The sequence below is a fragment of the Synchiropus splendidus genome, chromosome 1 (assembly GCF_027744825.2).
Source record: "Synchiropus splendidus isolate RoL2022-P1 chromosome 1, RoL_Sspl_1.0, whole genome shotgun sequence".
In the NCBI taxonomy this organism is placed as follows: domain Eukaryota; kingdom Metazoa; phylum Chordata; class Actinopteri; order Syngnathiformes; family Callionymidae; genus Synchiropus; species Synchiropus splendidus.
Genome location: NC_071334.1, coordinates 61,186,054 through 61,256,242, shown reverse-complemented (window position 1 = coordinate 61,256,242; position 70,189 = coordinate 61,186,054). Strand labels below are relative to the sequence as shown.

The 70,189-nt window shown below is 41.7% G+C and overlaps 5 protein-coding genes and 1 pseudogene across 8 annotated transcripts; 1 reads left to right on the top strand and 5 right to left on the bottom strand.

Annotated features, from left to right (window-relative positions):
- Positions 1-5,268: 5,268 nt before the first annotated feature.
- LOC128766493 (bile salt-activated lipase-like) lies at positions 5,269-9,034 on the bottom strand (annotated as a pseudogene).
- Positions 9,035-10,562: 1,528 nt separating this feature from the next.
- LOC128759823 (bile salt-activated lipase-like) lies at positions 10,563-14,874 on the bottom strand. The gene is made up of 11 exons (XM_053866889.1): positions 14,773-14,874; positions 14,481-14,628; positions 14,135-14,254; positions 13,606-13,803; positions 13,391-13,521; positions 13,214-13,321; positions 12,454-12,568; positions 12,055-12,241; positions 11,187-11,387; positions 10,864-11,073; positions 10,563-10,777 (listed from the first exon to the last, which is right to left on the bottom strand). The coding sequence occupies exons 1-11, from the start codon at positions 14,833-14,835 to the stop codon at positions 10,594-10,596; spliced, it is 1,665 nt and encodes a 554-aa protein (XP_053722864.1). The 5' UTR covers positions 14,836-14,874; the 3' UTR covers positions 10,563-10,593.
- Positions 14,875-16,209: 1,335 nt separating this feature from the next.
- Positions 16,210-19,955, bottom strand: cel.2 (carboxyl ester lipase, tandem duplicate 2). The gene is made up of 11 exons (XM_053866887.1): positions 19,686-19,955; positions 19,471-19,618; positions 19,080-19,199; positions 18,821-19,018; positions 18,618-18,748; positions 18,424-18,531; positions 18,138-18,252; positions 17,832-18,018; positions 17,538-17,738; positions 16,500-16,709; positions 16,210-16,400 (listed from the first exon to the last, which is right to left on the bottom strand). Exons 1-11 carry the CDS (start codon positions 19,746-19,748, stop codon positions 16,217-16,219), a joined length of 1,665 nt encoding a protein of 554 aa, XP_053722862.1. The 5' UTR covers positions 19,749-19,955; the 3' UTR covers positions 16,210-16,216.
- Positions 19,956-20,801: 846 nt separating this feature from the next.
- On the bottom strand, positions 20,802-27,176 carry gtf3c5 (general transcription factor IIIC, polypeptide 5). The gene is made up of 11 exons (XM_053887120.1): positions 26,844-27,176; positions 26,413-26,611; positions 26,150-26,345; positions 25,901-26,084; positions 24,917-25,021; positions 23,119-23,233; positions 22,739-22,819; positions 22,439-22,521; positions 21,840-21,922; positions 21,264-21,406; positions 20,802-21,068 (listed from the first exon to the last, which is right to left on the bottom strand). Exons 1-11 carry the CDS (start codon positions 27,042-27,044, stop codon positions 20,845-20,847), a joined length of 1,614 nt encoding a protein of 537 aa, XP_053743095.1. The 5' UTR covers positions 27,045-27,176; the 3' UTR covers positions 20,802-20,844.
- An 8,637-nt stretch (positions 27,177-35,813) lies between these two features.
- Positions 35,814-40,648, bottom strand: gfi1b (growth factor independent 1B transcription repressor). 4 transcript variants are annotated; one of them, XM_053853442.1, is made up of 8 exons: positions 40,478-40,648; positions 40,057-40,190; positions 39,769-39,863; positions 39,040-39,204; positions 38,342-38,562; positions 38,121-38,258; positions 37,458-37,623; positions 35,814-36,564 (listed from the first exon to the last, which is right to left on the bottom strand). In XM_053853442.1, the coding sequence occupies exons 3-8, from the start codon at positions 39,854-39,856 to the stop codon at positions 36,386-36,388; spliced, it is 957 nt and encodes a 318-aa protein (XP_053709417.1). In that variant the 5' UTR covers positions 39,857-39,863; positions 40,057-40,190; positions 40,478-40,648; the 3' UTR covers positions 35,814-36,385. The 4 variants fall into 4 exon arrangements, with proteins under 4 accessions (XP_053709417.1, XP_053709421.1, XP_053709420.1 ...); XM_053853446.1 differs by having other exon boundaries at positions 40,576-40,594; XM_053853445.1 differs by having other exon boundaries at positions 40,558-40,581.
- Positions 40,649-41,196: 548 nt separating this feature from the next.
- tsc1b (TSC complex subunit 1b) lies at positions 41,197-56,069 on the top strand. Its single transcript, XM_053853438.1, has 22 exons — positions 41,197-42,389; positions 44,278-44,497; positions 44,576-44,679; positions 45,702-45,854; positions 45,976-46,120; positions 46,244-46,398; positions 46,471-46,544; positions 46,611-46,789; positions 47,561-47,679; positions 47,862-48,021; positions 48,116-48,237; positions 49,124-49,217; positions 49,288-49,401; positions 49,508-50,132; positions 50,319-50,362; positions 51,110-51,276; positions 51,571-51,753; positions 51,841-51,951; positions 52,613-52,735; positions 53,389-53,576; positions 53,743-53,916; positions 54,658-56,069. The coding sequence occupies exons 2-22, from the start codon at positions 44,389-44,391 to the stop codon at positions 55,307-55,309; spliced, it is 3,795 nt and encodes a 1,264-aa protein (XP_053709413.1). The 5' UTR covers positions 41,197-42,389; positions 44,278-44,388; the 3' UTR covers positions 55,310-56,069.
- Positions 56,070-70,189: the final 14,120 nt, after the last annotated feature.

The following is a 70,189-nucleotide window of genomic DNA, read 5'->3' as shown; positions in this document are numbered from 1 at the left end:
AATCTCACGCTCCCTTTTTCCCTCACTCGAGAACAAGACCCCAAGATACTTAAACTCCGCCACTTGAGGCAAGAACTCTCCACCAACCTGGAGAGAGCAAACCACCGTGTTCCGGTCGACAACCATGGCCTCAGACTTGGAGGTGCTGATCCTCATCCCGGCCACTTCACACTCGGCTGCAAACCGACCCAGCGCATGCTGAAGGTCCCGGTCCGATGAGGCCAGCAGAACAACATCGTCCGCAAATAGCAGAGATGAAATTCTGTGGTTCCCGAACCGGATCCCCTCCGACCCCTGGCTACGCCTAGAAATTCTGTCCATGAAAGTGATGAACAGAACCGGTGACAAAGGGCAACCCTGGCGGAGACCAACATGCACCAGGAACAGGTCTGATTTACTGCCGCCAATGCGAACCATGCTCCTGCTCCGGTCATACAAGGAGCGGACAGCCCCTAGCAGAGGGTCCCGCACCCCATATTCCCGGAGCACCCCCCACAGGACATCGCGAGGGACACGGTCGAATGCCTTCTCCAAATCCACAAAGCACATGTGGACTGGTTGGGCGAACTCCCATGAACCCTCGAGCACCCGATGGAGGGTATAGAGCTGGTCCAGTGTTCCACGACCAGTGTTCCTCCTGGATCTGAGGTTCGACTATTGGCCAAAGTCTCCTCTCTAGTACCCTGGAATAGACCTTTCCAGGGAGGCTGAGGAGGGTGATCCCCCTATAGTTGGAACACACCCTCCGGTCCCCCTTCTTAAACAGGGGGACCACCACCCCGGTCTGCCAATCCAGAGGCACTGTCCTCGACTGCCACGCGATGTTGCAGAGACGTGTCAGCCACGACAGCCCTACAACATCCAGGGATTTCAGATACTCCAGACGGATCTCATCCACTCCCGGGGCCCTACCACCGAGGAGCTTACGAACAACCTCGGTGACTTCGGCCCGGGTGATGAGAGAGCCATCCGAGTCCTCAGTCCCCGCTTCCTGAGTGGAAGACGTGACGACGGGATTGAGGAGACCCTCGAAGTATTCTTTCCACCGCCCGACAACATCACTAGTCGAGGTCAGCAGTCTCCCGCCCTCGCTGTAAACAGCACTGGTGAGGCACTGCTTCCCCCTTCTGAGGCGACGGACGGTTTGCCAGAATTTCTTCGAGGCCGACCAATAGTCCTCCTCCATGGCCTCTCCGAACTCCTCCCAGACCCGAGTTTTTGCCTCCAAGACTGCACGGGAAGCGGCACGCCTGGCCTGCCGGTACACGTCAGCTGCCTCAGGAGTCCCACGGGCCATCAAGACCCAATAGGACTCCTTCTTCAGCCTGACGGCATCCCTTACTTTCGGTGTCCACGGGTTCGGGGATTGCCGCCGCGACAGGCACCGGAGACCTTGCGACCACAACTACGTGCAGCCGCACTGACAATGGAGGAGGAGAACATGGACCACTCAGACTCCATGTCACCTACCTCCCTCGGGATCTGGGAGAAACTCTCCCGAAGGTGGGAGTTAAAGACCCCACTGACAGTGGGTTCCGCCAGGCGTTCCCAGCAGACCCTCACAATACGTTTGGGCCTGCCCGGTCTGACCGGCTTCCTCCCCTGCCAGCGGATCGCACTCACCACCAGGTGGTGATCGGTTGACAGCTCTGCCCCTCTCTTCACCCGAGTGTCCGAGACACGAGGCCGAAGGTCAGATGACACGATCACAAAGTCTATCATAGACCTCCGGCCAAGGGTGTCCTGGTGCCATGAGCACTTATGGACACCCTTGTGCTCAAACATGGTGTTCGTTATGGACAAACTGTGGGTGGCACAGAAGTCCAGTAATAGAACACCGCTCAGGTTCAGATCGGGTAGGCCGTTCTTCCCAATCACGCCCCTCCAAGTCTTGCTGTCATTGCCCACGTGGGCGTTGAAGTCTCCCAGTAGAACAATGGAGTCCCCGGTTGGGGCACTGTCGAGTACCCCTCCCAGTGACTCCAAGAAAGCCGGGTAGTCTGCACTGCTGTTCGGCCCGACTATATCTAGCCGGTACCTCTCAACCTCCTGCACAAGCTCAGGCTCTTTCCCCCCCAGCGAAGTGACATTCCATGTTCCAAGAGCCAGAGAATGTCCACACGAACCAGGTCGTCGGGCCCCCCGGCCCCGACTGCCACCTAGTTCTCTTTGCACCCGACCCCTATGACTCCCTCTGTGGGTGGTGGGTCCGCAGGAGGGACGGCCCATGTCATTCGTTCGGGCTCGGCCCGGCCGGGCCCCATGGGCAGAGGCCCGGCCACCAGGCGCTCGCATTCGAGCCCCAACCCCAGGCCTGGCGCCAGGGTGGGGCCCCGGCTGCGCCATGCCGGGCGACGTCACGGTCCTTGGTGTTTTTGTTTTTGTCATCAGGGCTTCTGAACTGCTCTTAGTCTGACCCGTCACCTAGGACCTGTTTGCCATGGGAGACCCTACCAGGAGCATAACGCCCCCGACAACATAGCTCCTAGGATCATTCAAGGTACACAAACCTGTACCTTGAATAATATGCAATAGCTTTCATCAAAACTATATCCATTGTTTATATCAAAATTCCCTCCACGGGCACTCTTATATTGACAGCATGACGAAGAGATTCCACTGTGTTGACAGCACTGACATGTTCATCTCTTGAAAGGTGGCTGTATTTTGCAGATATTCCATGGTGTTTTGTAATTTGTACAAATTGTTTGGAGAAGTGTAATTACTGTTTCGCCAATAGCAAGGATGATTTGCCTTGTGGGAAGTGATTCTGATGATTCTGTCAATTTGCTCAAAGGATTATTTTGTTTGTTGGTTTGAGGAAAAAAGTGGATTAAGTTCAGTTCAGTTCTGGGTGCAGTGTACGCATTGGATTAGTATTGAATATGGTTTTAAAAAATGAGGTGAAGAAGCGACAACAAAAGAAGCAGGATGTGCGTCTTGCCTTCACATTCACTGCCTTCGCTCGCTATGATTTAGGGCAGAAATTAAATATGGTGTGAGCGTTTTTATTTCAGAGATAGGTGGCATAATTAATCCATTTGAACTGTAGAGGAGCATTAATAGGACACTCAAACTCCAAAAAGTAATGATTCTAAGAAAATACAAAGAGGAGGAAGGAAGGTTGAGGTTAGAGAGCTCAACTTATACATTATCCCCGTATATTTCTATACGTTTTTTTTTTTACAATTTTCAAATCATGTACGACTTTTATGCGGGGAAAAATAAATTAGAATGAAAAAAATTCCCACTGACATTTAACGCCAGACTGATATCGACTCGCCAATTTCGGATCCAAAACTGTCTTGTCTCGTCTGGCTGGTAGCTGACGACGGTCGGCGCGTCATACTAGCAAAAGTTATCCTCAATGGCGCATTTATTTTTCTCGTTGCTTTCGGCTTTGACGATAGGATTGTTGCGTGCGCATGCGCGTTGCACTGCTGCCCACATCCGTTGTTTTGAATTGTGTTGCAAGTGGAAACATTCAGAGAAAAATGATGAATAAGCTTGGAAGAATGGGAATTACCAGCTAGTAAGAAGAGAGGAGTACAAGGAAGAATTATTTGTTTTAAAACATGCTGCACATGGTAAGTTTTTATATATGTTATCTTTGTTAGCATTTGCCAGCACATTCTCTGTCTTGCTGTGATGTAAATAGTAATAATAAAATATTAAAATGCACGGTGATTGTGTTTGTAAGGTTTCTTTTCAGTTTATAAGGGGAATTGCACCGCTTTATAAGGGGAGTTATTGGCAGAGCTTGACAGGTATGACCGTAGATGAAGAGCAATTGAAGCTGACAGTTAGCATGGAGCCATTTCAAACTGAGGTCCAGAATCAGCGAGTCAGAGCGATGGTTCAACGCTGCCACCATCACAGAGCCGTCATCATCGACGTCCTGAGATTATATTGTCAATGTATTCAAGCATGATAGATGTGGAGTATCTGAGGTAAAGCTTTACGCTTTTCGTTGTGAGCATCAACTAGCTTAGCAGCCCTGCTAACCAACAGTTGCTAACGTGATGGCAACGTTGCCTCCTACAACCAACAAGTCACGTCTTCTAATCTTCTTGTGGGAACAAAAATGACCTTGGGGAATGAAGCTTAAGACGAATCTGCACATCTGCAGATGCAAGTTACAAAACACAGCTGATATCCGGTTTGCTGGTATCACACATACTGCACATCAGGTTACATGATTGTACACAAGGTTAATAGACATCATTGGACCGTCTACAAGTTTGCTTACTTCCACTGTGCAGCTGAAGCTTGTGCAGCCGCAAATCACCCAGTCTGACCATAGTCCAGCTACTCAGCTACATAGGTATTAACTGTATCATCCAGATTGTGGAGTCTGACTAAGAGGAATTCAAATTTCTCTCCAGTAGTCAAAGCTGTTTACACGCATTTAAAAGTCCAAACTTAGCTGGACTGAGGCAATAATTCAGAAGCAAGAGATGTTCATGTTGTTATGATGTGAAAAGATGTGAAAAACAGGTGAGTAAGTATTCTGAAGCAGTGTTGCCAAATTTATTTTGGTCTTTCTTTCAAACATGTTTTGCATACGTTCCTAATCCCTTACTTTATCAGATTTACTGAAACGAATACCTGACGGTGAGTGCTGTTTGTTATTGAAAAACTGCTTCTAGTACTTGACTGGAGAGTAAAAAAAACGAACATTATGTGAAAGACCAAGAAGTAACTATGAACTGAAGGGAAATGAGTGCGTGGGTGAACTTACGGACTGTGCTTAAGGGTGTTTATGGACTAAACTTGGTAGCAACTGTACCAAATTTGAAGTTGGATCTGGTCAGCTGGCGCACGTGATCTTCATGACATGGGCCTCAGGAAACTCAGGAAATGGAATCTTCTCAATCAGCCTGATCACCACAACCGTTTCAGCAATCAGATGGTCCCATGTTACCATTTCAGAACAGCTCAAAACACTTAGCTCTATTCACATATTTCCACTGTATACTCAGTGTTGTGTACACTGAGACACGAGTAAATTTCAGCTAGTGCGGCCCTAAATCAAACATCACAACACATGACTGTGGTGTTACATTTTGTCATTGTCCATAAATAGCAAGCTCTCCCTCCACTCCCACTGCAAACACGTGCTCTACTGCAACACCTCAAACTCATATGACAGTCAACATAACCAAGGATTGAAGTCAAGCTTGTATTCAGACAGTGGTTGCGGGTGATCGCAGGAAATGGTTGCAAGAAATAACAGCTGGAGTTTAGTAGTTTAATCATTAGTTTAGTTCATTCATCCACAGACGGAAGGCTCGGAATGGTGCTGGTCCAGAGGCGTACAAAACGTGTCCTTAGTTCTTGTCCAACAGAGCTCCCATTCATTTTAGCATGAATGTCCAGGTAGAGGTGCCGGTCCCTGAACTCAGGCCAGTTAACTGGAACGTTCAAGTTTCCCACGTTGGGATCACTGCCAAAACCACAGAATTCATAAATGACAGTTTCATCGAGTTGGTGATGGCTTTGAAAACTTGAAATGCTTTACCCAGTTTTTGCAAAGTTGGTCCAGTAGGCTATCAAATAAGCAGACAGGTCTCTGTGTCTGTCTCCGTAGGCTTTCGGCGTGGTGAAAGGTTTGCCGAAAACATACTGCAGGTCATCTGCGTGGTCCGCTCCCACCCAGTCATTGTATGGCTTTCCTGGTCCGGCCCATAAGCTGGGCTCTGACATCACATATGAGAAGGTTCGACCGGCCCTGTTCCATACAACAAGGACATGTAAAGACTATGCATTTATTATTCTATAATTCAACTGTTGGGTCACAGGAGAAACTCATTCGTCAACCGGGTTCTTAAACGCCTGAAGAGCCAATAGCGCTATCTGGTGTTCGAAATGGCAACCACATAGGTGTTGCTGTGCGAGAGATCAGAGCACAACGGCGGAGACTGGCTACTTCACTGGGATTTAAACTCACATTCACTACTCACTACCTTTTTATCTTAACCTCAATTTCATTCTAAGACCAGATCAGCCTTGGATTTTATTTTATTTATTTTATTTTATTTTATTTTATTTTATTTTATTTTATTTTATTTTATTTTATTTTATTTTATTTTATTTTATTTCATTAACAGCCCTTATTTCGAAGCACTTTCCTAGTTGGTGGAACCCCGACTGACCATGGCAATAAATTCTATTCTGACATGTACAGACACACACAGGCACGCACGGATGCACGGGCTTCTCCCCCCAGCTTCTCACCCTAAACCACACCGTCCAAAACAGATGGCTCACCTTATCCATGACTCACATCCAAAATTAAAGCCAATTATAATGACCAAATTGTTTCGACTACACACTCCCTGTAGTTTAACCCACAGCTGTAAATGTTATTTAGTGTCCATTTCCTTCTGAAGACTCGGGCATCAGAAGGTCTCGTGCCAGGACAGTTGGATTCTCACTGCAGATGTTTGCTATGGGCAGTTGACTCAGCAGCAGAGACACATCCATCTAAGACTGACCCTTTGACACAAGTAGGACTGTTTCCCCCCCAAGCTTTAGCCCATATTCTGTCTGTGATCCTTGGTCCCTTGGTTCCCTTTTTTTTTATTTGTAAGCAGTGCAAAGAAAGTGTCAAATTAAGACTAGGTTAGTCCCTGAGTATCCAGTAGTTAAAGATGTCTCACGTGGCGTAGGCGGCATGGAGGTAGAGGGCCGTTTGAGTAGGAACCAAAAAGATGAAGTCTGTCCCGACATCCACAGCTGTCCTCTTCAAGGTCTCCTGGCTGGGTGCTGGTCCCCACTGGGACGAGTACTCACTGAAGGCAACTTCCATTCCGGCCTCACCCTTGTCTTTGGAGAAAGCAGCTAGAAGCCTCCTCAGATCTTCTCTGGAGAAATAATGAGTTTTAAGTCTTAAGAAATGTATGACTGCATACTTCCACTTACACCGGCATCTCTTTATTCTTGGCAAGGTTGGGGATATCTTTTGAGGTGAAGAGATGAGCATCCATGTTGTTGACCCCCGCCAGATAGTCGAGTTCAGCAGTGTTGTGGAACAGTTTGCTTGGGTGGTCTGGGAGGAAGTCTCCATCAATGACAGGAGCTAGCTCCACGCCAAGGACAGCTGGAGCTGAAAATGGTTGAACTAGTGAGAAGACGATCACGGTGAACGGTAGGTGTATATTGACGCTCACTGTCCGGCGAGGCTTGTGGCAAGAGTGGGGCTGCCATGGTCAGAACAACAGCATCTTTGGATTTCAGACAGTCCACCATACTGTCATCTGCAGGGCAGCCAACTTTCTCTGCAACCTGAGCAGGGATTTATTTGGAAAATATATTAGCAATATTTGCTATGTTAGTGATTCTGACTGTGCATGGTGCAGAGGTTTTGCACACACCTCCCTTGCTGTCTTCCACGGATCGCTGTTGAGGGCCCAGGGGCAGAAGGCCACACCACTCTGAGAGACAGCTCTGCGAATCAGCCCTTTGTTGTGTGGGGAGAGGGTCTGGATGACAGCATAAGAAGTAAAAAAAACAATTAAAACTGTAACTGTAATCCACTGATTTGAGGGGAATATATTGTCACACGAAGGAAGCAAGTGTCAAGAAGAGGAGGAGGCATACAGTGGTCACTGATCAACTTGATCGTTCTCTGAAGCATGTACGATATGAGCAAGCAAACCCTAGTGTGACTCACTGATGGCCTCTTGTGAGTCAATATTTAGGATTTATTTTATACTTACTTTTAGATATTGTCAGGAAATCAAGTCAAGTTACTCTCCTTTAAAAAAAAAAGATTTGATTTCTCACTTGAAAGCTGACACTAGCGCCACCTGCAGATTCTCCAAAGAGGGTGATGTTGTCAGGATCTCCTCCAAATGAACGAATGTTTCTATGCACCCAGCTGATGGCAGCATGTTGGTCCCACAGACCATAGTTCCCTGTAAAATGAGAACAAGAAGTTGATGACATGTGTGATGAAGAGTGTTGAAATGAGGTTGGTGAGTTACTGACAACAGTTGATATTGACAAAGTTGGATTTGTTTATCTACAATGATGTTGCAGAGGATGCCTGTTTTAATAGGTAAATAACAACTAAAATGACTGAAATGATGATGGTGAGGAGGAGGAGGAGGATCGTGATATCAATGATACTGAAATAGAAGTTCTTACCCGGTAGACGCGGGTCCCCAGTACTGAGAAAACCCAGGACCCCAACACGATAAGCCACTGACACCACAATCACGTTGCCTTTGTCTGCGATCTCCTGTCCACTGTACAGGTAGTTGTTCAGGAAATTAGGACCCATGGACCCTCCAAACATGAAACCCCCTCCATACAGCCAGATCATAACAGGCAGATTTGTTGACACTGGGGGGAAAAAAAGTGCTTACAAGCCAACAGACGGCGCAAATTTACACTGATTTACACGTTACCTTGGCGACCATGAGGCACCCAAATGTTGAGGTACAGACAGTCCTCACTACCCATGTGGGATGTCTGCGTCAAAGTCATCTGAATACATCTGGGAGCGAATTTGGTGGCTTTGAGCGTGCCTGAGGAGAAAGATCATGCAGTCCACTCATTTATCATACGCTTCATCTAACCATCAGTCACAGCACATAAGTTTGTCAGCTCATTCTGCTGTCCATTCCTGCATTGCTCCTATTTGATCCTGCTTGTCTGATCCACTATCCAGCCAGCCTGATGTTATCCTGCACACATCCACTCATTCCATCAGCCATTCTTCATGTGTGCGTGAGTTTGAGAGGGCACCTTGCCAGCCAGGGTGGGGCTTGGCTTTCTCAAATAACCCCGGTTTGGCAGCGAAGGGGATTCCCTTGAAAACATCCACGGAGCGGAACAGACCCAGAGGAATATTTGTTCCCCGGACACTGCCCCCCTCTGTTTGCACCACTCCAAGCTACAGACAGAAAAAGACCTGTAATGAATTGACATTCGATCATCAACAGTAAAATAAAATAAGACTTACAGATGCAGCACATGTAGATGTTACAGACAGAAGAAGAGCTAACAAAATCTTCAGGGTCCCCATGTCTGATGAGCGGCGAGTGTGTGTGTTTGCAGGGGCTTATATGGAAGAGAGAGCCCACCCACGTCACACATGACGCGAAACATGCACGATGGGAAGCACAGTGTTTCATAATTTGAAGCGACTATAGCTCCAAATCTAAATCATGGCCTTCAGTGTTTCTCTACACATGTAGCATGCATGCTCATTATTATCATAGTGTAAAATGCTAAAGTGCTTATTGTCCTTAGGAACGCAGAGACATGGCGCAAGAGGAAGTTTGTATATAATATCATCTTCAGAAGAATGACACAGTACCTTGCTAAGAATGTTGTCTCCAAACCAGATGGCTGGATTCTCAGATGAACACACAAGCTTGAGATAAGATTAGGAAATGGAAAACCCTATCTGTCTGATAATGCTGTTTGGCATGTTCGTGCCATAATCCAACCCACCACAGCCAGTCAGGGAAAAAAACTGTCAAAATAAAGGAATGAATCTACACTACGATGTCAATGCTCATAAGAACACTTTCCTTCCTTCATCATCATTCATGCAGCATTGTCTAAAACCGGACTTAATCTTGTTGTCTGAAATATGACCCGGGTCATAAGTTTAAAAAAAAAAAAAAAGAAGGGAGCGAAGAATCACTTCATTTCAGTTGTGAGTGGCACTTTGTCTGAATCATCTAACGTTCACAGACTAGTGCTCACACAACTGTTAGTGGCTCATGCAGAACCATGCCAAAACAATTAAACTGTGGTGGTTGCCTGAGTGAAACTGCTCTCCGACCGGCTGATATAACAGCACATGATGTAACATCGACCATCGTGGCTCACTGCTTGTGAGAGAGTGCGTCACTTTAAGTGCTATTTTTTTTGTCAGTATTTTATTATTATTTATTGTTCTTACTCAAACCACTGGATTTAGTATGTCGGAGGTCCACTTCTGGAAGTCTAGAAACGGTCACTTTAATTATTATTTTGATTCGCTTTAAGGAAAAAGGGGATGCGTCATGTGAGAGGGGAAGCGTGAGGGTCCGGAAGACGTTTGGACGCTCTCGTCCCTGAAATACACTGAATGTCACTTGTTATATATAACTCCTTATGTGGCCATTCCATGGCTTACCTCACCCCAACCTGTGGGGAGGCATGATGCACCACCCACGGCGTCAGGATATGGTGTGGAAGGCGGAGCATGTGCCACAATTGAAAGCCTAATGTGTCAGCATGCAACACTGAAGGCCGCCTTTGGTGTCAGTATAGGAAGCAAAAGTCCACTTTACCTTTGTTTTCAAAAGTTACCATATTTGGGCTGCAACAACGCTGCTGTCATGTAAGCAATGTATCTACCGCGTAAACAGCGGTGGATTGTTTCTGTTTGTTTCTGGCTCCTTATTTGAAGGGTGTCACAAAGACTGTGGTGAAGAATGAGGCAAAGGACTTTATATATTGATCATTGAAGAGAGCTGCTATTTTATTGCTATTGAGTTTTTGCGAAGGCCCCATTCAAGAAGCGATGCAGAAAAAGCTACTGGAAAATATGTTGTACATTGTGAGGGAAAAAGAACTCAGCAGCTTTCTTTATTCGGAGATTTTCACAGGAAGATCAGGCAGCACACTGGTCCAGAAATGCACGTATCGTGTTCTCAACTTCTGCCTGGCGTAGTTCTTGTCCATGTTCGAATGGATCTCCAGGTACTGATGTCCAGTACTGGTGAATTGTGGCCACGTGGCAGGAACACTTAGTGGGCCATCATTGGGGTTTCTGTCAAGATGCAAATGAATGACAATAAAAGGAAACTTGTGAAAAACTTTGAAAACAACGCAGGGCAGGATTCAGGACAAACTTACCCAGTTCTGGCAAAGTTGGTCCAGTAGGCGATCATGTAGCCAGAGAGGTCACGATGACGGGGCCAGTAACCCAGGGGAGTGGTAAAAGGCTTTCCAAACACATACTGCAGGTCATCAGCATGGTCCGCTCCCATCCAGCTGGGGTAGGGCCTGGCCAGGCCCCCCATTCGGTTTGGCTCCGAGAACAAATAGGAGTATGTGCGACCAACACTTTTGAAGAGAAACAACAAAATATATATATTCTTTTAGGTATAGCGTCAAGTTCATCGGCACAATTTCTGAAATATTTCTGAAACTGTGTGTTGTTAAGAAATCATTCTCACGTGGCATTAGCTGCATGGAGATACAGAGCAGCCTGTATGGGAACCAAGAAGATATAATCTGTTGAGATGTCCACTGCAGTTTTCTTGATGTCCTCTTTGGTAGGATTTGATGCCCAGGTAGAACTGTACAACGGAAAAGCCGCCTCCATGCCAGCCAAGCCTTTTTGACTGTAGGCAGTCAGGAGCCTCTTGATGTCATCACTGAAGGTAGAAACCAAAGACCATTCTAAATGTCAAATTCAGAGTCTTGAAGAACTATATCAGTTAGCATTAAAGGGTTAAATATTTCAATCTATATGTTCTGGACTCATCTCATTCTTGAAAAAAAAAAAAAAAAATATATATATATATATATATATATATATATATATATATATATATATATATATATATATATATATATATATAACTTTTAGAACTATATATAACTTTTCAGTTAGAGAGAAAGAAATTGCAAAATAAGTAATGAAAAAAAGAAGCAATTAGTGAAAAGCAATAAAAGAAGATTTAAGACATTATTCTGGAGGATTACAAAAAAAAATAGTGTAAAAACACGTATTCTAGTCATGTTAGGAACAAAGTGATGTTACATCCTTCAGACCTTTTTAAATAACTTTGGCTGCAGGATTAGAGTTTGACTGTTAGCTCTATACCAGGCTTCTACTGATCTTTGGCGCCTGAGAACATGTTTGCTAATAAGAATGATTTTGTCTTATTGACAAAAGCAATGTTGCCACCTCAAGCTGCAAACGCTACTCCTGCTCATAATTGAGTTTGTGCCCACATTTGTTGCCTGAGGCCTTGTCAGATTCTTTGTTTTTTCAGTAGTGGAGGTGTGATAGCTGGGCTGCAGATGGGTGTGACTCACATGGGTGTTTCGACCAGATGTGAGTTGATCGATGGGATATCTACACCGGTGAACAGATGACCGTCCATGTCATTGACTCCAGCCATGTAGTCCACTTCAGCAGCATTGTGGAACAAGTTGTACGGCTCATCAGGCAGGAAGTCACCGTCAATCACAGCAGAGAGTATCAGGTTATTCACAATCGGGTCTGACAGGGAGGAGCATGGAACAGAGAGTAAATACAGTCAGTCGGTTGGCATGAGGGTTAGAAATGGAATCCTCCTTTAATGCTTGGTATTAATATCATCAACTTGCAATTATGAATAGTCAGTTCCCCACTGGAGAATGGTCAGCCTAACAATGGCTTCTTGAAAAACACAAGCTTTTTTCATTTCCGAGTGAAAAACGAGTGTTACGAACCGTCAGGTGAGCTTTCCATACTGATACTTCCTGCCATAGTGAGGAGCACCGGGTCGGTCATCTTCAGACAGGCGGCCATGTGGTCATCTGTGGGGCACTTGACCTTCAGGGCAACCTGAGTCAGCGATATAATCCTACTTGTTATTTTTGTTATCATACTGTCTCTCTCTCTCTCTCTCTCTCTCTCTCACTCTCTCTTTCTCTCTCTCTCTCTCTCTCTCTCTCTCTCTCTCTATATATATATATATATATATATATATATATATATATATATATATATATATATATATATACACACATTTTTTTCAGTCACTATTAAGCCAAATCCTAGTCCCTATTGGATGTCAGAGTGACAAATGAATTAAACTCTCTATTTATTATTTTACTCTTGTCTTACTTACTTACTTTAAGCTTCTTATCATTTTATTATCCTCTCGGTTTTAATCCACCATTTCTTTGCTGAGTGGTGGCAGTCTTCCATGTTAATGCATCATTGTTTTTGTGAGTTTATTTTTAGACAAGGCACATGCTTTGTAAACAATGAATTGGCAATCATTGTCTTGTATGGGCACATCTGCTGTTTTAGAAACCAATTTCCCTCGCTATTGTCCTTTCTCCAATTGTTTTGGATCTTTCTTGGATATTGGTGAAGGTTTGCATCCTACTTGCTCCTGCAGCGTCATAACATGCAAACTAACTTATTGACATTTTCAGACCTAACTTACAATGGTGCACAGGAAAGGAAAATTCTACCACTTACCTCTTCAGCAATTCGGCGGGGGTTTCTGATGACACCCCAGGGGCAGAGGCTAACACCGCTTTGGGAGATTGCTCTCTTGAAAAGTCCTTTGTTGTGTGGTGTGAGAGTCTTTCACACAAAGAGCAGCATAAAAATCAACATGCTGGTTGTTCACAACAGTCACTGAAAAAAAGTAACCTGGAAGCTGACACTAGCGCCTCCTGCTGACTCTCCAAAGATGGTAATATTTTCTGGGTCTCCTCCGAATGAACGGATGTTTCTGTGCACCCAAGCGATAGCGGCCTGCTGATCCCACAAACCATAGTTACCTGTGAAGATAAATTAGAATCCCAAGGGAATGGTATGTATTTTAAAGCAAAATCCAACCACTGGGTATAACACAATGCACCTACCAGGAAGGTCTGAGTCTCCGGTGCTCAAGAAGCCCAAAGTTCCCACTCTGTAGCCAAGAGTCACCACAATAACATTTCCTCGCTCGGCAATCTCCTGCCCACTGTAAAGATAGTTGTCCAGGAAGTTGGCACCCATGGATCCTCCCATCAAGAAGGCTCCTCCGTAGATCCAGACCATGACGGGCAGATTGGTTGACACTGCAGGTGAAACAGGGATTGTTTAATAAAGACACGCTTGAAAGACAACTTAGCTTACACTTTAAAAAGACATTGCTACCTGATGTACATGTATCATATTCAAAGGAAACAAATCACTTCATCACATGTTCCTCAATAAATGTTTTTGTCTTCTATTTTGTGCATCTTCTAATGTGTGAGCTGCGTGTTTAGCGAATTTATTGTGAGATGCAGAATTGTCATTGTGGAGTTGTTATCGCCCATCCCTAATATATATATATATATATATATATATATATATATATATATATATATATATATATATATATATATGTAATGATGTTGACGTTACCTGTTCGTCCATGAGGAACCCAGATGTTCAGGTAAAGACAGTCCTCGCTGCCTCTGGTGTCCGACATGAGCAGGTTCACCTGAAGGCATCTCTTCCTGTATTCAGTGGTTTTCATAACGCCTGAACAGGGATGAAGAATGACAGGGAGATTAGGATCTTCAAATAAGAAGGGAAGCAAATACAACCAGGACACGATATTCATGCTGAAATATGCATGCAGGAGCTCTCAGTCTATTCACTCTCCGCTGAAATATAACCTTTCAAGTGAGAGAAGATCCGGATGCATCTGGAATACACAGTTACTAGCATTATACTAATATAAGTTCAGTCATTGCTATTGACTCACCATCCCAGCCAGGATGACGCTTTGGTTTCTCAAACCGCCCGGGCATGTCTGCAAAAGGAATTCCTTTGAAAACGTCCATGTGGCGACGGAAGCCGAGGCGAATGTTTTCGCCCTGGACCATGCCCCCCTCAGTGATCACCACCCCCAGCTGTCGAAATTCAATTACAAGACACTTGTTCTGACATTTCTTTTCAATATTCGTAAGGCGAAGTTTGATTTTATTGGATTTAAAGCTAAATTGGATTTAGCTATTGTTTCCATGAGCAGAGTTGCGAGATGGTTTGGAACTCACCGAGGCGGCAGACGCCGTCTTCAGAAACACAGCAACAGCCACCAAAATCCCCAGCATCGACATCGTAATCTGTGAGGACCAAGGTGATTTGTTTGCTGGACTTTTATAAAGATGGCCTTCTCCCCTCCCACAGTGGGGCATGGCTTCACCTTCAGAGAGAAACTCTCACTTAATGTTTAACCGCCTCCTGTTGGGTGGAACATACAGGTTTGGATGTACTGCATTGATTTGGAATGGTGCTTTCTCCAAACAGGAACACTGAGTTGAACATTGTTGTGAGCTTTATTGACAATTCAGAACAGAATTTTCCACGTCTTGACAGATCCATTAATCCCTTGTGACTCAGTTGCCATTCATTTTAACAGTCACAAGCTTTCCATACACTATTTTGGTCATGTGTTTTCCTCACCTACGACTCACTGGGGTCGACTCATCGACAGTGACCATGAGCAGGAGGTTTTAGGTTGGCAAGGTAACCAATGCGATACACGGTGAGCCATGACTGTTGACAACTCAGTTTTATAGGAAGATCACCATTAGCAGCAGCAAATGATGATCTGCATATAAAAATATCATGCTTTTGAATTTAAACCCTTCATTGGGAATTGCATTTGATATGGGAAGCCTGAAGATGCTCTCTTGAATATGTTAATTTAAAACTCATATAGCATCGAAATGTCAATCGTTGCATTGCCAGACGACATTATTCCAATAAATATAGCAGATTAAATGTCGATATTTGATGTCTGTCTTGCTGTAGCGCTGAGGGCTTTTTCACAAGAGGAGACTGTAGATCTCAACTTTAGATCTCAACTTTAATTCTATGTTTCCGACAGTGTGACTAAGACAACCATACCACTTCAACTGCTATCACTTCAATGAAGACATGATTTCACCATGTGACTCTCCCAGCTAAAAGTAGGCTTATTTTCCAAACATGTGCAGGGCAGGGATTGTGAGGAGTTGACACAGCTGCCTGGCATCACACTTTGTACATGTGTGAACTACATGTGCACACGGGACGGCGTGACCTCAGATGAACCACAGAGGCTGAGTCCAAAGTGAGGCCTGGGGTGTTCAGCCATTGATCATACTTCACACGGACAGCAGCCTCTGCCAACCTGACACATTGCTAAAACTGCAATTGCAAGTCACGTGAGCTGTATTTTATAATATTAACATTCAGTGACATGAAGGTTTATCGCCTTCGTGGCAACACTGATGCTCACATTTTTCTCTGTGTCCGGCAGGAAGAGGCAAGTGTTTTCCAGTTGCATACATGACATATCATATTCAGCCTAAGTGACCTTCTGATATCAAAGACTTTATATCAGAAGAGGCCGGATTTGGCACCATGGACGTTAAGTTTGATGACTCATCTTCAATATCAAAATACAAGATATAAATAGATACAGGGCAAACTTTCTTGAACACCTTTAAATCTTTATTCAGAGAGGTTTGCAGGGAGAGTAGGATAGACGCTGCTCCAGAAATGCACATATCTCATCCTCAACTTTTGTCTAACGTATCCTTTGTCCATGTCTGAATGGATCTCCAGGTACTGATGTCCACCGCTGGTAAACTTTGGCCATGTAGCTGGGACACTCAGTGGACCATTGTTGGGATCCCTATGGGCATGGAAAGAAGTCCAATATCATGATCATAAACCAATAGACCATCAATTTTCTACAGGCCATGAGAGAAAACCAATGTCCCCAGTGTTTTACCCAGTTCTGGCAAAGTTGGTCCAGTAGGCGATCATGTAGCCAGAGAGGTCACGATGACTGGGCCAGTAACCCAGGGGAGTGGTAAATGGCTTTCCAAACACATACTGCAGGTCATCAGCATGGTCTGCTCCCATCCAGCTGGGGTAGGGCTTGGCCAGGCCCCCCAGTCGGTTTGGCTCCGAGAACATGTAGGAGTAGGTGCGGCCAGTCCTTTGGTAGAGAGAGCAAGAATCACACGCAGAAGAACAGATACCTTTCTGTTTGCTTATCAACAGGGATCGAGACCAAAGTAATGTGAGAATATGATGGGTGATATTTATGGTTACTATGGTTACTTATACAAATGTGTATCAGCAACATATAAAGTTATTACTGTATTAGTCATCATAAAGTATCAGTGAAGCATGACTTTCATTTTGCACAAGTTTTCACAATTGACTTTATTCGGAGTTGAGTCCAATATGGAGGTTTTTTAATGACTATAAGAGGGTTTCAAGAATTTGCTGAAAGAGCCGGATTAAAGAGATGAAAGACAAACTCTACTCAAATATTAACACTAACAACATGGCATGTGCAAAATTACGATGGTGGGAAATGTGCAGCCTTTGATCAAATTAGCGGCTCAGCAGAAAACGTGAAATACACAAAAGTATATTTTAAATTGAACAGCAGCTCGTTTTGAGTCTGTGAAGAACCACCAGGTTCCCAATTTTGTCTCTGTCAAAATTGGTTTATGAAAAATGTATTCATTTAGCTTCTTCCTTAAAATATGATTTTCCTCAAACCGCTTTCTGTTTGCTTTGGTCAGATACGTTCTAACCATGCTACATTTGAAGTGTTTTGTTTGCATTTCATTTACATGGATCAAAGACGGACTGAAGTACAGTTGACCCACAAGCATTTTGGACACCTCTGCTCTATTCAATCCAAAACAAGGTGCAAGTTAAAATCCAAAATTGGCACAGGCACAATGGAATCAATGACACGTTGGGATTATAATCCAAATACAGATCGATGTGAAAGAAAAGATGTTCTTACGTGGCACTGGCAGCATGAAGATAAAGTGCTGCTTGAGTAGGAACCAAAAAGATGTAGTCGGTTCCGATGTCCACCACCGTTCTTTTGATGATCTCCCTGCTGGGCTTGGATCCCCAAGTTGAGGAATACAGATCGAAAGCACTGTCCAAGGCAGCCTGTCCTTTTTTCGTGTAAGAAGCCAGAAGTCTCTTCACATCCTCACTGACAAAAGAAGTAAAGAGTTTAAAGCCAGAAAAGGTAAACCCATGTCCACATTGACCGATCACATCTGATTTAAGACTTTTAGGAGTTTACATTGGAGTGTCCACCAGCTGTGAGTTGATAGACGGAACGTCCAGTCCGGTAAAGACGTGTCCGTCCATGTCATTGATGCCAGCTATGTAGTCCACTTCGGCAGCATTGTGGAACAAATTGTACGGCTCATCGGGTAGGAAGTCACCATCAATGACAGCTGACAGGACCAGGTTCTCTAGAAGAGGATCTGAAGAAGTTGACAGGTTATGCCTCTGGTGCATGTAGTGATAGCTCTCTGAGATATATATATATATATATATGTGTGTGTGTGTGTGTGTGTGTGTCTGATATATATATCTTACTTACGGTCAGGTGAACTCTCTAAACTCATGCTACCAGCCATGGTGAGGAGGACAGGGTCAGTCATCTTCAAGCAGGCGGCCATCTTGGCATCAGTGGGACAGTTGACCTTCAGAGCAATCTGTACAACAAAAGTCAAGTCTGTAGTTTGCAACAACGCATGTTTTCCATTCAACAACACAAACATTGTTGTCTTTGTGTGATGGTGTACTTAAACACACTTTTGTTACGGTACTCATGATATTTTTAAAGAAATTGATGGATAATACACTGAGTCAAATCCAACTCATACCTCCTCAGCAATCTTTCTGGGGTTCCTGATGACACCCCAAGGGCACAGGGCAACGCCACTCTGGGAAATCGCTCTCCTGATGAGTCCTTTGTTGTGGGGTGTTAGAGTCTGAGAGCATGATACAAAGAAACAAAGGACAATATTAACTCACCAGAAAGAAAAGCAACTGACTTTAGCTCAACAAAAAAAAGTACCTGAAAGCTGACACTAGCGCCACCTGCTGACTCCCCAAAGATGGTGATGTTGCCAGGGTCCCCTCCGAAAGAACGGATGTTTCTGTGGACCCAAGCAATGGCGGCCTGCTGATCCCAGAGACCATAGTTTCCTGTTTTGTTGTTGGAGGACAGTTCAGCTCATAAAACAAAGGCCACATATCCAGAGACAAAGTGGAACCTACCAGGGAGGTCTGAGTCTCCAGTGCTCAGGAAGCCCAAAGTGCCCACTCTGTATCCCAGGGTCACCACAATGAGGTTGCCCCTGTCAGCAATCTCCTGACCATCGTACAGGTAGTTGTCCAGAAAGTTGGCACCCATGGATCCACCAACCAGGAAGCCCCCTCCATAGAGCCAGACCATGACAGGCAGGCCTGTTGAGACTGGAATCCAACACACCTGAGTACTTCTTTCTGGGGTAGATCAGGTGTTTACTTGCAGTACCTGTCTTGCCATGAGGAACCCAGATGTTAAGGTAAAGACAGTCTTCGGTGCCTCTTGTCTCTGTCATGATGAGGTTCACCTGTAGGCATCGCTTCCTGTACTCAGTGGCCTTTAGAATACCTGGACATGAAGTGATCTCAGGATTATCATATGTTGGTTATACCTTTGTCGACGAGACCAAGACCAAGAGTTGACTTGACTTTAGCCCAAATATATTGTTATATTGTTGAATTCCCATATATATTGTTATGGGAATTCAAAATACTCTATCAACCAAACTAAAAATGAGGACACAGACTGAGCGGGAGCCACAGAAGACATCTCGGTTATGGATGTTAATATGTAGATGTCCTCATCAATAGATATAGCAAATGCAGATCTGTGGACTCACCATCCCAGCCAGGGTGAGGTTTTGGTTTCTCAAACCTCCCAGGCATGTCTGCAAAGGGAATTCCACGGAAGATGTCCATGTGTCGCTGGAGGCCAAGGCGGATGTTCTCACCCTGAACCATGCCGCCTTCTGTGTACACCACCCCCAGCTGCAGGCGTCGAAGACGGAACACACTTGATTTTGCTGCTATTGTAACTAATAATGTCATTACTTACCGAGGTGGCGGACACCGTCTCCAGAAACACAGCAAAAGCCACTAAAATCCCCAGGGCCATCATGACGAGACAGTGAGGACCAGGCTGACGTGTTTGCTTGACTTTTATAAAGGCAAGCCTCCTTTTGACCTGTGAGGACCACTGCTGTCGATGTTACATAACACTTAATGTTTAACTACGAGGCACTGATGAGAAGGATGGACTCACGGCTGAGAAATATGAAATTAGCAGAAACTAAAGACGCCTTATTTAAAGATCCTGGCACGATTGTGTTTTTTTTTTTGGTTCTGACTGAAAAGCAAGGGATGTAATATAGTGAAATGATGAAAAAAACAATTAAGATTATACGTTGGGATGGCACTTGATTCAAAAAAGCATGTAATTAATCACATTTCAGTATTTGAGACCTGAATTATCAAATGTAAGTTTATTCTGTACACAAGGAGCGGAAACATCAAGGAGAAAGGGCTCCAGCGATGAGCAGACTCAAGAGGTGTACAGAACAATTCTGAAGTTTTTCTAAATTCAAATATTCTCCAGCGTTATGGATGTTTTCATTATGACATCACATTGTATAATGTGGTGCGCTTAATAAATCAAAATTAACTTCTTAAATTCCCAACCCTAGTTATCGTTTTGACTGCTTTGAGGCAAAATTGATAAAGCTACATGATGAATTTTGAATTGCATGCAAATATCCCATTATGTATGAGAGTTTGGGGAAAACCTAAATGAATTCTTAAATGTATTAAGGTTTCAGAAAAGATATTCCAGTTTGTCAGCAAGAGGAGTAAGTCGACACAGCTGTCTAGTTTTCTAAGAGTCACGCAGAATTTTCACGTTGTGTTTTGTGTTTTAACAGTCCGTCAGTTCGCATTATAATTTCATCGTGAGACTCACAATTTCGCTGCCTTATTTTGGAGTAACATTGAGAACGTTTCATATCCGGGAATTCATTAAGTAAAACACACATGAATACTAAGATGACAAAACTGTCTATGTTTTAATTATTGAACATAATTTTAAAAGGCATAGCTATATGAGTGAGAATTTGTATGTAAAAGCGCAAAATATGATCACAATAATGAACAACTCCACCCAAGTTTACAAGCTAGGAGTTTATTCATGTCCACAGAAATTCAGTGAATGACCAAAGCGGCTAAGACAAATCAGCAGAAAAGGTTTCCTCAGCCACTGAGGCTTGCTCTTCTGTCATGTAATCCAGCATCTCTGTCTCCATCTCATTCTCACTTCCCTCTGAAGGGTGAAATTCATCATCATCTTCGTCGTCCTCCTCCTCCTCGTAGTCTTCATCCGCTTCCTCGTCCTCTTGTCTACAACTCTGCCGTTTATGCCTGTGTTTTTGTGGAGCCTCCGGTAACGCTTCAGAAAGTGAGACGGGTTTAGTAAAGAGACACATGCTCTCTTGCTCTCGCTCACACACATCTCTTTGTGGGGACCACACATTGGTTGCCACAAAGGCATATTGTCCTCAGAAGGAGGTCTTCTGTCAAGAATTGGTCCCCACAAGGGAGGCTCAACCAGGTGCACACTCACACAAACACACACTTGACTTACGGGGTCGATTTGCCCGGATGACTCTCTTCACCATGTTGGAGATGATTTCCCTCAGTAGGTCAGTCGTACCAATGACACACCAACCGTCACGTTCGTCACAAACCACTTCAGAGCCGTTGTTGCAGTTAATCAGCTCTCTGATGCTGGACACATTTCAATCCAAAGTCAGTTTTCAGATATTGGGATGACACAAGGACATACATAAAATTAAATGAGGAAACTTCTAAACAAGACCAAAATCTGCTCTCATACCCCAAATCCAATAACAAATTCCAATGTTGTGATTGCAACATTGTTAAGGACACAGGGTGCTGTACAGGACATAAAACATACAAAGTCCTCTGACCAGCTGCTCATTCAATGCAATGAATCAGAGGGAAAAAATGGATTGTAATTGTACAAATGCAACATAGTAGAGGACAGGCCATGGGTGAGACTGAGATAGAAGCAACGCAGTGATTTTTTATCCTGCTAAAGCACAACTTTGGATTAGACAAATTCACTTCTGCCATTACACCTTCGCCCTGAGGAAACTGTTCCCTTTTGAAGAATATCAATAACTTAAGCATGGCGCACCTGTCCACATGCAGGTCACACAGCTGGTAAAACATCTGTCGGTGAGGAGGCAACATGTTCTCTTGGAAGATGTAGGATGAATCCTGAAGAAGAGAATTATGTGACTTATGATGAGAGAACGTGACAAACATTCATCATAAATTTGTATAGTTAAGCCTAATACATGACGGAACACAATGCATACAACTCAATGGCGATAGAAAATCAAAACACAACTAGGGCCCAAAAGAGTTGCTCTTCATAAACAGTCATGTTTAAACAAGACAAATGGAATCAAATGAAAGAAACGTCTTTCAGCTTTAGTCCTACTTGGCAGCTTAAGTTGCCGCTGGTCAAAACGGTGAACTGTTTTCCCAAACAGATACAAACTCATAGACACAAATCTTTATCTCCTTGAGGCAAAGATAAACATTCACTTTTCCATGTTTCACTGATAGCTCTTTCAGTGCAATGTCTCTCTTTGTGGACATTGACAGCGAAGATGTATAACTATAGATGGACAGAAAAGAGCAGTGACGAGGACATACACACTTGAGTCACATTGGACAAATCTGAGACTTCAAACCAAACAACTAGATTTCGCTGCATCCTTCACTAACCTTCAGCTGGTATGTGACTGCTGCTTCACTGGTGCTTGGAAGTGCCTGTGCTGGAAGCTCAGTCAGACTAGCAGGAGGTGGCGCTATAGAGGACAGATGAGCATTACAGATGAGTTCATGAAAGAAGTCATGACACTAACAAGACTTGTTTTCTGAGTGAGTCACAAGAGTTTATTTATTAAATAAGCATCATATATTGCCACTTTCCAGCTAGCTAGGGTTAACCAGAGCTGCAACCTGGAGACGCTCACTGTCATTATAATCTTCATGTTGAGTGAGGGGGAAAAAAAAGCAGCTTACCAGTTTTGTTGACAGTAATGGAGAGATTGTAGTTCAGTGCACTGCGCTTGGGTTTCACTGGCAGGTCCGAAAGCGAGTATCCTGTTTAGTAGAAACAAGCGGTGGTCTGAGTTTCAGTCAAATCAGAGATAACAAAATATAAAAATAAAAACATTAAAAAGCGCTTTATTTAAATCATAGTCTGATCTCCAGGCAGTTTCAACATATGTGACACAATCATTTTCAATATCAATGATCATGTATGAATTCATAATTTGGAATTCAACTGATTGAAGCTGATGTTTACCATGACTTTCTGGAGGCAATGGCCAAATGTGATGATGTATGATCCATGTGTTGAGCTGTTATATTAGTCAGACGACGAATACATTGAAACTGACCATGTTTGGTGCTGCACCGTATCCTGTAGTCCAACATCTGGTACATCTTGGAGTCAGTCGTCTTTCGAGGGTCATAACCGAGCCTCACCCACAGACTCCTCCATGGCCCTGTCACCTAAACCAAGACAACAGAATTAGTGGTAGTTAAAAATACCTCAAAAGTCAACAGAACACTTTGATTATTCATTCATCATTCATAATATTAGTACCATGATTATTTAACACATTTGTGTTTTCACATTGCATTTAATGAGGGGGGACCAAGTGAGGGCTGGGGGTAAACTGTAACTTTAAATATGGAGTTAAACTGTGTATGGATGAGACGGCAGGTGACACCAAGAGATAGTCAAGGGAGAGGCGCCTTGGCAGGGAAACACAGGTAGAAGTTTACAAAATGGCTTTTCATCAAAAAGCCTTGCATCTGTAGATCATGAAGTACAACAAAAAGGGCTGATGCGCCACACTTCATGACTCTGGATTTAACTTGTCACTGACACCATAGCTCTTTAGGTTCGCAATGATATTGTAAGTTGCGATTCCCAAAATCATTTAGTAGCAATAGAGAAATAATGTTGCAAAATAAGCCATGAAGAAATGTTAACTTTAAAGCGGTCCAGTCCTGCAGTGCTGACTTTTCTGACTCAAATATCATTTTAAATACTGGTATGTATCCTCTCCATGATGATGCCCTGTTTGAAGTCAAGGCTTTATAAAGTTCTCCCCGATCAGTACCGTGAGCAGTGAACAATGTGACATCAAAGTGGGATTGACAGCCGTGAGTTTGCCTCCAGCGCGAAAGTCATAAGTTCACCCACCTCCTTATGAGAATGAGCCGTACAAAAAAGTGTTCAGATGTGTCACCTCCATTGGATCAGACCAGCGATTAGCACATGATTAGAATGAGTTACTTCAGTGTTTCACATTGTTATGATCTTAATGAAGGCGTCATTTGTGCACGTATATGCAACACACATGCACGTAGAAGGAATAATTTCTGATTTACTTTACAGAGCGATTCGTCCACTGACATAACAGGCACAAGAGAGGCACAGAACTGAGCCATGTCTCATTCAACTGGCTCTTGACACAAAAACGTTCTTCACTGATTTTGGAAATTGATTCCAGTATTGCAAAAAGCATAAACACTGCTGCCTCCTCACTCATAACTTCAGGTTTGCTGAGTCTCCGGAAACAGTGGTGGCATCAACAGCAGCCCTCATGACTTTCCATGATTCAAACGGGGGGCGTTCCTGACAACAGCTGAAGAAAGAAGCGGGCTGGAGCACACACCCATACATACCCGTGACTCCTGACCAATCGCAGCAGAGAGTGCGTAAACTAAGAGTTTTTGGATGGGCAGGGCAGGGCACATTGTCTAATGTAAATATTTGTGTATATATATTGAGAGGTTTGTGTGAAAAGAAACACATTGCACATCCATAGGGGTCTGATATCACATTCAAAGGCACATCTATCACCAGGAAAGGTTCTCTTTTAAATAATTTCCTTGTATTAGTAAATAAAATCGAATAAAATAAAAGGCATTTATGTAATCCTCTGCTGTCCACCCAAGGATTTGAAAAATATAGTCGAAATACTTCAATTCAGTTATGTCTTGTGTCGCCAACAACATTGTCAATTTCAAGAGTCAGCCATGATGCCTTTAATGTAACGCGAGACTGGAGCTAATGCAGCCAGATCTCTTGCACACACGCTGATGGTGACCTGATCACTCACACACTAATATCGCTCAAAATCCCCCAATGATCTAGAAGTATATGTGATTTTCTCCACGAACCATGTAGTAGGCGACGACTGGCAGCAGCAGCTTCAGCTTTTCAGGGTGAATGTTGATGTTGGCCTTGACAGCGTTCCGACTCCAGATGGGCCGGCTCTCAAACATCTAGGTCCAAAAGTACAGATAAGACAGGGAAGGACGCTCCACGACCTGCAGACTGTCACGTAACTTTGAGACTTAAACCAGGTGCAGTTTCTGAATTGGCTGGTTTATTTGATGGACTGAAAACAGCACTGGAAACCGCTTCAGTGACTAGTACAGTACTGCTTTTTCTTCCCTCACAAATGGAAATTATGCAAACCTTGTTACAAGTTTAGATATTTTATTTTATTTTTACATTCATCTCACTTGGAAATCAACTCTCCTTTTCCATCTCAGCCTCTTTTAATAGGATATTCATAAGTTGATTTCAGTGAAATACCAACAGAGATATTAATGTCCATTTTAATTTGGGATCGTGTACATTAAAAATATGAGGGGTCAGACATGATGCAAAATTCGCCCATCAAAAATAACTGTTTCCAACATTAATGCTTTCTATGTTTAATATTAGACTACATCTCACTATAAAATACCAATATCCCGCTATTGGAAAAAAATACAATTGTAAATTAAAAAACAAGGTTGTGATAGTCTTGTAATTCAAACAATTTCCAGCAGAGGTCCCTGTTCAGCATCTGAAGACATGCCGTTGACGTTCAATAGAAAACCTCATAAAACAAAACTTGTATAATATCCACTCATATCTCCTAGAAAGTCCACTCACAACATGTGCTTTGTAAATGAATTTTAATGTAATAACAGCAACTTTTGTCTTATGTTATGTAATAGTCAACCTTTCTTTTTATGTTTAAGTATTCACAGGACTGGTTGGTATCCATTTTGTATTACTTAATTTGGTATTCTGCGCTATGTATATTGCATCAGTTTAAAAAAAACAAACAAACAGGAAATACAAATATAGTTTTCTAAAGAGTTGCATACCTTTCTGAGATTTTCCTCTGCAAGTCTATCACCCTCTTTCAGACTGATCCTGGACCAGTTTTTCTTTGCGGCTTCAAGACATTGGGATGGAATTGAAGTTTCATTGAAGGTCACAAAAATGGCATTATGTGGACGTCGGGCACGATTTAAACCTATAACGCTTTTACTGTTTGTTGTAATTTGCCTGGAAAGAAGAAAAACAAATGTTCAACAACACCAGTACGATATGCTTTGACAGGAATGACTTACTTGACAATGACATCAGGTCGGTAGTAGTAGTCAACAGGACTGTCAAGTCGTGAGAAAGTGGCAGGGGGAAGAAAGCATGGGTAAGGTTGCTCAAAGAACTCCTTATTCTCAGATTTTCTGAGAACTATTTTGTCGTACAAGGAACTTTCTTTTCCGTTTTCTGAATGCACAGCAAGGCACTGGAAGTCCGCCATGCCTACAAACACATAGAAAAGCAACATTTCAGCAAGTTGTGACAACCAGATTGAGAGTTTGTGTTGAACCTTGAAACTTGTATGTTGTTCCGATGACTCCAAGAAAATCCATGTGCATCTTCACATTGGTAGGGTCAGTTTTCCGTACCCGCCTGCGCACCTTGAGGAGAAGGTTGCTTGATGGGAAGCGATTGCCACACAGCGGGTGACAGAAAGGATCCTTGGGTCTGAAGCGCAGCTCCAGTCGACGATTAGGGTTAGAGAACATCTATGAGATGAAGACCAGACGTCAATGGTGGCATCAGTTTCAACATGAAAACGTAAAAAGAAATTGCATAGTTTTATTTGTTCAATCTTTAATACTGAATTCTGCTGAACTCGTTTCAACCACAAGACGAGCGTACCGACTTGCCATGAGTGCACTTATTGGCGCCTTAGCCCTACCACTAAGGCTGAAATAGTTGTTTAACAGAACAGGTATATATGAGAAAGAAAAGTACCGAGGACAGTGTTTGTTCGCCGCCCAAAGTTTCGAGCATCACGCCTTCATTCCGCACCACCGCCGGGTACTCCACGCACACCAGTCGGCGGTCCTTCAGCTCAAGAGTGGCCGAGCTGCCCGGGACAACCGCACTGTCAGCGGTAGAGGAAATTGTTAATTCTTGCAGAGTACAATCTAACCGGGCCCCTCTTTGCTCCATCACTTGACTTGCGGTGGTCCACAGTTCATGAGCTACTGAGACACCATGTTGAGCTAGTGCGCGCCTTCAAAATAACACCGGTAGGAAACATAGGCATGTAAGTATAGTTCCTCTTATCAAGTATATTTCCATGAACAAATGTGAGGAATACAGACAATTAATTTCACACAGTGTACTTAAAAATGCATAAATCCACACATAAAGTTTAGCAAAATGAAAAATAATTAAATTAAAATATGTGCGAATCATCATACCGTCGTTCCATAATCCCCCGAAAATCACAATAAAAAAAGGTAATCTCGATCGACGATCTGTTTTTTTTTTTTTTTTTTTTTTGTACATTGTAATTTCTGCTTCATGCCCCGTTGCGTTCCATTGATCAGCTTTGGAAATGAACATCACCGAGAACATGTTACGCACAAGCTGAGCACTAGATGGCACACACCGACGCGCTTCCAGTAACCGTTTCTGGACACATTCGTCCTCTGTTCTTCCTCTTACGAGGAGAGTGCCTCGTAAACAAATGGCAGAGTCCATTATATTTGTCTTCTATTTTTTTTGAATGATACTAGTGCCACTAAAATGCACTCAGGTTGGCTCCAAAACACATATTAGCCTCAAGACAACCATTCCGACCTCTTTTCTTGATTTACACATTGATTCAACGCATCCATTTGGATTCCACTTTAATATATCAACACATGATGTTTTAGATAAATGCCATGTGGAGTGTCAATAGCAATGGTGGTGGTGGAAAACTCTTCTTGTCATCAGGACCTTATTGGGGAAGATAATCTGCCGTCACTCCCAAGGATTGTCAACAGACCTCATCCCCTCAGAGAAGAAAGGAAACCGAAGAAACAGTTGTGATCATGTTTGCCTACTTATTAAAGATGCTCAGGTAATTACAATTACTGGCGTGTTTGCTCTGTTTCCAGTTCATCCTCTTCTTTAAAGGCCTGCAAGGGAAGTACGAGATGTGACATTTTCGTTTGAGCAGCTTACGCCTATCACAGCGGTTCTGTACTTTTCAAAGGATATGATTTGATCTTAATCTACGATTCAGTTGAACGGTTCAAAAATGTTAGCATCTAATCTTAGCGGTACTTGTCAATAGGGTAGTTTTTGCAGTGAGCATATGGAGATTGAATGAAGTCACAGAGATATCCGTGTTTTTCATATCGAGGAAAAAACTCCTGCTTCCATGAAGAGGTTGCCAACCAAAAGTAATACTTTTGTTTTGTGGTTGTAGAAGACATTTCCTCATACAGTCCCTAGTTTTCTTTGGTATTATGAGTGGCACAGTTCAACAAAATTGCACGTCTCTTGTTTACTACTTGTTTTCATGGTCCAGATTAAAGTAATTGAGGAAGACGTCATGATCAGTACACGAAATGCTGTTGGAAAACTGGATTTTAAACTTAATGATTAAATATCATCCAGAATTACCAGTAAACAAGAAGAAGAAAAAAGATCACTTAGAATTACTGTGGTGGAGTGTGACATTTCTAGGATTGATAAATAACAAAGTATTAATTAACAAATAGATTCATTGGTTTGACAGAGCAAAGTCATAAATTTAATCTGTTGTACTCACTCAAAATTGACCAACAAAGTTCTTTAATTTAAAGGTTGCCCGAATTGCAAGTCAGTGTCCAGGCAGTGAGCAGGATTTGTGCTTGCGTTTAGGTTGGGAGCATCACTTTCAAGATCGATGTGAGGAAAGAAAAAAAGTTCTAACAAAATCCCAAAATGTGTGGTCAGATCCTCAATTCAGAATAATGAGAATATTATGTGTCTACCAAAGAATTTAAAAAAACAACCTGTTCAGTGTGTGTGGAGATAAAATAAAGCCAAATGTACGGGAAACAGGAAGCTAAACTCTGTCAATCGGTGGTCGTCTCACAGAGATGATTTGCTCTTCCTCCGAGTATTCTTAGAAAACAAAAATTGGATTCGTGTCCGGCATATGGCGCTATCTCTGTTGACGAGGACTGGCTCCTCCCTGCCCCTCGGTCTGCATCCTCCTGCCGTTACAGCGTGTGCCCGTCATGATAACGTTATCATGTGGAGTCTAGTAGAGTCTGCTGTTTTCAGATTTCCTCCTAACCCCACGTTCATGGTATCAATCTGTATTTGTGGTCGTATTAGGACATGTGTGTTGCACTTGCATCAGGCTGGTCCACGCCTTCATGACTGAACTTCTCTATGGAGAATTTCACCATCAAAATGGATCAGTGAGATTGACTGAGCAGAGGACCTTTAAGTTCCTTATGAACACCAGCTTCGACAGTGAGATATCATCCTCATGTTGAAACTAGAGAAGTATTTAGAGGGCAGTCTTGTTAACTTTTTAAAGCCATTTGAAGTTGAATTTAAGACCAACTCGACAATAAACCAAAAACCACAGCGAATTCTCATTGAATTTACATCTCTCAAGGTGTTACCAATATTTTGACTAACTAACATAAAAACGTACTTATGCGTTCACATTTTGGTAAGTAGGGACCGAAGCCAAATAAAATCTAAAATTCTTGGCTGAAAATCGAATATTACCGAGTACCGAACATCCATTGTGGTTACGAGTTTCTTACTATATTCTTAAAATGTTGCATAAATAGTTGAAAAATATCTACATACATGTTTGTCCAAGAAAGTTATTGTTTAGATGATTAAATATTTTCGACATTTGTTTATATTTCACAGTTTGAAAAACATCAATACCATTTCCCATTGTATAATTGATAAAGTGAACAGAAGGCTGTAGAGAGTTTGGTTGAACATTCATTGCAAACTGCAATTCTATTCGCGCTCTTGCATACAGTGTTGAACCAAAAAATTTGACACTGTGTGCACACTTTGGATCGCACGCTAGATACGTGACACATCAAATAAAGAGGAAACGTGTGACTTAGTCAGAAGCGAAAATCATTTTGACTTGTGTTGCACTGCTGCTGTTCAGTCTCCAGCCAACCGGGCAGTGATCCGGGGAGTCGGTGCTGTCACTGCTGAAGTGGAGGATTGTGACGTTGTGATTGTGATTGGACGCTTCTGTGAAAAGTGGTGTTGTAGAGCTCTTTTCATTGCCGTGTCACTTTTTTTGTATATAAAAAACACATTATTTTATATCATCTCTCAAATCATTGTTCAGGCTGCTCTGCACCGTGTTTTGCCGAATATATTCAGCCACCGAATGTTGGGCCTATCCCTATTTTTAAGCCTTTTAAGGCCTTGATTTGTAAAAGGTCTTTTAAGACCTTTTAAGGATCTGTGGGAAACCTGATTTAGGGAGCACAGACATCCACCAAGCAGCCATATTAGACCAGGATTTGTTGTATAGGCCCAACTCCCTTTCCTGCCTTAAACATCACAAACTACATTGTGGTTAGTGTGGAGCTGAAAAAGCGGTTTACCTGCTGATATTTGGTGTGCAGTGCCTGAGCGTTCTGCAACTGTGCTTACACGTTGCAAATGCTAAAAGGCGCTAATGTTAGTACGTACATCTTCTGTTAGACTTAGTTCTGCAAATGAGGGTCAAGGGGAGCGGTGCCAAACTCAGCATCAATGAGCCATAGACAAACCCATGGCCACATGACCCGGGTGTCGAACCCATAGCCATCTTGCTGCAAAATGAGAATGCTAACCACTAGGTCGCCGTGTGGCTATACACTATGACATTTGGTATCACTGGTGGCAGGTGATCACATGAGGAACGAGAGCAAATGAGTCAGTCACAAATCTTTCTGGGGCCAGATGGTAATCCAGGACAACACCAAAATCAAATTTGTTCTGAGTCACATGATCAGCATTATCAAAACAGAACATCCTAGGCGAAGGTGAATACCTTCAGTGAGTGTTTTTCAACTGGTGGGCCGTATCCAGTTTCACCTCATTTGTTCGGAGATAGACGTAGGTGATATGATGACGTTAAATCATCAACAAATAGAACGTTCTGATAATCTACCAACGTGAGGAGATCACATGGATTCAGTCACATTCTTTCTATACTCTATAGATCTATGCTGATGCGTTAGTTGTCCATCGCTCGCAGCAGTGCTCCATATGGTGCTCAGTGCTCCTCTTCTCACACACACTCACGGTTAAGAAGCTGGTCAAATGCGCTACTTTGTGTTGTTTCTAAACCTGATGCACCTCTAAAGGGACCACACACCTTCACGCCTGTCTGCGCCGAAGAGCTAACAGCGCTAACGGCTAATATGACATCTTATATCAAAACTTTATTGACACTCGCAGACATCAAAGTTCATATGAAAAGTAACTGAGCAAAGAGGACATGTAAAACTGAACCATTTATAAAATGCATTTTTAAAAGCAAATGGAAAGACAGGCGACTGTTCTCAGGCCCCATGATGACAAATGCCTCGAATCTATATAAGTTCAACTATATTAGTAAAGCCAAGTCGACAAATGTGATAAGTTGAGTCATCGCGAGCCAACAAGGGGCCCTGGATCCTCACGTGGAGCTCTGCTACCTTTTCTTGGTTGAGGCCCCAGCATCCAGCATTGCTAACGCGAGCTAAGGACCTCATTTAAATCACTTTGGAAATCCAATTTTTCCTGAATGCCATGCTTTGCTGTGGTTCAATTTCAATTGGTTCTTGTTTTACTATTCTAATATATGGTGTCTAAATATAATCTTCAATGCCAAAAACTACCCACGAGTAATCAATCGGACTTCAGCTGCTGGACAGCCGTTCGTAACGTGAACTGAAGCTCAACAACATAAGATGGTACGCGCTCACTGTCAATCAGCTGGTATCACACAAACACAAACTTCGTCAAAGCTTCCTGACTCTTGTCAGCAGACGGAACTGCACAGCAGAAGACTCAAAATGACATCAGTATTTCCCTTTTGAGTCTTCCGCTGCTCTTCATGTACATCTACACACACACAAATACGCATATCTGGGTGTGTGTGATAATGGTGTCACTTTCTTGGTACTGTTCAAATTGTGTTTATTGTTGAAGCTAAATGATCCAAAAATTACAGGACAAATGAAGAACTGAGGACAACAAGTAAATAGCATACATGTGAAACTTGCAAAAATTGTTGCGCTTTCATTTCAACCCTTAGGCAGAAACAATTTGGTAGCAGCGAGAATTGCACAAAGCAAAAAATCCCAAGCAAGTTATTGGCCTTTTTCCCCCAGCTAGCATCTATTTTGATCAGATCCCTTTTCAGGGCTTTACTGCCGCCTCATTCCTGCCTGAGCCCCATTTGCATGAAGTCATTTGCAAAACAAATTTCAGAGGAACTCTGTCTGAGCCTGTGTGATCTTGAGAGACTTTATTAGATTCTTCAACTGAGATTCTGCAGAGGGAACTTCCACCGTGATTCCATTGTTAGGCATTATTGTGAGGGATAAACGGAACAGAAATAATGGCTGCTTCTGCTAAGATGCGTCCGTCGTGTTGACATGCAAATCAACGCCATTAAACAGATGCCTTTACACTGACAATCACGTTATCAGTAGATCTTTTTTTTGACTAATGTATATTTCTCATGTGGATGCTTGCTGTTCATTTAAAAGTACATATAGCACATTAGGCCTGAGCATTTCAGTTTGCCCCCGGGCGATCCGGCAAAGAGCCCCCACACCCGCTTCTCTTTGTAACGTTTGTTCCCAACTTCCCAAATGATCATATTTCACTCCTCTTCTTTTTTCAGTTACCTTTGCAGCATTGTGATTTGCTCTGCTGCCTCGCTGTCACACCAGGATCCGGCAACAGATCTAACTGTCGAACCAGGATGTAGAAGGAACTCGGTTTCTCCCCGCTATCAACACAGTTTGCATAAAGACCTCAGATTTGTTTGTCAGTCAGTAAGCCTTTATGCTTGCTACGTGTCGATGTGCAAACACTGATTTAACCACCGACGCCCAGCGCCTAATGACTGGCTAACAATAGTCTCACAACAAAAAGAAATCCCAGACCTCATGAGGTAGCAGACATTTAGGAAGCTCTCGAACAAAGTGTGTGAGTCTGGGCAAAATTCACAAAATGTCGAAAAATGAAATTTTATATTCCTCAATTCTGCTGTCACCAGTAATAGACAGTAGCAACACAAATGACTGAAAAGTGAAGTACACAAATCACAAGAAGCGCAGTCTGGAGTTTGTTGGATGTCATTTTTTCCTTTTGTTGATATGGAAATATAAAACTTTAATGAGATTGATTCAAAGAATTTTTATTACCAACATATTAACATCAAAATATTGAGAAATGGTGCCTCCACAGCAGGTTATTTTAGTATTTGATGTATATTTTCTTTTTCAAAAAATGAACAGCAACACATCCTCACTTCAAGAGTCAGTCCAACTCAAGATGACCTGAACATGAAACAACTGGGGCTGGCACTTGATTTTAAAAACATTACTTATTAGATTACTCGTGAATAATCATTTACATTTTTATGACAGCAATCTCGTTTACATCATGGACGTTTTGGTGATGACATCACATTTTGTATAATGTTGTGTACCTGGAATTGGGTATTGAAAATTGTTGCCTATGAAAGATGTTTCCACACGATGATCTGAATTGTTTGGACTGTTTCTGTCTGTAATTCATTAACTGAAATTTGTATCTTTCAGACTATCCCCCTGAAAATAACACAAGAGCAGCACTGACCCTGTGCACATTGCTAAGTTACGTCATATAACATTTGAGATGGCAGTGGTGTCATCGCTCAGTATTGCAGTGCAGTTCATCAGGCGACATGTCAACTTAGTGAATGTTTACTACTAAAAATACATGGGCAAATTGAATCAGACAGAATCAAATTGTTGCATTGTACAAAAAAAAGAATGTGGAACTGCATGAAAACTGGAAAAACAGAAAAGAAAGCAAAAATATTTCTTTTGGATTTTGCTCAGATTTTAAACTTGGTCCGGAAACAGGACTGACATCGAGCCAAACCGACTGGAACTGATATCAACAGGTCATGTAACAATCCAGTCGCCTCGTCAGATTTTTCTTTTACCAAGGCCAGGTGATGATCAGATTTGCCTGAAGCAGCTTAATGAGATAACTGGTTCTGTTGTTTGAGGAAGGTGGTGAGTCTTCGTTCGAGTCATCGTTTGTTTATGGAAGTAAATCCAACAAGCTGACAGGGTGTGGCGACAGTTGACTATTTAATCATCCTTCTTTTTCCACTCCGGCATGTCGTATTAATCCCAGTTTCCCATTCAACTCAACAACACATGGAAAAGGTCACAGATACATTTGTTCAGTTTGCAAGGGCGTGTGGATCACATTCAAATGTAGTTTGGTTAATACAGATTTTTCAAAACTGAGATTATAATCTAGAACTGACCCGGCTCTCTGAGGGCCCCTTGACACAACTGTCTGGCCTCCACTAGTCGCAATGATTGCTTTGGTGGACAAAATTCATTTCGGATTGGCATTTCCATATAATGAAATTGTAATGGAATTGAAGTCTCAGAGTGCTTTTCAAAACGGCTGAAATTCTTTCAGTGGCTTTAAAAAAATAACTATTTTCTAATATATTTTTTAATCCATATTTTAAATACATTTTCTCTCAAGACATTGCATTTTTTTAAATACATAATGTGTTTCAAATCAGACTTTACCATTTTGAATATTGGTTTTATTCAGGTTTTCAATTTAATGTTTGGATTATACAAGGATCCCGTTCAAATTCTATTTGAAAAGCCACTAATTTCAGAAATATATAAAAGTACTTTCCAATTATTCATCCTTGCTGTAGTATTTGTCACTGAGGCCAAAAATATTCATGCCGTAGGAACCTACTGTTACTCATTGGAACAATTAAAATGTGAGGAAATCTTATTCATTCATTTTTATTGATGAACACGAGGCGCAGGATTTGCCAGTTTAAGTAGTCAGACATATTTTTCTTTTGCTCCTATCTCAACTCAGGTGACCTAGTTTTGGTAGGTGTGCTCCTTGTTTGGAGGATTTTTCTTTACTAAACAGGGGTCCTATATAAGTTGACACCGTTATTGTTTATTTAGTCGCCACGCGACCCAAAAGTAGCGTTACTCTATGTTGGTGTTGGATGAAAAAGCTCAGCATTTTCTTCTGTAGATAGTAGTGTTGTCATATCATTACTATCCAAGCAGCCATGTTTGCAGCTATATACAAAACGCACTACTGATGAACAAAATTTTTACCTAAATGAGTTATTGTGAGTGCTAAATAAATGTGCTTGCCTTTTTGTCTAGAAAAATGGAGTGGAAAATCCTGAAATTCCATATTCATTGCAGAAACCTCAGCATAATGCAGTTTTGCACTTTCAAAAGGCCCAAATCTTTGCATGCTTGGGCTCATGCAAGCCCTAGTAAATATACTTAAAGGCATTAAGAACATTTTATCGCTTGGCATCACTGTAATTATTTTTTGTATCCTAGCATAAGCCAGATCAAACTGAAATATGAGCTTATTATTTTGCTAAATATTTCCATAAAAACAGTGAATTTTCAGGTTAGTTTAAGTTATTTTTCTCGACTGAACGTCAGACATGAGGTTCTATTTTTGTTGTTTATTTAGTGGATTTCTTTATCGTGTTGTTTTACATTGTGTTATTGTTCCCATAGTTCATGAGTGTATTCAAAGAAGATGTTGATCAGTTATTCAACATCCGCGTCCAACTCAGTGACTCAGAAAAAGCCCACAAAGAAGCATGCTATGGAGAAGTTTGTTTACCTTCATAGGCTTGCAATTTAACTACACAAACACTTGGCGTGCATTTTACTAAGAGGAAAGAGGACAAGTTGTCTTTCAGTTTGCTTTTTATTTAAATAAAAACCTGTAAACACATCCACTCATATCCCAAATACATCAAGCATTTCTGGAGATGACACTTTTCCTACCCATCTTAATTCAAACGTGTATTTAAGGGCTATATATTAACTTTTTCCTTCAATAGCATTCACATATCTCAGGAAGTTGAGCAAAGAGAGAATTTCTCAAGCCTCAATTGTTATAAAACATCTCAAAGTCCACAAACATACACACGTCATTTTATCAATTTTGCGTTCGGATTTTAATGTTATTCGCTTTTCGTCTTTGCAAACTCATCTTGAAATGCCCCCAAAAAATGGGTTGCAGTCGTTTTTAATATAGATCTGCCAAGTGTCTACCTGGGTGAATAGTTTTTTTTAAGAGCTGGTTTGCAGTACTGAATCTTATGACCAACCAATATATGATAATGATTATCTTTGCTGTATGATCAGTCACCTCAGCAATATTTGAATTCACAGTGTCATTATTTCTCCTCACAAAATCTGTTGATAAATATTGAACATGTCCCAGTTGCTGTACATGCGATGCTAAGATCACTTCATGCCATGTTGACTCTCATGGTGTCGGCGGAGGTCAACCTTGCGCTGGAAGCCTTTAGAGCAAATGTCACATCCGAAAGGTTTGAATCCCGTGTGTTTTCTGCTGTGTGTGATCAGGTTGGAGCTCTGGCTGAAGGCTTTGCCACACACTTGGCATTTATGGGGTTTCTCACCTGTGAGGAAATACAAGGATGAAGTTAGCATCAAACTTGCGAGTTAAACAATCAAAACTTGCAACTGTAAAATGGACTCTGCGTTTTGAGTTGGCTTCAGTTCAACCCACACGGACAGTTTTTTTCCCATTCACACAACATATTTGTTTAAATTATAAATGCCTATGGGAGGTTAAAGACAATCTGTTGCATTGAGACGAATGAGAAATCAAATATAAAAGGAATCATTACAGCCTGTTGTCAGCTGTTACATGTTTGAACTATACCAACCAGTGTCTTAGCCTCCAGACAATATTCAATACACAAGATCAAAACTAGTCATAAAAGGTGGTGAACTGATCATTTGTTCAGATTCCTGCAACTCAGTGTCAACAAATGTCAGTGATAGGCTTCATTACGGATGACAGCGAAAAACTGGATATGCAAATCCATGCCACATTTGCTTAAGCTTATTGTCTGATTTATCAGAGGGAATATTAACACCTCTTGTAAACCTGACTTGCACCTGAAAGGCACTCCCTGAAATGGTTTGAGCTCCTCCATAATGCTCCACTTTTACCAAAGTTTTTCGTCTTGTGTCAAGGTTGCTCGCAACAATCCTCGCCAAATAAAGGCAAGTAGTCCATGCAAGATAAACAAGAACTGGCCGCTACGTGTTTGGAAAGTTGTTTTGTTTAAATCTTTTGGTGTGAGATGACGTGGATGATGGGGCCCTAAACAAACCAACCACAGTCGAATAATATGACACAATCCTGCCTGTCATGGATTTCAATGATGCCAATAACCAAATAGACATTTTAAGAGTAGTTTTGAGTTGGAAACGTTTAGTCATGAGTCTGTCCAAAGCAAATCCCACCCCTCTCCCAAAACAAACGAAAGTGCAGGAGACGCACCGGTGTGGATGTATGTGTGCTTCTTCATGTCTGACTTCTGGTGGAACCTCTTGCCGCAGTACTGGCAGGGGTAAGGCCGGGTGTCCGAGTGGATGAGCAGGTGAGTGGACAAGGTGGAGGAGCGCTTGAACGACTTCCCACACATCTTGCACTCAAAACTTTTTTCCTGTTGTAAGGACACAAAGCACACACACACTCCGTTCTCATTAACTGCTCCATAAAACACTCATTATTCGCTTAGAAAAACAGTAGACCAAATAGCGTGTTCGAAAACAATGGTGCACAACCAGGACTTAAGTAAAGCCTTTGTCATGAGATTAATATCAGAGCATAAGATCAAAGGCACACAAGGATGTTTGCTCATTTGGATTGTATAAAACGTAGGATTTGACATTTATTTAAGATATTAAGTACGGCACACACAAACTTGTTGCCTTCCTCCCAGTTGGGTTGGGGGAGGGGTTACGGCTTCATTGACCCAAAGGTTCATTTTCAGTTATTTCTGACAGGACGCTATCAGGGGCAGGATGTGACATCTGCCTCCTATGATCAGATATGCCATGAAAACTGTCTGAATAGATGAATGAGTTTTTTTATGGTTCTTTTTTCATGATTAAAATGAACACAATTCTTTATCATCAAAGTAATGACCAGAAAATGTACCTGAGAGTGGACATTCATATGCTGCTCTAAACTGACAGCATGTCCAAATGTTTTTCGGCAGATGCTGCACCCAAACGGCCGTGTCCCACTGTGCGACCTCCTAACGTGGACCTCCAGGCCATGCGGTGTTGAAAACACCTATAGTGGAGGGCATGTGAAATGTGGTCACCCCTGTATAATGCTTTAAAACGTGCCAAAAAAGATGAGGGGGTTGGCTGTACCTTGTCGCAGGTGATGCAGTGGTAAGTGTTGGAGGTGGGAGAGTAGTGTGTGCTGCAGTCCAGGGGCTGTTGTCGTGGTGGACTGCGGTTGATGTGACTGCTGTAGAGGCTACTCGCATGTTGAAGCACCCGTGGACTGAAGGTCAACTGGTAGGAGGGGGGAACCTGCTCCCAGGCATATGATGACTTGTAGTAAGGAGGAAATTCAGCCAAGGGAGACTCTGAGGAAGCAAACAAAATATATTAACTTCAGACACGAATGATTGATCGATGGAATTCTTACTTAAACGTAACTTGTAGGGATAGCTTTGGTGTGAACCAAAGAATTTTAAATCACCAATATTATTGTCAAGTGTTTGCTTATATTACATTAATTCACTGAATCTCAGCCACCAGACAAAAATAAAGTCGCGAAAGAATAGCTAAAAAATTCAGAAACCAGACTGACTTATTCGGTGTTATTTTATTGACCTTTGGTGTGTCAGAATCTTGTTATTAGAATAGTGTGATCATTTAAATAGTCTTATTTGTGCTTTGGATTTCTAAAGAGACGAATGAAGCTTTCCGTCATAAAATGTATTTATTTCAACTTTAAAGACTGGCTGTCCGCTTGTCATGGCAGATCACTACTCACCAGTGAAGAGTTCTTTAAAGGTAAATATATATAGGGACGAGAGACTAGTGTTCAAGAAGCTCACCTGACAGGTAGAACGGCTGTGTGGAGACCACTGAGGGTCTTGTGGGTTCAGGGTGGACTGGCAGGGGGCACTCGGCCTCAGTGTCCTCCTTTGCCGCGGAGTCTGATTGACATGGTTCCTCAGATGTGGATCTGTCTGAGAAGTCTCTGCTCTCTGTCTCGATTTCTGGAAGTCAATACCAAATGATCTATTTGAAAAACTGTTACAAAACAAGTCCCTTCTTCAAAACAAAATCATTGGTTGTATGTTTCCTATTTGACATAAATACTGTCGGAAAATTGAATATAAACACAAAAAACAATTTCAGTTTTTTTTATGCAGCGTCTTTAACAACAAAATATTTTCTGGGGAATATGCTAGTGTATGTAAACATAAGACATAGATTGTTAGAGTTAGTGTTAGAGAGTATATATATATATATATATATATATATATATATATATATATATATATAAATAAAATCCAATTCACGACTTGAATCGATATGTTGAAGGTTCAGTCCACAAACATGAAGTGTTAACAAAAAACATTGATGACATAATTACTTCATTCATGTCGACAGAATATTTCTTATAATCCGTTTTGTTAAAAACACAGGCGGAAAATAAAGATTGACGTCGCGTTTTAGTTAGCTTAAAACATGAGGCCCAACAACCACAACATATGTTAGTGAAGGTATAAATGCAAAAAAGACTCTTTCACAGATAATAGTAAAATAATTTGCCTTACCTTCATTTATAACTTCTCTCGTCTCGTCTTCATATGATCGATGAACGATAAATGATCGTTTGTTTTTCACCAGAAACGATCGTGGCATGTTAACACTAAAGACGACAAACTGTAGTTAAAAAGAAGAAAGAAAAGAAAAACGCGAAGAAACTATCTGATAAAACTTTTCAAGTATCGTGTCAAAGAGGTGACTTTGATTTTATAACAAAATACATTGGCACTTGGTAAAAGCTGACTAGCTTGGTTATTAAATAGATTTAAATTAGATTTTTTGTTCTTTTTACTTACCCTTAAAGCTGTGTCGTTTAAAAATTCACGGGGAGAAATGAATCCAGAAAGGTAATGCAGAGTAAAAGCAGCGCACTTGTTGCTCTTTCTTATTCGCTCCCGGATTTTTCAATCAGATAATCTGTCAGGAGAATCTGTGTCGACCAATGACAACACGCAGGTGGGAATTTGCGTAAAGAAAAAAAAGAGAGAAAAGAAAAAACAGTTACAAGGAACGCCTGAGGACGAGATAAAAAACTACAGTAATCACTCAAAACAAGTAATTTAAAAGGAAAACCCCGTAAGTAAGAGTCCGTGATAAAATGAAAATGTTTCTTTCCTTGACTGTCTATGCACAGATAAAAAAATATATGAAAATAATTGAATAAATGAAGCAGATATAAAGGTTTTCACCCTTCAATGTTTGATTTTCAGGATTTACCTTAGCGCTGTTCCGCTCGTGTAAGATTTGAAAAGTTAAGAAAATATATATATATCTATATATATATGAGACTGTAGCACCTCCAAAGATACACACACCAAACCAGTCCAAGAACACACATATCCCCGCACACACGTATTGACTCAAGCTGCTTGAGAATCAGTCCTGACAGATTTCTTACGGTGCTTTGATGTCGCGTTCTTAACGAACGCAACAAAGTCAAAGAGCTGGGAAAAAAACAGAGGGAGGGTGGAGCAAATAAAATATCATTTTAAAAGGAGAAATAATTGTTTTCGGTTGTTTCGTTTTAGATACGCAGTGAAACGCAAGCAAGCGCTAGACCTTTAGAAGGAGTGCCATGTGTGAAGGCGACATCTAGCGGACAAATTTGAAGGGACGTCAAAAAGCGCCTTATTAAAAAAAAGATATCTGCTAAAAGTGTTCATTGCACGTTCATCTTTGAAAAAAATTGCATGAAACGATGTGCTCACAATGGGAAAACGTCATCAAAGCATCAAAGGACGTTGAAAACAGACGAGGGGATCGTGATATTATATTATATTATATTATATTATATTATATTATATTATATTATATTATATTATATTATATTATATTATATTATATTATATTATATTATAGTATATTATATTATGCTTACATACACTCTTGCCTATTTGAATACAGAATTACAGAATTCCCCTAAGACCTTCGATCAACATATCCTGTCAGGAACTACATCTTTCTGATAAGTATTTATCTCATATTAATTTATTTTTGGACATATAGTTTTGGTTTTTGGAGGCCTCAGACCGAAATTCCGTTGCCATAATATAGTGATATGTTTTTGTGCAATGACAATAAAGAAAGTCTGAGTCTAAGTCCAAGGTTGTCTCCACCCATTCTACACGTACTTTCCTCTTCACCTCTTAATTTCGGTCCATCACTCTGTATAACTGACCCTATACTCATTTGTTTTTACTTACTACACCTTCATCTTCACCATCAACGGCCCGTCTGCCCCAATCTCAATTACGCACATGTATTCTGTCTGTCTGCCTGTCTTGCTTCAATTAACTCAACACAACTCATTTTTACTATCATGGAAGAACACTACCACAATGACAAAAAACAATAGCAAACAATAACAAACAGTGCGAGGCTGAGAGCAGATTGCTCATTCATTCATTCTACACCACACTTCACCACTGTCTCTCTGCTCTCATACATGTACAACCCTCACTTCTCTGAGGGTCCTGACTTCCTCGTACTTCCTCTCAACGAACTCTGTCATTGGCTTTCTCCAGATTAAAAGAACATATTGCAACTCCTTCTGACCTCAGTACTTAATTAACATCCTCCCTTGACATGAAAACATACTGCTTCATGTATGTACATTATATAGTATTATATTATATAGTATTATATTATATTGAATCATTGAATATTTGTAATCCATTCATATTCCAAGTAGGATAATAATAGACGATAATGTCAAAAAATAAAAATAAAAATAATAATCATAATAATTCCTTGTCTATTGGACTATTGAAACATTATTGGGCCATGTGCGCATGCGCTGTTTACATATGGGTCACGCGAAACCGCATCACACTAACGTCCTCCCTCCGCGATGAATAAAATGGCACAAACAATATTTTTCGTTGCATGTTGACAAACTGTATTGAGCAAAGCACGGATTAATTTTTGTATCCAAATTGTTGTACAACTTTGTTTGTCATTTCTAGTTGGAAATGTGCAGTAAAAGCTGCTGTTGCGGCTTTAGCTGTGCTAACTTGAAGGTTTAGTTTGTATGCAGCCTAACGGCGGAAGCAGACTGCGCTGGGATGAGCTGTGAGGCGTCCAAGATGGCAGCGTCCTGTGGAGTGCAGCGACTCTAGCAGGTAAACAGGTATGAATGTGAATATTTTACTCGTTTTTTGTTGGAAAACATTCATCCATGCAAGTCATAGATTCCAGAAACCAGGTGTATGATTCGCTTTACTGTCAGTGAAACCCGGTTGTACGGCGAACTTGAATTTTTGGCGAGCGTTAGCTGTGGAGTGTTAGCTCCTGGCGGAGGGACTAGTTTTCACGAAACAGTCAGTGGTGGATGTAGTTGGTGCCTCAAAAACAAATGCAAGCATGCACGCTTCACATTTTTACTTTCTGAGACATACTGAATAATATGCTCTCATAGTGTCAGTTGCGATTATGTGACAGCCACATCTACCCACCTTTCCTCGTGTATCATTCATCTTAGTTGGACCAAATGTTGTTCAGCGGTGTATCTGAACGTGTTATTCTTATTCCACGTACTGCTGCTGTTATTCTGGACTCTGCCCCGCATGCTGTATGGAGGAACTGCAAAATAGACATTGAATAATACTGAATTATGAAGCACCAGCATGTGTACTTTCAGTTAAATGTCATTGCCAAGTGTATATAGTGGAACATAATATTCATAAAAAATGCTGTCAATTTCAGACTGCCCCCTAAAGCGGCTTCATGTATGCCAAATAAAAGACCTCTGTTGTTGACTTCTGTATTGTTGGCGTGCCCAATATTTGTTTGACATGGCTTTGGAATTCCCAATATCATATTCAACTTCAACATGTTTTGTCTAGAGTTTAGTTACTCTGAAGTAGTAGGGGGCAATAGACCTTCGTTTTAGTAACTGTGAAATTAAATGTGAAACTATTGTTAGCTACAGGTAAATTGAAACATATATGGTATGAGAACTTTGAAATAAAGGTTGTCATTGTTTAACAAAATAATCAGTACTCTGTTGCAGTATATCAGTCACAAAAGAATACTGTTTATTAACCATGCCAGCCACAGTCTTCATGTTTTTTTTCTTTCCAATGAACACACTTGATTTGGAATAAAAGAAATTACTTATTGTAATTGTATTTAATATTTGCGAAAGAGGGCAGGAGGCTGGTACAACAACATGACCAAGCACAAATTGCATTTGCTGTGTGTAAACAAGATCACCAGAGCTGCTAAAAGCATCATTGTGTCCTGAGCGTTCCCAAGCTGCATGAGGTCATCAGTGACAGTGGCTCTTCCTCTGCAAGATGCATAAACCACAAATAAAACATCTGTTTCCTCACTGTAGGCTGATAGTTTTAATGAAGACAGATGGTTGCACATATTTTTTAAATGTTGTCAGCAACTCCTGTCTTTCGTAATTGAAGTCGATATGTTTTTTCTTAAAACACAATTCAAACCTGCTTTAAAATTGGAGAATAAAGTTTTAACTATCCTGAATACTGTACATTGGTTTTTGTTTAAATAATTTTTATCTATAATTTGATCTGTCATAAGTTTCTTTCTGGTCTTTCATTGCAGACACAGATTGCACATTGGAAATATATTTCTTTTTGTATCTTAGATATGATTTAGCATTTGCATCATGTGCTGTTCATAAAGGAGAACAATTTCCCTGCTCAGGATATCAGGTCACAGTCCCCCGAATGTTGATATCTTTGGGGCCTCAAAGCTGTGAGTTGGGGAGTGTACAAAGGACTGAGCCACGAAACTGCATGCTTGGAATGTAGTTCTTATTTTGAATACCATTCCTCTGCTTCTGAAAGTTATATTAACTGCCTCTTAACTTACGATTCTAAATAATTCATTTGAATTATGAGATGTCATTTTGAGAGATAAATTCCAACAAATAACTGTTGGTAGAGTTTAAAAATGTTCCCCCCTCTTTAAGGTACACTCCTGATCTGTATGTGTCTTTCTTTTCTTTATCATGTTTTTTCTCTGATTCTGTTGGTCATGGGATGAAGAGGTGCCTGGAGACCATATTGGTGGGTGGCCCCAGGAGTCCTCCAGGCAGGAAGGTACAGCACAGACTGAGTGTGTGAAGGAGAGGGAGACTCCTGTACAGCACTGCCACCATGGCCAGAGAGCAGCCCAACATGGGAGAACTCCTCCCACTTTTGGAAACCTCTGACCTCCAGCAGCTGGAAGAGATTCGAGGCCTTATCAACGATCATCTCAGTACTGGTAAGAATTCCTCAGCGTGGTTCGAATTCATTGTAAGTTAGAGCCATTTAGTAATGATATCCTTCCCTCTGTTATTAGAGCGAGGGTCGATGCTTTTGAATGGATTGGTGGACTACTTTTTAGAAACTAACTCTGCTCAGGCCATGCATATCCTCTGCTCAGTAAGAGAACCACATGACAAGGTAAGAATATCGGGCATTTCTTGACAAGGAACAATGAAACACTAGAGGAATCACTCAATAAAAATATGTTCTACAAAGCTGCGCGGAAGTGTAAAATACCACACGTTACTGTGATGTATCTCGAAACAATTCAGCATGAATCAGCAGATCTTTTATGCACCATTGTTCTTATGACAACTTAATGAATGGTGAAGTAATTCCAGTAATGACCCTCTTCATTTATTTGAATGAAATGGATATTTTGCTCAAATAATTTAAATAATTAAAAGATAAGTTCTATTTATTTTAGCTGGAATTCCGACATGGCTGGTGGGAAAACGTGTGTACGTGTAGTGTAGAGTATATGTGAAAATAATAGCTGTTGAACAAAACTCTACTAATTACTAAACATTGGGCATTCGTTCATCTCTTGCGTAAATATTACAGCTGCCCGTAGCCGTACTGCCATTGATTTTGTGATAGGAAATGTTCATGACTTACTTTCTTTATGGCAAGTCAGATGCGCACGATGAGCTCATGTCACAATTAATATTATAAATGCTAATGATGTTAGATTATCTTAGTTCTAACTTAAGCCCTTCAGTTTTTTGAAGAGGGCATTTACGGAATGTCTGAGTTGTGTCTTCTCATTTTAATGTTTTTTTTCTTTTTAATTCGACCTGTGGTTTTTCCACATTTAAAAGTGGATTGATTCTGGATAATCTTGATCTGATCTTGTCCACTGTTTCTCAAAACCAGATTTTTATTTTGTCATTTGTTTAAGTGTGAATTTTTCAAATGACATGATTTAAGAGGATGTTATGGTTTTAGCTAGTGATTTTACTACATTTGTTTTTGACTCTGAAATCTCCCCTTGAAGTAGTGAATGCAGTCATTTAGATTCAGGCTTTAATTTAGAATCTCCTTCCAGTAAATTCTGTATATGCATATTAAGTATGCTTCGTGTAATCACTTTATTGCAGTCTGAACAATGTGGGCAAATATAGATTATGCATTTTAAAGTGACTGCACCTGAATTACAGCACCTTCTGGACAAGATGAACGACTGTATGAGCAAACAGGCGTGTCGGCTGCCGACTCTCACCCTGCTTGGCCATGTAATCCGTAAGCAGCCGTCCTGGATCCACAAGATTGCTCGATATCCTCTTCTGCTGTCTCTGCTGAAATGCTTAAAGGTAAAGAGAGTCTCTTATCTTAACTGGGGAGCAATTTACTCACATCTCAATCAAGGATTGGCCTAAGAGTCGTCATATCAACCTTGTTCATTCCTCTTGTACCGATCATGTGTTTCGGCAGACGGATACAGATGTGGTAGTGCTGATAACTGGCGTGCTTGTGCTGATCACTTTGCTGCCAATGATCCCCCAAGCTGGAAAACAACACTTATGGGAATATTTTGACATATTTGGTCGCTTGGCGTCCTGGAACCTCAAGAATCCTGGTAAAAATCTCTTGCAGTTTTAAATAAATAGGAATAGTGATTTTGTACAGACAAGTCAGACTTTTTTTTTGCCCATTAAAGTTCATCCTGTTATCTCTTGGTTGTCCATTTTTACCCAACCAGGTCATGTTTCAGAGGTCTACTTGATCCACCTGCATGCCAGCGTCTATTCTCTCTTCCACCGCCTGTACGGCATGTACCCATGCAACTTTGTGTCGTACCTGCGCTCACATTACAGCATGAAGGAGAACATGGACACCTTTGAGGAGGTGGTGAAGGTAATATCCTGCTACTTTCAAGCACTGAACCACAGGCTTTCAAAGAATTGACTTTGTGAACCTTCTATATAGCCCATGCTGGAACACGTCCGCATACACCCGGAACTGGTCACAGGAACCAAGGACCATGAACTTGACCCCACAAGGTAGCCCGGTTCCCACATGCCTTTGAGACACATGGCCGCTTTCCTTGACTCTCTCGTGTGTTGTAGATGGAAAAGATATGAAATCCATGATATCGTCATTGAATGTGCCAAAGTCTCGCTAGACCCCAAGGAGGCCTCTTGTGAGGAAGGATATGCCAATATGCCTGAGAACTTTTACCCACCAGTGCAACTGCGACCTCAAGACTGCACCCCTAGCCCCTACACGGAACTGCACAGCAGCTATGGTCAGTTTTCTTTGGGTTTTTTTTTTTTTGCCTTCAGCGCTCGAATGTTTCTGCGTGTCTGTAAGAAAACATTCTAAAGTTTTTCCACGATCCCGCTTGGTGGTGTTGAAGGTCTTTGAAGCAATAGAAATTATTTGTTGCTTTTTAAAGTACTACTTTGGTGCATCTTGCACTGCAGGTAGTTGCTTATTTAGTGACTACGCCTTCTCTAGTTTGTGTTTGTGCTGCTCAATGTGATTCAATTTTGTGACATTGTGGATCTGATCATCCTGAGAACTGCTACTACTGTCATTTTTTGAGTCATAGTCTTGGTAACTTACAAACGCCTGCTTGTGCTGAGCCCAGCCCACATGTCACGAATTTCTGAAACACCATACTATACTTACATTTTACGTTGCAGAACCCACAATGGACATTATCAAGCTAATTGCCTGCTTATTGACAGTTGAAAATTAGTATTTATGGTGTTGTTTACAGTGAACCTTTGCTGACCATTCTTGCATGAAATAGAGTCCAGGTGAACAAGATGCGAATAAGGCTAACATGCTGCAAATACACATGAGCAAGCTGTCTTTTTCTTTGGTCGTATATGTTCCCTCATCTGAAGTGGATCCTCCACTGGATGTTTCTGGTACTATATTGAGAAAGCAACATCTAGCAATTGTAATTTCATGTGAAGGTTCTAGTTTAAAGTGCTTAGGACAGCTTTGCTGACACGCGCACATGAGCCCAGGAGCAGTGACATTGATCAGTTTGTCTTCTTGACAACAGGAAGCTCTTCGTCAACCCCGTTCTCGACTCCCCGGCAGCCTCTTCCCCCGCCTCTGTCCTTGCCACCCTTCTCAGGGACACAGTCCACGTACCGTAGTCCACAGAACACCAGGCATCAAGTAAGACCATCCATTATGGTTGTCAAATTGTTTTTCCAATAAGATGACCTTTGAAACTTGAGGCTTGTGTTTGTTGCTGGTTTTGTCAAATATAGTCGGCTGATGATAAATTATTAACCATATGACCTTCAAATGTGCTTTTGGACTCATGGTGGTTTAATTCTTTCTTTTCTGTTTTTTAGAATTCCACAGGTGAAATCACATCTACTAGTGGGGTTAAAGATCCTTTGTGGAGTCCTTCTTCGTTGTGTGGCATGGCAACACCCCCTTCATCAAGAGGCATGTCGCCCAACCTGGAGCACAGTGCCTCTCACCATCCCAGTCGTATTCAGTCTACTTCTGGTTAGATGGCATTTACAAATTGTGTTTATGTGTTGCTGGTTGAAGTTGTGACGAGTTGTGGAATTCCCTTTGTCCCTGTTTTGAATCTGAATAGGAGGGAAAGGAACGCCGGCCTCCAGCACTCCAGCCACCTCCTCTCCACCGCCCACTCTATCAGACGACTTTCCCATAATCTCCTTGCCAGGCAGCACAGTCCAGTCCAGCCCACCAAGAAAAGTGTGTTTTCTCTTATTTGTGCTTCTCCCTCCTTTTTCATTTTTTGCATGCAGTCAGCAAATAATGCTTTTTGCCATTCTGTGCTGAGTGATGAGTCAGTGTTCTTAATCTCAATCTATTATCGATTGTTCTGGTGATGAGCATACTGGGACTAAAAATAAATGAAATGCAAAAGGACATATTTGATTTTCATCAACATACCAACATGGTTAAACCAACATGGGTGGGATTCCATTAAAAAAATAATCTAGTTTATTAGAGAATTTGTGATTAATTAATTTCAATCGCAGTTTAATGGTATCAGAATATTTGCCACAAGAAGCCACATTTTTCAATTTGAAAGAATTTGGTATATTACTGAATTAAATGATGGACCCATACATGCATTTAAACAACAAACTATTGTTTATTTTGCATCAGTTTGACAATAGCACAATAAACGAGGATGGTGGCTATATTCAAGTTTTTACATCACCTCATTTAAACTAAAGCTCTTTTAATGTCTAATGAAAAGATTTGTATAAGAATTTCAATTTATAAGTATTTCAAATACATTCAGAGTAGTGGAAACCCTGGCCGTTGTGTAGCGAAAACAAAAGCAAACAGATTGCTTTTGTTCAGGGATTCCTCCATGTTTGTTGTTGTTATCATCCTCGCTGCGAAGTGTCTTGTGCATCAGTGTGATCAGTGGACCAGGAACTCCTGCACTTACAAAGGTTCTGTGTTGTCTGCAGAGCAAACTGTTAAATGAAATGTGATTTTATTAAATTGAATTATTTTTTGTTGTAGTTAATTACTCATAATAATGTTTTAATTAATGAATTGTAACTTGTTAAAGTCCCACCACCAGTGTATATATTTTGTAATATTGTTGTGCCTGTTTCAGGATCGCCGGCAAGGAGAAAGTGGTAAACCTGCACTGGTGAGACAAGAGCCAGTGAAAGATATGGAGAAGAATGCAGACAGAGCTGCAAATAAAGGTGACTATTTTACATTTTTAAAAAGCATCATAATATGCCTGGCGTTTTTTAACCTTACTCACTCCTCCAGAATCAAACACGGGAACCGCTGAGAATGTTTCAATGACTTTGACTGAGCTGTCAGTCTTTATGAAGAAACAAGAGCTGGACCTGCAGCTGAGAACGGAGAAAGAGAAGGAAGAGGGTAAGCGCTGACGTGCAACTGACCGAGTAAATGTTAATGCTTACACATTATTTTCAATCGCAAATCAAATTGAAATGTGTACCTTTTTGTGTGTGGTCATCTCTAGCTGACATCACAGAGGAGCTTCTAAAACTCACAGAGGAAAAGCGGGAGTTGTCTGGTCTCAGAGGCTTTGATTGTCCATTCTATCACACCACTGAGACTCTGACGGGCTTCCAGGTGCTGCACAACAGCCAGCCCAGTGCTGCCAACAGGGATATGCACCACGCAGTATCAACTCCTATCAAGGGGGAGAATGCTTCAAGTGCCAATGCTGTTGGAAGTGAGAGAGGGGGGAAAACAGAGGACAGCAGGGGTTCAGCCAATACCAGTCTTGAACATTCCTGGCAGTTGGGTTTCACCCCCATCGTCGATCAACTCCACCGCAGCCTCTCTGTCCATGATGAAGAGGTGGCCAAGTTTGGGATGTTCTCGCCAAGCCCCTGCAATAAGACCCCCGCACAGGTGCCCTATGAGTTGTTGTTCGACCTGGCTCTCCCGCGGGCTGCCTCACTCTTTGTGGGAATGAAAACAAACGAGGCGGTGCATAAAGCTGCACTGGAGAGACTCTCACACCGGGAGGAGGGGCTGGAGGACGGGGAGGAAGAAGGAGTCACGTCTGCTTCGCCACTGGAGGTGCTGGATCGCCTTGTTCAGCAGGGCAGTGATGTTCATGACAAAGTCCTCAAGAGGTGAAGATCTTGTTTATCAATCATCTGATACACTTGTTGTTTTATGTCTTCGTTATACTGCTCTGCTGACACCTGAACTATTGCTCTTTAGTCAACACAAAGTGTTTTTAAAATTCTTCTTCAGAAATTTTCCTTCAATGTATTTTCACTCATGCAAAACAAAATAATTTATTTGTTTTTTCACAGATTGCCTTTGCCAAGCAAGTCTGCTGACTGGACACACTTCGGAGGTAAATCCAGTTCTGCACATGCCTTAATCCTGATGTAAACACTCTTCTCAGGGCCACTGTTGACAGAACATTGCTCATTTGTCATGAGTGCTGAGCGATGCAAAGCTGGGAAATTGTTGCTAGACACAGAACTTGATTCAGTGTTTAGAAACATTGTTTTAGTATACAAACTTCCAGTTGTAAATTACAATGGAAGGAGTGATGCTTGTTTTAGACAGGACTGCTGTCAACATGGATTAAGTTTTAAAACTGAATGTTATGTCCAAATTTCTTCTGCTCTTGTGCTGTGTAGATTACCATGAGTAGATTTAATTGTGCTATGGTAAATTATGAGGTGTACTGCTTGCCATTTACATTTCGACGGTTGTGATACGCTTTTCTCTGTTTCCACCTATTATGAATGACTTTGAGTCAATCCACTCTCCTGTGGTGGTTTGGTCAATGACTTGGCAGCAATGCAACGCTAAGCCGTACACACTTATTAGTCATCTGTATTGTAGATCTGTTCATCAAGTTGTGTTTTATTAAAAAGTATGTATGTGTTGGATAAAATGAGTTCAAGGACGTTTTTCAAAGTATAATACAATGGGAGTGGTTCTATTGCATTAAATGTTTTGTGTGGAGCCGGTGATCATCACATGCTGAACCAAGTCAGCAAAATATTCAACAGTGTCCATGGATGTGCAACTTTTTATACAGTATGGAGCTTAATTTATTTGTTCTTTGTCATTATATTTGTCTTCTCAGGCTCAGCCCCACTGGACGAGCTACACACGCTGCGCAGCCAGCTGCTCCTGCTGCACAACCAGCTGCTGTATGAGCGCTACAAGAGGGAGCAGCATGCCATCCGCAATCGTCGCCTCCTTAGGCGCATCATCAACGCTACTGCGCTGGAGGAACAGAACAACGCCATGGTGAGCTCAAGCTGCTGGACCATTCTCGTCGTTTCCCAAAGACCTCCAAACATCTGGTTGAGGAGGGGGAGGGACTGCTACGCTTATTGGCTAACTTTATTAAGGCAAAAATGAAGTTCCTATTTAGGTTTTCTAGGCTATCTTACGCTTTATCCAGGTCACTTATGGTTCTATTCAGAAGACGGTGAAACTCATAGTGAAAGAGGATTTGCATAATCTTATTTCAGCCTCATGTTTTACACTGGTACAACAAACATCTGGAATTGAAAATTGTGTGCTTATGTTTGAGTGCAGAAGAGCCAGCTGACTCTGCAGAGTGTAGACATCTTAACTCTGAGGGACAGTCTGCATGTGGAGCAGCAACGCTACCAGCAGTTGTGGGATGACCGGGAAACGGTGGTGACAAGGTTGCACAGTCAAATCCGTCAACTGCAGCAGGGACGAGATGACTACTACACCAAAAACCAAGAGCTCCAGGTGCACTTTCATATCATGATGATTGTACTGCATTTTAGCTGATCAAATAAAGTGTTACTTCAAAGCTACTTTGTTTTCCTTTTCCAGAGCAAATTACAGGAATGTCAAAAAAGGATGGATGAACTGGAGGCAGAGCTTCAGAGGGCCAATAACAAAGTCTGTCACACTGGACATCTTCTCAATCAGATGACTATCAAGGCAAGAACAGTAATGTATTTGAAATTGTCTGGCTTACATCCATGGACATGTGATATAAGCCTCTATAAATATAGTTTATAGGAACCGAGTTGATTCTTCATATATGCTTTTCACATTAAATTAGATGCAAGATATACATATTAACAATTTCCATGTTGCCACTCTTATTGCTGCCTTGTTGTTTACATTTGTTTTTTTATTCATTTTACCTTTGGATGACTTCTCAATCCAGGTCAGGCAGTCCTGTGGACATTCATCTCATGCTCACAATGAATTCATGGCCAATGTAGAATAAACCTGGACACTTTGGTATTTTTTTGAATTGAGAAATTGACTTGTAGATTGAGACAGTTTGATCTGATGTGTCCGCAACATCCTGCCGCCTCTTTTTTAAGTGCGCCGTTGCTATGGAGATGCCCTCCATTACTCTATTTTTGGGTCAATGACTGGGGTACCAGGCAGCTTTTGTAATTTGATTGGCTCTTGGTTTGTTTTCTTCCTTCCACAAACTGTTATTTGGACAAGTGACCTCCAACCTTACTGAAGAACATATTGCACTAATAACTGCTCATGACTCATGTTTTCTCATAATACTTTTTGACAGGTTATGTTTGTCTCGCAGTTGCAGTTTTGCCCTCATTGTTTTCGTTGTGTCCTTCAGCTGAGCAACAGTGAGGCTACCCAGCAGCAGATGAGCTTCCTGAACAAGCAGCTGCTGCTCCTGGGGGAGGCCCATAAGCTTTCCATGCAGGAGCTGAGCCTCGCTGGTGCCGATAATACCAAGGTGCGGTAACAGGAAGTGTGTGTCTAGAATGCTGCAGAGTTGGCATACTGTGGTGAAAAGAGGGATACTAATTGGGTTTGTTGGGGGTGAAGTCAAGTACTGTAGGCATTAGCTGGAGTTTCAGGTGGTGATAATTTATCTTTCTTTACTAATGTCCAACATTTCTAAAGTTCTTATAGTTGAAACTTGTATATTTTGTAGAATGCAATTTCAAATAATGTCTCACAATCAGAAGTGAATAGCCATTGGCCTTTCAGAAATAATAGTTGTAATAAGGTGATGATGTGTCCAAAATATGAAGAATATTTTGCACAGGGAGCTAGGTATTGGGTGACTTTCCAAAGTCAGAAATTGCATCTGATTTTAAGGTCAGGTGTGTCAAAGTTTTTTTTTTGTGAACAATTTAAGAGGCTTTTCATTTTGTGACCCCTATACAGGTTACCACCATTCCAACCAGTGTTTTATTTAAACTGATGCTAATAGACTGGTCAGTAATGCTGCTCATTCTTTATTGTGGCAGCAAATTGATCCGCAAGTTAAAATGATCTCTTTAAATGTTAACAAATGAATAGCAGACAGCTCTGTGGACAGGTTACTTGTACTTAACTCCATTCACTCATTCAGGTGTTAATCATACATTGCCAACACCACAGGAGACAAAGATGCTGCGCTCATCGTATGGGAAAGAGGTGGATTCCCTGAGACAAAGTCTGCTAGTGCAGGGCCAGAAACTGGAGGCTGCACAGCACAGGGTTGCTGAGCTGGAAACACACCTGTCTAAGAAGGAGCACCTCATTGCAGAGCAGAAGAAGTTCCTGGAGGACGTCAAGTGTCAAGCAAAGTGAGTGTGACTTTCATTGCGTCTTTCAGAATAATTTGGTTGTTCAGAGTTAAGTCTGGGGTAAAAACCAAACGTGTGCTAAATGAAGCGTGGCGGAGGATTGAGTCATGACTGAGTTAACCATGCTAAGACAAGTGTGGGTCCTTGCATCATCCTGCCTTTTCAGGGTGGAGCTGCAGGCCTCAGACAGCAGGTATCAAGCTCAAAGGAGAATCACGCAGCTGCTGCAGACTGAACTCCTGCAGCTCTACAGTAAAGTCGAGATGGAGGCACCAACTACCACTGCCAACAGCTCGCCAGCAGGGGGCAGAGCTGATCCCCGTGCTCCTGCTGACTCCAGGTCAGTTTTTAAATCATGAAATCCTCCTAATGTATTTGTCATCTTGGCTTAGTGTCATGTGAACAAGGATCATATCATAGCCTCATTAAGTTGGATTCAATGTAGAACAGTGGTCTTTAGTTACTAGTCTGTCTTTGGGATTATCGCCACTCCTAAATCGTGTCTAAAATAACATGACTTAATCATAGTTCATTCAAATAAAAATGGGTTATTTTCTTGGCCAGTAACACAACCACAACCCACTATTTGAGAATCACAATGTCAATCTTTTCCTGTACGCACAAGGTTGTACCTCTCCTTTTTATTATAGGAGAGAGGCAGGCAGTTGCTCACACACACACACACACACACACACACACACACACACACACACACACACACACACACACACACACACACACACACACACACACACACACACACACACACACACACACACACACACACACTCTTGCGCGCGCATACACACTCGCTCGCACTGACATATAGACTCACCAAATAAGCTCTGTATGTTTAGTGTGATGTACAAATGTTTCAAGTTTACCTCAGTTACAAGGGGAATTTGACTCATTCATTGTTCATATGTCCCCTCCCCCCTTTTTTTGAAGACTGCCTATGCGTTTGTGTTATCAAACCAAAAATGCTCTGTGCTTTCTTGCTTACTTTTTCCCTTTTATCAAGAATGATAATCCTTGAGTGGTTGATATGAGCAGAGTTTAAAATATTGTTGCCCCTTTGCAGTGTGTTGCTGCCTGATAGACCAAGTAAAGTCCAAACTGAGGAGGAGGTCGACTGCAGAAGTCCACACGGTCCTGTGCGGGACAACGGCAGCACTTCATCGCCCAGCAAACTGAGTAATTCTTCCAAGACTTCAGCCAACTCCATGAACGGCAGCCAGGAGGACACTGCCCCGCCAGCGCCGCCGCTGCTGGTGGAGCCGTCCCTTTTGTGTCCCCACGTTAGCCCACTAGCACTCCTGCCCCCTTCGGATGCCCCACTCACTGTGGGATCTTATCCAAGCACCAAAAGCTTCCTGGGTATGAGGGCGCGCGAGCTTTTTCGAAACAAAAGTGAGAGTCAGTGTGAAGAAGAGCCTGTCCCCCTGGCTGGCCTTGCTCACGACTTGAAGACTGAGATGTGTGTGGATGTGCCCCAACCAGGTTCTGATGCTCAAACAAATACTAGTTCATCTATACCGCCGCTGCCACCTCCTCCAACCACCCAACCTAGTTTACCCTCCAAGGATGCCCCTGAGCCTTCTCTGCAAGCCTCAAGTCAAGAAAGTCCCCGCAGGAAGATGGGGCCCGGCAGAGGGCGGGGCCATGCAGGAGGAGCCCGGCAGCAGCAGCTTAAAATCATGGACTACAACGAAGCACATAATGAGCAGAGTTAAGTTTGTGCTTTGGCAAAGAGTGAACTGAAGTAGGACATTGGAGAAGTTGAAAAACGAGAGCAATATCAACAACTCGGAATTCAGTGTTAATTTGTTCCAATCCTTTGTCAGGGCAACAGGATTGCGATTTCTCTTTTGGCATATTCCCATCAGGAGTCAAACATTGAAATGGCCTGTGTGTAATTGGGTGGAAATTGTGTGCGGCATTTAGTATCTGTATTTTAAATGGGTTGCTTTGTTCTCGTTGAATACACCCGTACTGTTCCGCACATTAACAAGTGTACACAGAGGTGGGGAGGTTTTTGGTGTTGAGTGCAATTGAAAGTGACACTTTCAAAAAAAGGAGGAGCATTTTCTGTATGGGTCCTGTGTGGAATGTCCATAGAATCAATATGGTTGCAAGAACAGGCAGAACCACACTGTTCTGTGTGGTTCTGTTTCAGGTGGCAGTGAGATGTTTTCGTACTGTAAAACAAGGGAAACATTTTGAGAAAATCTGAATCAGAAAAAGCCTTTGAAGGTCACGGTTTAAACATAACTCATCAGATTTTTGTTCACTGGTTGTCATATGAGTTGACTATGAGGACCAAGTGTTGCAGAAGATGCTCTGTTTTTCCTCCAGCCAAAAATGTCATACATTTAGGTCAGATAGATGCGCAACCCTTGTTACAAAAAAAAAAAAACCAAAACTCTCAATCCTGTTGTCCACCTGGAACTCCTGCTGTCATCTCCTTCTGCCTCGCTATCTAAAAAGCATGTTCATCAGTCCACTTCAAACGCTGACAGTAGTAATGGAAGCAAACCGACTGAAGGTACTTTTGGCACAAAGTGACCGACTCTGACAAGTGAAAGAGGATCAGGGACGAAATGACTAAAAGGAAGTTCCTAACAGCGGTGGCTTGTGTTTAACTGTGAACAATAAAGGTGGTCTTCAATGTTTTGCACTACATTTGAGACTAGTGTCATGAGTTGGTGGTTGGCTGAGAGTAGAATGAATAAAAGGAAAGGTCACATTTGGATCAATGCAAGCAGGAGTGGTGTGACTTATGCGAGCTATAGTGCGTCAAGCCACGGAATATTCTTTCTGAATCGGATCCGATTATTACTGTTAGATGACTTCGGACCTGCCCTCTTATCCGGGAGCGTATCACGGTTCCTCAGAAAAGCCATGGTCGAATAGATTAGAATACCTACAATTCTACTCGGAAGTGGGTATAATATGAAAACTGGTGGAAAAATATATAAAAGGTATATTGTGAGCTTCAGTTGAAAACGCTGAAAGCCACGCGCATTGTTGAAGAGGCTTTGCTGCAACAGGAAGATTCGAATTGGCTGTTTATTCAAGGTAGGAAGCAGCACAGATAAATGTTTTAAATAAATCCCCCCATATTTGTAAACTGTTTGAAACGTATTAATGTAAGATAACGTTAGCATGAGCCAGCTTTTATTGCAGTGTCGACGTCATGATTTGTGAAGGGTAAACATTAGCTTAGCACGGCTTAGCTTTAGTTCCTGGCGTATTGCTAAAATGACGTTTATTTACTAACATTTTCTAATTCTATATGATGATTTTATAATATTTGGAAGGTTATTAATTGCTTTATTTGTCTAAATATATGAATTCTTCAAGTTGTTGACGTACAAACTTCTAATCGCAGTTGGATTTATATACCGGAAGAGGGCGGTGTTGCTCCAGAGAAGAAAAAGACCATGTCAACAGGTGAGTTTTGTTGATATCTCTTCTTAATATCTATATTTTGTGGATGACAGGAAATCACTTTCACTTTCAGCCTTTTCTGAAGCGTTGTCCATGACAGGTTAAGGATTTTATTTAGTTAAAATATTGCGTGAAACGGCGCACAAAGCATATAAGGCAAAGCATACATACATACACACACACATATATATATATATATATATATATATATATATATATATATATATATATATATATATATATATATATATATAGTGAAAATATACACATTCTACTTCAAAATATGGATCCTTTTTAAATATTTTAATAGTATTGTTATAGAACACAGTGCTTTTGCTTGTGTTCTCGGTGCTTATTTTATTTTAATTTTTCTAACACCACGTACACAGTTTATATCCTCCTAATTCACAATTACTTCTGGTCATTAACTCTCATTCTACATATGGGACTGAATGATTTCTTTCAGAGTATTACCGACTAAGTATGATTAGTTTATCAAACGCCTGCATGTGCATTTGATGAGAGGGAGAGAGGCTCCAAAAAGTGCTATGATTAATTTACCAGCATTCCACAGGGTCAAGGAAATTGATGCAGGATAATTGGGCACATAGGGAATCCCTGGCAATTTGTGCTTTCAGACACTACTTGAGAAATTAGATGTCAGTGCAAATGTGAAATTGCTCCTCAATGTTCTCAAAGATTTCATGAAAATTTAAATATAAATCTTTTCAGCAAAGGGATTCTGTGCTTTTTTTTTTTTTTTTTTTGCGTGCGCGCGTGTGTGCCAACTTGAAATGAAGCCCTGTGAAAGTGATCTGAATGAGTATGAAGGGGGAAGACATCCAGGCTTGTGTAAAGTTGGGGTGTACGCTGAGAACGTTGGGGCTGTTGCAGTCGGCAAAGTCCTCATGCAAGAATTCATTGCATTCCTTTTGACAAAGTTTCATTTCATCTAGTACGGTATCATTATAATATTCAAGACATGTACACCTATATTGTTAAATATAACAAAAAGACGCATAGCTGAGATACCATGTTTAAAGATGTGCGGAACTAACGGAAGCCCCATGCGTTTGTAGGAATAAAGAACACAGATTTAAATAATTCAGATCAGTGCGAGTTGTGCTGTAGGTTCAGGAGGTTACTAATTAAATGATAAAAGTTCCGGCATAAGTTTGGGCTCGAATTAACTATTTTGTTCAATTGGTTCAATTATAAATAAATCACCATTGTGAAGTTGGATTCCAAAGTTGAGATTAATGTAAGATCAAAACAAAAAAAAAAGTGTTTATTCCTCCTTGACATGAATTAGGAAGATGCTAAACAAGAATATTTTTGGTAAGCACGCTACATTCTGACACTGCGGAAAACGGCTTCATTTGTCCTCATTAAAAGCTTAAAAGTTCATGAATAAATAATAGTTAAAGAGGATGCACTTTTTGATTTCCTCTTTAAAGCCTCTTTAGTGTGGAAAACACTCAGTGAGTCCATTAAGGACGCGCATCCCCCACAAGGTCCATGTTTAGACGTCCTGCTCACACCTTAAGACCACATCTATGTTGTTGGTAGGAAAAAAAAAAAAAATTGGACCTCCGAGAGTCAACTGAACACACTCAAGTGAAGATGATGAGTCTTTCTCTCTCCGGCTGAATCAGTAAGCGAGGCAGTATCCAAACTTAAAGGCGAGAAGAAAAGAAAAGAGCGCAAGACGAGGCCGGTCCCTGCGGTTTAATTATTTTAATTATCTCTCCTCTTTCAGCTTGCCTAAAAAAGAGGCCATTAAAGGATGCCCGTTTGGGTTAATGTGATAAAAAACAAGATGGAGAGAAAGATGAAAGGCTGCAGATGTCAGTGCTAATCAGGGGAGTTAAAACTGCTATTTGTGAACTGGGACGGTTGTTAAAGTGGGTAGAAAGTGCGTGAAGTGTGAGTGTAAATACTTCAAAACACCTCCTTCCCGCAGCATAAACTACTCTCTAATGCATCTCCTCATCACAACGCCATGTTTGATTCGCCACACACTTGGGAGATGAGCTGGCAGCAGGTCACGACTCGAGGATAGAAATAGTGAAGTTAAATAAAGTTTAGTCCCGGGTAATGTGTGTGTTTTAAGATCCCGGGATAAAAGGCACATAAGCAATTATTTCTTTTGCAAAAACAGGCTCTGCCTTTTCCTAAATTAAAGGTATTTCTTCTGTAGTCAAACTGCCATTAAGTTGACTCAATTATGCATCTTTACACAGCTTATATTTAGAAACAGATAAAGAGGAACACGTTTTGTTTGTGTCTTAGGTGGAATATTTTCCATGTAAGCCCCCAGGTGGAAATATTACTGTCAGCACACATTTATAATACAAATGCAAACCTACAATAACCTAAGATAAAAAAAAAATCCTATTCATGAATATCCGTTTGCTATCAACAATAAACGCAAGTGTCTTTGAAATGCAATATTTGTTTCATAAAACCTCTTGTTGTGCATATTAAATATTATTTGGATATTGTGTTTGAAAGACACCATGCCATGTCGTCATGGTTTGTTTGTAGTATTTAGCTATTTCCAGATTTAGTTGGCAGTATATATGTAACATATGAGTCAGTGAAATTTCTTTTCGATAGTCTGATAAATAATATTTAGCTGGGCTTGCAGTAACAAAGAGGAAACTTGGCTGAAGACACATGAGTCTTATTCCCCTCATTTCACGACAGATGCCGACTGCTTGTTAACACAGCTTTGTTGTTACATACTGTTACAAGGGGATTACTGATGCGGTAGAAAACACACTTCTGACAGCAGAAAAATACACGATGTTGGGTCGAAGGTGTCACTCATCATGGCTCATTGTAGTGTGTCACTTAAGCCCACGCAGGCCTCGACTTGCATGACGTGGGAACTTGTTGAAGTTTTCTCGGTGACATTTTCCTCAGCACAGATGTGCCGAGGAAGAGGAAGGAGGTGGGACAGCGAGCGACACGAAAAAACAAAAACAAAGAACTTCATTCAAACTAAATCAAGCAGAAGGAATGTCCTGAGTGTGTCGAGAGATGGACGGGAGTCCATGCAATATTAAAGCACCGTGTCTGGCGATGCCAAGCGTGCCACTCCTTCCCACAGCTCCCGCCCTCCCGGCTTCGTGGCCATCGGCTCTTCCCTCAAGGTGACACTTCAAAGAGGGCGCGCAGACGCGGCAGGCCTGGATTTCGGCATGAAGCCAGCCACTCAACCCCCCCGACACACACACCTAGTCCTCCTTTTTCCTTCTCTTCAGCCACCAATTCTGCACCACTGCCCCCGTCTTCTGACTCGAGCACCAACACCTCAAAGACCTGCTCCTCCGTCCAAGCCAGGTCAAGATTTATGCCACTCGTCGCCTTGGGAGTTGCTGTCAAAAACAAAGGAAAAACTCACAGGAAAAGCTTAATTAATACAGCGGCTGTTTCACATGCTAACACTCTACAGAAGGTTCCCCTCCAAATTTGTTGGTTACTTCTGAGGCCTCGACAGAAGGCAGACAAGCAGAGGAGGGTGGATTGGGGATGGGTCCAAGTCATTTGAATTTTGATGATGGGCTGCTACATGCATTATTCTCCACACTTTATAACCCATTTTCAGCCATGACTGCTCATCAGTCTCAGCGTTCTCCCTCTACAGATGATTGGAGACGCTTGAACCAAACAAAATGTCTCTGTAAAAACCTGAACACAAACACAGTCGGCCTCAGCTGGGTTTAGAAGCCATAATCACCTCTCCGACCCGCTGGGAGGATTTTTACCAAGTGCGCCATGATCGATATTTGCCAATCTGTCTTCCCGTATCAGCCTTAAATAAAAGCAGAGCGCGGGAGACAGGGCGGCGCAGGCGGGTCGCGTGGAGGTCTGCTGTGCCCCTGTTTGATGTCGGTGAAAGCGCTCATCAGATTGTGGAACCCACCACGTCTCGGCACGCTGGGTCACTGCCGTCTCACCCCAAACAGTGCATGGCTGATTGTCTCACTGTGGAGGCGAGTCAGGTTGTTGTTTTCCGAGCTGAGCTTGAGTTTCTTAATAGGGCCTCTGCTCTGGCACCTCGCAGGCCAGCTCAGTCCGTCGCACTGATGAGGAGGAGGTAAACTTTGAAATTCATTCCTCCCCCTCTTGTTTGACTGTATTTTTCTTCTGCTTGGTCTGTTAAATCTTTGATGGGGTGATAGTTGGGGAAAAAAACATTGTTGGGCTAAATGAGAAATCCTTCTTAAATGGTACACAGCTCCAAAGCATAAGGTCGACACATACATTCTCCGCCACAAGAGCATTGGAACATTTAGGGCAAAGAGCTGCTTTGCTGACACACTGATATAATTAGGCTGTAATAAATAAGAAAGCAGCGGGGAGTGTGGATGTGTCTCAACTGTGGCCATTAGAGAATCCACATGGGTTGATGTTCAAGTGAAAAAGTCACCTGTTTTGGAGAAACAAACACTGCCTCTCTTTCACCCACATTTACTTAGTGTCCTACTTGCAAAGTCCTCATCAGTGTGGTGTTAAGCCCCGTAATCCCTGGCCCTTGTAGTGAGCTGACCGGGGTTGTGTAGGCTCAAACCAACCTTAATTAGTACACTTACTTCACAGCAAGGGCAGGTATAAAGGCAAGTGTTCGCACTGCAGTTTCCCTCAGATTAAGCCTCTTCCAGAAGACACTGTAACCTCCTACTACGAGGAGCTAATTAGCTTCATTTGCTTTTTGCTCTGTTTAGATTCCGCATGGTAGGTGAAGCACACTTTGGGCCTCCGCTGAAAGTGTGGCTTATCTCCTCCGTTGTTGCTGTATTTCACACGCTCATGCCGGCTGTTCATCTTGGCGACATGCTTGTGCTCAAGTGGCTTGTAATAATTCAGGCATCGGGTTTTAATAAGCGAAGCTTTACCTGCAGATCCTTCTGTGATTTGCATCCATGTCGGACACGAGGCGCAGAAGAGGGGTGATTGATTCGTGGCTCGCGAGCAGAGGTTGAGCGATAAAGACGGAGGAAGGCCATAGATTTATTATCAAGCTTGGCGACAAAAGGAGGAAGAGAACATGCATATGTTAATCCGCTGGCTGAACGATGATCAAAGACTGAAACAAGCTGAGCCCTGCTGATCGCCTTGGGCCAAACGATGCTCTCCAAGCAGCTGAAAAAGAGTGCAGACGAGGAGTAAACAGATAGCAGGAAAGAATCAATAGCTGGGGTTTTGAGCACGGCTTGGAGTGAAGGTCAGGAAAGGCCCGTGTCTGCGGCGCGTAGAGGTAAAGGACGGAAAAAACCAACGGGAGCTTTTAGGCCAATTTAAGAGATTTGCTGTGTTTATGTTTCCACACATGACGAAAGTTCGAGCTGAGGTTACGTGGGAAATAAATCAAAGAGGGTTTGATTCGCGGGCAGTGGCGCGGTGTTTGGACCCCGTATCAACTCATTTGGTTTTCAAAGGAAATCGTTTTTTCTTTTTACTGTCAAAAACTCCTCCATAGGTCATGTGTGTTCATTATCTGTTCATTACCTGCTACACTGGCATCTCCCTGGGATGACCCTGAGAATTCCCACCAGGCCTGCGTCCCAGCCACCCACTCCACGTGATGCTGAGGGAATTACGTCTTCAGGGCTCATGTGTTCCTTGGATCTTGAATCAACCCCCCTCCTGAAAAACACATTCCGCCATACACCATCCTTTAAATACGGTGAAAGAAGAGCACTTTCCCTTCCATTGAAAGCGTCACCTACCAGCGTCGTGATCTGCAGTATCTGTCACAGCTCAGTTCATTATAAATTCACATCTTTGTTTGCCCGTTGCTGAATAATTAAGATAACTTAGCTTTTTACCCCCAAGCTTGTGTGTCTTTTGACTTCCTCTACTTCAGTAGCAGGTTGTTTTTGTGATTAGCCACTTTGTTTAATCTGGTAATGATTGCATCCCCTCAGGCTAAATGCCTGATTCATGCTTACCAGTTTATTTATTCATTTGTACTTTTGACGTGTTAATCTGCATAAACGACGCAGAACTCCATGAGGACCGCCCCCCCACACACACCTCCCACCAATGTCTTTCTGCACCTGTCAATTATGACAAATCTGAAACACCAGGAAGAGCCCACCCTACGCACAGCAACTTGACTGAGGTAGACGTGCGGCTGTCAATCATCTGGTTTGTGCCCAGTGCTGTCAGGGAGGAATTGATATTCAATCCCTTCATCTCCACATCAAGACCGCTGCATTAATTAAGCACAACCACTGCTAATTAAGATTGATAAGAGAATGTGCAGCAGCACAGTGCACAGCTATTCTCTTTGTTTCCTCTGTCAGAGAGCTTCCTCACCTCTTTTGTCTTTTTTTAGATTTATTGTAGCTCAGAATCCAATGCTCCTGGGCATTATTGTTGGCTGAACATCCGACGTATGTGTGTGTGTGTGTGTGTGTGTGTGTGTGTGTGTGTGTGTGTGTGTGTGTGTGTGTGTGTGTGTGTGTGTGTGTGTGTGTGTGTGTATTAACCGAAGTATATATATGTATATATATATATATATATATATATATATATATATATATATATATATATATATATATATATACAGAATTTGTGATTAATGAATCTCAATTAATCGCAGTTTAATGGTATCTCAATATTTGGCACAAGACGCCACATTTTTCAATTTGAATGAATTTGGAATATTACTGAATCAAATGATGGACCCATACATACATTTAAACAACAAAATATTGCTTATTTTGCATCAGTTTGACAACAGCACAATAAACCAGGGTGGTGGCTATATTCAAGTTTTTATATCACCTTATTTAAACTAAAGCTCTTTTGATGTCTTGAAAATATTTGTATAAGAATTTCAATTTCATAAGAATTTCAAGTACATTCAGAGTAGTAGCCATTGTGTAGCGAAAAACATCCCTGAAAAAAAGCAAACAGATGCTTTTGTTTGCTTTTGTTCAGGGATTCCTCCATGTTTGTTGTTGTTGTTCTCATCCTAGCTGCGACGTGTCTTGTGCATCAGTGGGATCAGTGGACCGAGGAACTCCTACACTTACAAAGGTTCCATGTTGTCTGGAGAGCAAACTGTTAAATTAAATTAACGATTAAATGCAATTAAAAGTATTTTAACGTGATTTTTTGTTGTTATTAATTAATCGTAATTAATTTGCTAAAGTCCCACCACTAATATATATATATATATATATATATATATATATATATATATATATAGATATGTGTGTGTGTGTACAAGAATACATTCACATATTATTGAATGAATTTAGATGAGATATCCTTTATTAGCCTTTATTATCACCTACTGCATCTCATTTTTCATCCAAATAAGATGGTGATCATTCTAGAAGTATTCCAAAATGAGGCTTCATCACGTAATTGTTGAGGTCTGCCTACAGATGCTTGGCATCAACCGGCCGTCCGATGGTGCCATCTAGTTTGACAGACTGGGAGCTAAAATTCAGAGCCGCTCTGCTCAGCTAGCCCTACAGCAGTCCTCTGGTTATCTGATGCAAATGTTCCCAAATGAGAAGAATGGGAAATATCAACAAGCTCTGAGTAATTGCGTCTGATGAAAGATGCATGTGGATAGTGCTGTGCTGCGCTTGCTTGGTGTAGTTTCGGCATTAATCTGTCATTACGTGGACCGTGATTAAGTCCAGTGAATTCCCAGAAACGCCACACAAATGTGTTTGGCTCCTTTCAAAGTTGATTCCCAAAAGACTCTTGCCGGAAAATTTTGACAAATATTGTTTCTTGCTGCAGCGATTAATTTTACTCCTGCTGCTTTGATGCTCATCTCTGTTTTAAAATCCAGGCACATCAAGACTGGATGTTTTATTCATTGTGAAATAGAATTTATATACACACATGGATGTATAATATCTGAGAACTCTTTGCTAACAACCCCCATAGCACACTTAAAAAAAAAAGCAGACTTTGTTTCAGTTCTCAGTCTTTAGACTGTGGATGAGAGAATTTCCAGGACCATTGACTATCTTTTTTCTGAGTTTGTGCCACCCAAGTGTCAGGAGTCAAGACTAAGCCCTGATTCAATCTGACATGCAAAACAGCTGTTTGGCTCCAAGATATCTGAATAATAGAGATGATGACGCAGCAGCTGTCACACAAGGCACAGCAGGGGATCTGTCCACCTCAAACCAAAACCATCAGACTTGATTTTTGTTTCACTGATGACTACCTTTTGAAGAATGCAGCAACAAAGGGTGGTTTAATGGCTTTTGGTTTACCTTGCATTTACCTGCAAGCTGCAGCCGGCCATTCAGAGATTTTTAATGTACAGTACGCCTTCTCCATTACTGCTTTCGGAGTAACTTCCAGATGACTTGGATTCAATACCTCTGCCTTATCAGCCATGTTGTGACCCGGCAAGGCAAAGTATGATACTTGACAAACAACTTATCTGGACTGCAACACTCCAAGGACGTGGCACAAGGATCAGTGAGCCGAATGTGATGTGGATCCGGCCGGGGTGTGGCCTGGATTTAGGCCCTGTATCCACTTGATTTCACTACTCTGGGGTACATCTGGTTTGGCTGCAGAAAACGGATTTGTGCTGGATGTGGCCCATTGTTCAAATGGCATGTGGCCTGAACTTAGTGCACATGCTCCCTTGATGTCCTAGAAAAAATCTCTACCACCGTAGTTGCACATGTCTGATCAAAGACGCTGGTTCTTACATACCATGCTGCCAACTGCACAACATCTCGGTGCTGGGTCACCTAGGTCTTCATTGGTTCTCCTACGCCATCAAACTGTTTACTGCCCTGTGTGTTGTAGGGTTAACAGTGTGAAGCATTCAGATGTTCAGCCGTAGACATATTTTATGTACTGATTTGATTGTGACTTTAACTGCCAAAAGACTTACTTACTTGAGGCTCTTCGCTGATTGTTTAACTTGCAATCTCATTTTGTTGTAAGTTGTTGTGGATTGTCGTCCCAGTGGTTAAATGTCTCAATTGAGGGTCACTTATAAGAGCGTCACCTGCGTGAGCATTCATGTAGCCCTAAAATAATAAGGCATCACGAATTGTTAGTATAATTTCAAAATGTGCAAATGTGTTTGCATTTGGTCACTTAAGAGCCCAGGTTAGACGTTAACCCAACTGACTCCTTACTTATAAGTCACCAAGCTGCTCAGATGGAATGGTTTGTTATGAGAGCAATTAAAAAAATGTGCGATTTAGTTTCCCAGAGATATTTTTCATCCTATGCACTTGCATTGCTTAAGCACACCACTTGTTAGTGTAGTGCAGGGGGACCCAAAACCCAACATCGCATTTGCATGAAGCTTCTACTGGAGAAAAAAAAATCCCCAATAAGAACGTCCCTCAGTTTCAAGTGGGGTTTAACGCTTGCGGCAGTGCACTGATGTCAACAGCTGTTCCCAAACAAGCCCCTTTGATGACTCAATGGTGACAATGGCTGACAATTCTCAGGGCTTGGTCACGTCTCCCGCTCTCCTTGCATGAAGGTTTGTCTTCGTTCGACACACACACACACACACACACACACACACACACACACACACACACACACACACACACACACACACACACACACACACACTGCCATGTTATGAAAAGGTTATTAGTGCTGAGGTGACTAATTAACTAACTGTTCTGTCAAAACCGCATGTGAAGATAAGGATTGGTGAGAACATGGTGTTTAAAGGTGGACTGCACTGGGACACTACACATTCATCTCTTCCAAGTCTGGGCTGCTGAGGTTGCTCCCATGCTTCATCTTGGTTTCCCTCAGGCGTCACCCAGCCTGCTGTTCATATCCCAATGACATCTGCTTGTAGCATGGCTTGCCCCCTCCTTCGCTCCACCTAGCCCTCAGAGGCTAAAGTCCCCGCACACACATGTCTCCTGTGCAGGTGTTTTACTGTCAGGGTTAATGCATGAAGGCCATCAGGCCTGTTTGATGTGCGATGAAACCCAGTAAAGCATGTTACTCTGGGAACCGTGTGAAGGAGCTTTGCAATATTAGTAGGGAAAATGAAGGCAACTGAATTTATAAATTGTTCAGTAGACCAGAACAAACAACATGAGAAGTTAGATGGTGAAGAACATCATTGTTTTACTGCATTTTCACGCCAACATCCTCATTTTCATGTAAATCAAATTCTGATTTTTTGTATTATTATTTGTTAAATTGCTTTCAGCATATTCCCTCTCTCTTTCACGTTTCACTGACAGACAGGCTTAAAGTGCAATAAACACTAGAAGCACATGGTTTATTCACTGCCACAGATTCAAAGGTTGGGTGTTTGTTCTGATGCACATATTCATTTCCAAATCATCATGGGTTTTTGGACAACTCCAACAAGCAGCTCACTGCTGTTGTAATGCGGAACGATGCATGAGCAGTCGACGTTATATGGTGGATAATACTAGCACCTTCGACTCTGTGTAAACAAACAGCTGACTTCTCTCTCTCTCTCGCTCTTTATAGATACATTTAAAGTTTTTACACAAGTTTAGTAAAGAACTATACTTTCCAGAGTCGCTATCCTCTGTGCTATTCTCCCTAAACTCATGTCCCTCTTCTACACAAAAATGGTTTACCAGCCACATTATGTCATTCTCTGCTCTGTTCCATGTTAAACAGTCGATCCTGTTTTAATCTGCCAATTCTGTGATTCCATCCACGATATATTGGTATCGGTATCATGACATTCCTATACAGGATTAATGGCATAGTGGGAGCTGTAGGATCAGGAATCTGCTGAGTGGAATGTGTCTTGTAGATGCCATATTTGTCATTTCGAAAAGTTAACTCGCAAGTCATACTTCTGTTTCATGTCGCTGACACTGTAGACAACTAAAACAGGTAGATAACAAACATAATTACAGCTATTTAAGAGCAACAAAACTTCATATCATCAGTATTATTTAATTGTAAAGCATTGCTCAGACCAGAATACACAACATCCCGGTAACACCACAATCTCTAAATCAGTGATTCTCTGCCTTCTTGTTCTATTTGTGAAATGGATTTTTTAAGCCAACTACTGACAAACGCCACGCATGTTCTAGTTAGGAAAAAAACAAAACAATGAGTTGTTAAACTTGTAGCGAGCCAGGTTGGATTAAATCATTCTTGTATGAGAGAGATTTGGAGTCCTTCTAAAATTGACTTTTGAAATGCCATTCATTGTTGTAGTCCGAAACATGTGCCTGTCCTGCAGGCCATCCGACTTCATACTGTATCTGTTCTGCATATTTGTCTGGTCTCACCTACCATAAAGCATGAAACATTCTGAAGTCCTTTGCCCAACATCTTGTACGGAATCCAAGAAACCAGTCATTTCTTGGTACAGAATGACTGTCAGGCTGCATCAGTTGATCCAAGTTGGTTCCATTCATGATGACTGAAATGTATCTTTATTCATATTAGATAGCATCTGCAAGCAACTATCTGTTTAACGTTTGCATTCTGTCATCCGGTCACAATCTTACATTTTTCATATCTTACAAAGATGAAATGAGTCAGTTAAAATATTCCATCTGTACGTATAGGATACACATTACAACTTTTAGAGTAACTGGCTGGGCCATTTGAGTGGGAGCTCTTAAGACCTAAGGTCAGAAAACTTGTGGGTATGTGGGAATCCAAATGATAAGTGAGGCTAATACAATAAGAGATGAGAGCAAAATAATTGCAGAACAGCATATGAGCGCAGAAAAGAGTGCGGAAGAAGGGAAAGAAAAGAGGAGGGATGAGACAAAGATGGAGCAAATGAGTAGAGTGACAAAGGAGGATGCATCGCACAGAAGAAGCTGGTGTGTAGAAGCTGCTTCCTGTGTTTCCCTTTTTTCCTCCTCCTCATTTACTCTATCTTATCTCGCTCCCTCTGCTGCATGATAATTATGGCTAATAAACAAACACAAATAATGAAGCAAACGGGGCTGATGATGGCGATGGTGAGATTATTATTACCACTTAGTTCGGGCAGTGGCGGGTCTCGTGTAGAGACGTATAAATTGAGGAAGTGGGTGAAGAAGCGCTGACGGGGGATCAGGTGAAGCGGTGGAGAGGTTAGCAGTTACAGATCAAAGTGAAAAACAAAGGCTGATTTCAAACGGGCCCACTGAGCTCGGCAACAGACCCGCGGCTCCTCTGATAATACTTAGATCTATAAATGTTTCTTTTTTATTTATTTATTTTCCTATTTATTTTTAAAATTATTCATCGCCATAATAATTTGGGCCTAACAAGCACTTGAGGGAGACGGCTTTCTTTCGCATCACACTCCCCCATTTCCTCAGTTCCCTGCACTGTGGTGCAGAGAGCTCAGGGATTTAGGGGCACTATTAGAGAGAATTTCTTTTATTTGCTGCTAATGAATGATATGCATGCTACTATTTCTTCTTTTTTCTTGTGTACTTTGTGGGGGTAAGAGTGTGGATTGGGGCAGGAGCTGGAGAATTGGTCTCTTTTCCAAGGCTTTGTTCATTTAACCCTTTTCTTGCCTCCCTAACAACTGCAGAAGTTTATTGTCGCTGGATTTCCAATTCAAATGTTCAGCGGTACTTCACTTGACATTGGCGATTATGGCATAGTTTGACATTGTTTCGCTCTTCTTCTTTTTTCTCCCACTCGTGCGTTTATGAAATGTGGGTTAACTGGTCTTTCGATTCCAAGAAGCTGGTGTAAACATTTCTACCAGCACATGCTACAGAAGTAATTGTTATGATCTTCTCGTGCTTGCAAATTCATGGCGGCGAACAGTATAACTCTAGTATTGTATACTATCTTTGACTACACCTCTCAACAGTATAAATTGTCATATCTTTAATCTTTTTTAAACCAAAAGACCAAATTTGTTTTTTTTTTGTTTTTTTTTTATTGTTCAGGGGTCTTATCCCCTGCGGTAACAGAGGTAGCTGAAACCTTTAACTCCACACACTTGGTCACACATGACCTTCAATATCTGCATTCTCCCTTGAAAGTCATTGGTGGAGGCTGGTAGAGCTCTTATATATATATTATATATGATATATTATATATATTATATTTCTAGCATAAATTATTATGGAAATAAATTATTCTATAATATTGTTCAGAGAAAATAGAAAATATGCCAAATTTAACGAAATGCTTGCTTTCAACATGTGCATTCT

What these genes read in the sequence shown, in the direction of transcription:
- LOC128759823 (XM_053866889.1), bottom strand. Translation starts at nt 14,835, where the DNA reads ATGTCGATGCTGGGGATTTTGGTGGCTGTTGCTGTGTTTCTGAAGACG. An exon ending in GGTTCCTCATGGACGAACAG is followed by an intron (nt 13,804 to 14,134) that starts GTAACGTCAACA and finishes TTTCACCTGCAG; the next exon opens with TGTCAACCAATCTGCCCGTC. An exon ending in GCGCTAGTGTCAGCTTCCAG is followed by an intron (nt 13,322 to 13,390) that starts GTTACTTTTTTT and finishes TTTGTGTGAAAG; the next exon opens with ACTCTCACACCACACAACAA.
- cel.2 (XM_053866887.1), bottom strand. Translation starts at nt 19,748, where the DNA reads ATGATGGCCCTGGGGATTTTAGTGGCTTTTGCTGTGTTTCTGGAGACG. An exon ending in GGTTCCTCATGGCAAGACAG is followed by an intron (nt 19,019 to 19,079) that starts GTACTGCAAGTA and finishes GTTGGATTCCAG; the next exon opens with TCTCAACAGGCCTGCCTGTC. An exon ending in TTTAGAGAGTTCACCTGACC is followed by an intron (nt 18,019 to 18,137) that starts GTAAGTAAGATA and finishes CAACTTCTTCAG; the next exon opens with ATCCTCTTCTAGAGAACCTG.
- gtf3c5 (XM_053887120.1), bottom strand. Translation starts at nt 27,044, where the DNA reads ATGGAGCAAAGAGGGGCCCGGTTAGATTGTACTCTGCAAGAATTAACA. An exon ending in AACAACATACAAGTTTCAAG is followed by an intron (nt 26,346 to 26,412) that starts GTTCAACACAAA and finishes ATGTGTTTGTAG; the next exon opens with GCATGGCGGACTTCCAGTGC. An exon ending in ACGGTGCAGCACCAAACATG is followed by an intron (nt 22,820 to 23,118) that starts GTCAGTTTCAAT and finishes TCTACTAAACAG; the next exon opens with GATACTCGCTTTCGGACCTG.
- gfi1b (XM_053853442.1), bottom strand. Translation starts at nt 39,856, where the DNA reads ATGCCACGATCGTTTCTGGTGAAAAACAAACGATCATTTATCGTTCAT. An exon ending in GAGAGAAGTTATAAATGAAG is followed by an intron (nt 39,205 to 39,768) that starts GTAAGGCAAATT and finishes ATTGACTTCCAG; the next exon opens with AAATCGAGACAGAGAGCAGA. An exon ending in ACTGCATCACCTGCGACAAG is followed by an intron (nt 38,259 to 38,341) that starts GTACAGCCAACC and finishes CCTCCACTATAG; the next exon opens with GTGTTTTCAACACCGCATGG.
- tsc1b (XM_053853438.1), top strand. Translation starts at nt 44,389, where the DNA reads ATGGCCAGAGAGCAGCCCAACATGGGAGAACTCCTCCCACTTTTGGAA. An exon ending in CTGGAACCTCAAGAATCCTG is followed by an intron (nt 46,121 to 46,243) that starts GTAAAAATCTCT and finishes TTACCCAACCAG; the next exon opens with GTCATGTTTCAGAGGTCTAC. An exon ending in AGGAACAGAACAACGCCATG is followed by an intron (nt 51,277 to 51,570) that starts GTGAGCTCAAGC and finishes GTTTGAGTGCAG; the next exon opens with AAGAGCCAGCTGACTCTGCA.